This window comes from Miscanthus floridulus, chromosome 5, assembly GCF_019320115.1.
Source record: "Miscanthus floridulus cultivar M001 chromosome 5, ASM1932011v1, whole genome shotgun sequence".
Classification (NCBI taxonomy): domain Eukaryota; kingdom Viridiplantae; phylum Streptophyta; class Magnoliopsida; order Poales; family Poaceae; genus Miscanthus; species Miscanthus floridulus.
The window spans coordinates 120199704-120271792 of record NC_089584.1 but is presented as its reverse complement, the minus strand read 5'-3'; the positions used below and the strand labels follow the sequence as shown (position 1 = coordinate 120271792).

Here is a 72089-nt window from a genome sequence, read left to right as displayed (position 1 = left end):
TGTTTTTGTGAGCTCCAGGTTCTTTTCCGAGTTGTTTTTGTGAGCTCCAGGTTCTTTTCTGAGTTGTTTTTGTGAGCTCCAGGTTCTTTTCCGAGTTGTTTTTGTGAGCTCCAGGTTCTTTTTGGAGTTGTTTTTGTGAGCTCCAGGTTCTTTTCCGAGTTGTTTTTGTGAGCTCCAGGTTCTTTTCCGAGTTGTTTTTGTGAGCTCCAGGTTCTTTTCCGAGTTGTTTGTGTGAGCTCTAGGTTCTTTTCCGAGTTGTTTGTGTGAGCTCCATGTTCTTTTCTGAGTTGTTTGTGTGACTCCTGGTTCTTTCCGAGTTGTTTGTGTGAGCGGGTGAGTTCAAATTGGAAATTTTCCTTTTTCAGAAATGATTGAATAGTGCTGTAATTTGTTATTTTTGTGTAGATTTATTTAGAGCTCCAAAAGTTATGAAAATTTTTGTGTGACCTCTCTGTGATGTATATTATTTAGGAAAATATTAAATGTTACTTTTTAGTAATTTTTGAATGTAAAAAAAATTGCTGAATTAATTAATAAATAAGTTTCCATGATTTTTCTAGGCTTAATTAATTATCCAAAAATTATGAAAATTGTTTTGCCACTTAGTTATCATGTGATGAACCTTTACAAAAATTTTGAGTTCAATTGAAATAATTTTTATGAATATGTTTAATTAGTTGTTAATTGGCATCCATCATCGAGCATCATATTTTGTATCTCGCATCATGTTAAACATGGCATTGTTACTACGTGTAGTGAATGAAGGTGAACACGTGGTAGTTAATCAAGTTGTGGAGAATGTTAATCCGTCTGTTGAGGTCGCATCGAATACGTGTGAAACGTCGCAGGAGCCAGACTTTTCCGTCAACGAAGGCAAGCCCCGGATGCATACAACCCTACCTTGTGTTTTACAAATTAATTTTGCTTTTGCTTTCCGTTATTGCATTAAGTGATTAGGAGTTAAGTAAAAGCCTAATTGGTGCATTACCACCCTTGTTATTCCATATTTACCATATTACTAGTTTTAAACTCGTATATGCCTAGTTTTGCTTAGCTATGCGTAGAACGATGAAAGTCAGGTGATTACCTGCCACCTACAAGTTTTAAATGGAACCTTGGTTACTTATGTTATCACGTGATATGGGAATGTGGAGTAATAAATCTAGACCGGGCGGACTCGGTGTGTGTGAGCCACAAGACATGGAGGTCTTGTGAGCGGGTTCTTTCTGCCTGTGTCGATTAAGGCACGTCCGTTGTTGAATTGCATGAGGTGAGAATTTGTAGTACTAACCACATACTCTGGTAAGCCTGAACTTGGCAATTCTATTACGAGAATGGCTACTCGCGCACTGGGAGTGGAGAGATGGCGGGAATAGCGTGTACCCACGTGGCCATGGGCTGGAATGGTGGAGTACTGTATTCTCGGGTGGCGTGGACCCGTTCTTGTTTTAGAGGATCTGAGGGTAGGTTGGTATATGTAGGTCAGGGACCTGCATATGTCGTGTGGTCTGGAAGTCCCAGCTGGGTGTTTAATCGGTTCGAATCGTCGTTGCTCCTCGGTTATAGAGACTCAACTCACTGTTCATCATCGTAGTACTAATAACTAGAACTCAAATAAGGCTTGTGAAGGTGTTGGATATGAAGTTTCATGATCTCATCATGGATCATGTCAGCTTTGTATATGATTTTATGAAGCTTTCTATATAAAGAATTTTGTTAAAGAGCTTTTACGCAAAAGAACTTTGATTATTGTTAAAGCCATACCTTGAATCCCATAAACCGGCATTCCTGAGTTCTACCAGTTTTATTTCGGTTAAGTCTTGTTGAGTACTTTTGTACTCAGTGTTCGTTGACCCTTGTTGCAGGTGAGCCTCATGAGCAGATCTGTTTTGGATCGTGCTGCATGACAGTTGTACCTTGTGATGACGATGAGAAGTAAATGTGTGGCCCTTGGGCAGGGCAATCTCCTTGTGTGTTTTGTATTATATTATAATGCCACTCCACTATTTCATTCTGTAATAAACATCGAACCTAGTTGCGAGGTTTGAAACTACTGTTTTGTAAATTATGTTATTGTAAGACTTCCGCTATTTTTACTCTAGTGTAGAGATTTGAATAAATGTTGTAATACTGCAATGACTCTGTAACGTGATCCTGCTCGGAAATCGTGGATGATTCGGGGTTCCCCGAGGACACCCGACAGTCTTTTTAAGTTAATGGAAACATATGCATAAATGTCAAAGGTCGTCGGACAGTGACAGGTGCATGTGGGCCCTATAACTTAGGAGGTTCTGCCACAGAATGGTATCGGAGCGATCGTTACAAGGTTTTTGTTGTATTGTTTTACAAAAACTTCAAAATGATTAGGATGACTAAATTTAACTTGCTAATTTGGTCCAAATTGCTTCTGACTTATCTTATTTCTTTCTCACCATTCCTTATTTGATTAAAAGTGTCTTGAGTGGTGGAGTAGTAATCTTACTATGCCCTATATAAAAATAAATGTTGTTTATGTGCATAATAAACTTTGATGTTTTTGTTCGTAAGAACGATTCATGCATCATTATTAATTCACTCATTACTTCCTTCACCTCTTAGTCTGGAGTGAGTAGTGAGACTGGTTTGAGTAATGTAATCCATCATAGCTGCTCTTTAGACTTTGATCAAATGGTCTTACTTGGATTAAATTAGTTTCCTACAATATGGCTCGTGCCAAGATGACGCCCCGTAAGTCCACTGGACCCAAAGGAGTTCCTCGTCACCAACTTGCCCCTAGAAACAATGGTGCTAGCAGTAGCAGTTCTAGGCCTGATCCCCAGGCGGAGATACAGAGAATTTCTGCAGAGTTAGCACAAGCTACTAGAGATAGGGCTTTGGATGCTATACAGGTAGGAGAATTACAGGATCAATTGAGGCGTCTCACCACCGCACACAGGAACTGCGAAAGCATGTTAGTTCATACGGTGGAGGGACGAAATGAGGCTTGGCATAGGGAAAATGTAGCTAGAGCTAGAACTCATGAGCTAGAATTCTATGTAGAAGATTTAGAAGAACATAATACCTATCTACATGAAGAAGTTCATAGGCTTAGCAATCTACTAAACCCGAATCATGAGCCTCAAGCTGATGCCATGGACCCAGGTGTCATCCTTGCCGATGAAAGTGAATCAGAAGAGGAAGAAGAAGAAGATCCTAAAGAAGTAGTAAAGATAGATGAAAGTGATAATGAAGGCGGTAATATTTCCAGAATGGATACCGAGCCTGAAGTTTGAAGTGCTCAGGGAAAGGAGTAGAGTTGTGTAATAGAAGATCTAGTTAAGCTAGTAGTCTTGTTTAGATGTGTTCTTGTGTTTAAATAGGTGGCATCGATGTAATGCGGGTAGTAAGCTCTTTGATCTTTGAATAAAGACTTGTGAAAAAAGTTTGGTTTGTTATGAATAGATGCGTCGTACGCGGGGATCGCATATTCCTGGTACTTCACAAGATGATGATGATATCCCCAACCCGCCACCAATGCCGACCAATCTAGCTGATGCTATCGCTGCATTAGTCAATGTGACTATGGAAAATTCTCATTTGCTTCATGAGATGGCTCAAAGTAATCAAAATCAGATGCATGGAAACCGTGGCCGCAATCATAACAGGCATGAGGCTACCTATGTGGATTTCACGGATATAAAACCCCCGGTGTTCACCAAGGCAGATGAACCACTGGAGGCTGATGACTGGCTTAGGACCGTGGAGTAGAAATTTGATCTTATTCACTGCACAGAGTTTCAGAAATCGGTGTTTGCTGCCCAGCAACTTAGAGGTGCAGCTGGTGCTTGGTATGCAAATCTGATGGCCATGCAACCTGCAGGCGTTCCGTTAACTTGGATAGAATTTCGCACTGCTTTCAGAGCCCATTATATCCCAGAAGGAGTGATGGCTATGAAGCTGGATGAATTCCTTGCTTTGAGGCAAGGGGATCAAACGGTTATGCAGTATGTGGGAAGATTCAATCATCTGTCGCAGTATGCATCTAAACATGTCAATACGGATGCCAAGAAAAAGAAATGGTTCATGAGAGGTCTGAATACCAAACTGCAAACAATGATGACAGCCTGTACAAATATCACTTATCATGAGGCAGTAAATATTGCAATTGCTATAGAGGCAAAGTATCGGCAGCATAAGGAGCTCAAGAAGAAAAAGAATGTGCCATCTGGACCTTTTGGTGGAAACCAAAAGAGGTAGAGAGTGATTTATCATCCAGTAAACCATTATCATCTTCCTTATCGTCCGCCGCAGTTCCAAGCCGGGCAACAGTCAAATGTCCGTCCTGCTATAACCTATCCGAACTCACAGTCAACTAATGCTCCTGGTGGTAATGCTCCAACGTCACAGGGTCACAACTATCCGTGTTACAATTGTGGAAGGACTGGTCATTTCTCTAGGGAATGTCCATATCCTAGGCAGGCTAATCAAAATTATCAGAAGACCCCTGCCAATCAACAACAGGGTCAGGCACCAAACAAGAACCACAATCAGAATGCTCAGAAGGGCAAAGATGAGAGGAAGACCGGACGGGTGTTCTATATTCAAGCTGGAGAAATTCCGGAGGGGGAGCCAGTGATGATGGGTATGTTTCCTGTTGCCAATCACCCTGCAGTTATACTTTTTGATTCTGGCGCATTGCATTCATTCATCAACAGAGCATTTGTCATAAAGTATGAAATTTCAATTGGGGCAACAAAGGAAAGTTTCTTTATACAGTCGCCCGGGGGACGTCTGTGTACTAAGGAAATGGTATACCAGGTACCCGTAAACCTGGGTGGGCATATTTTTCCCACTACCATGATTATCCTTAAGGATCAGGATATAGATGTAATCTTGGGAATGAATTGGATGTATCAGCATAAGGCTGTTATAGATGCTTTAAATAGGACTTTAAGAGTAAGTTTGCCTGATAGTAATTCTCAACTTCTCATCCAACTTCCAACCCTAAGAAGATCAGTGGGCAAGATTTGTGCAACTACTATCAAAGAGATTAGAGATATTCCGGTAGTGTGTGAATTTCTGGATGTGTTTCCTGAAGATTTACCCGGTCTACCACCTGATAGGGATGTACAGTTTAACATAGAGTTACAACCTGGAACAGCTCCGATTTCTCGGAGAGCTTATAGAATGCCACCTAAGGAATTGGCCGAGTTGAAGGCTCAGTTACAAGAATTAATTGAGAAGGGGTTTATCCAACCTAGTTCCTCACCTTGGGGATGTCCGGTAATTTTTATGAAAAAGAAAGATGAGACCCTGAGGTTATGTGTTGACTATCGTCCGTTGAATGAAGTGACCATCAAGAATAAGTATCCATTACCTCGAATAGATTTGCTTTTTGATCAGTTGGCCGGAGCCAAAGTTTTCTCCAAGATAGATTTGAGATCAGGGTATCACCAAATTAAGATAAAGCCTGAAGATATTCCCAAAACGACATTTACCACAAGATACGGATTATATGAATACTTGGTGATGTCTTTTGGTTTGACAAATGCTCCCGCTCATTTCATGTATCTGATGAACTTAGTATTCATGCCTGAGCTAGACAAGTTTGTAGTGGTATTTATAGATGATATACTAGTATATTCCAAGAATAAGACAGAACATGCAGAACACCTCAGAATTGTTCTGACTCGTTTGAGAGAACATCAATTGTATGCCAAGTTCAGCAAGTGTGATTTTTGGCTTAAGGAAGTGCAATTTCTTGGACATGTCTTGTCAGCCGAAGGAGTTGCAGTTGATCCTAGCAAAGTGAAGGATGTGCTTGATTGGAAACCGCCAGCCACAGTTCATCAAGTTCGGAGTTTTCTGGGATTGGCGGGGTATTACCGTCGGTTTATTCCAGATTTCTCAAAAATATCAAAGTCCATAACTGAATTATTGAAGAACCAAGTTAAGTTTGTCTGGTCATCTGATTGTGAGAAGGCTTTCCAGACTTTGAAGAGACTGTTAACCACTGCACCAGTATTAGCCCAACCTGATATCGAGAAGCCGTTTGACGTCTACTGTGATGCTTCAGGTATTGGTATTGGATGTGTGTTGATGCAAGAAGGCCGAGTCATTGCCTATGCGTCTAGGCAACTTAAGCAACATGAAGAACACTATCCTACTCATGATTTGGAGTTAGCAGCTGTGGTTCATGCTCTGAAGATTTGGCAGCATTACCTGCTTGGTAATACGTGCCATATATATACCGACCACAAGAGCTTAAAGTATATCTTTACTCAGTCAGAGTTGAACATGCGACAAAGAAGATGGTTAGAACTAATTAAGGATTACGATTTGGAAGTACATTATCACCCTGGTAAAGCAAATGTAGTTGCAGATGCTCTCAGTCGCAAAAGTTATTGCAATTGTTTGATAGTGAGAACAATGGGTTTGAATTTATGTCAAGAAATGGAAAAGTTGAATGCAGAAGTAATTCAACAAGGAAGTTTGACCAACATAATTGTTGAAGCTACTATTCGAGATCAAGTTATTGCTGCTCAAAAGGAAAACAAGGGTATATCCCATATCAAGGAAAGAGTCAGGGATGGAAAAGCAGAATGTTTTAGTATAGATGATGAAGATGTGTTATGGTTCAAGGATCGCCTGGTGGTACCAAAAGTTCCTGAGTTGCGGCAGTCAATTCTAGATGAGGCACATGCTACTAGGTTATCTATCCATCCGGGAAGCAACAAGATGTACCATGATTTGAAGCAAAGATTCTGGTGGACTAAAATGAAAATAGAGATTGCTAGATATATAGCAAAGTGTGATACTTATCAAAAGGTGAAAGCTATACATTTGAGGTCTGCTGGTGAATTACAACCATTACCTATTCCATCTTGGAAGTGGGAGGACGTCAGTATGGATTTTATTGTTGGTCTACCCAAGACATCAAAGGGATTTGACTCAGTATGGGTTATTGTAGATCGACTCACTAAGTCAGCACATTTTCTTCCAGTCAAGACAATATATCCTACGATCCAATATGCCAAGATGTATTTGGCAAGAATCATGAGTCTCCATGGAGTACCCAAGACTATAGTGTCAGATAGGGGTACACAGTTTGTCTCCAGCTTTTAGAAACACTTACATGCTTCGTTAGGTACCAAACTTCTGTATAGTACAGCTTATCATCCGTAGACTGATGGACAGACTGAAAGAGTTAATCAAGTACTTGAAGACATGTTAAGATGTTGTGTCCTTAACTATTCCAATAAGTGGGATGAGTGCTTACCTTTGGCCGAGTTCTCATACAACAATAGTTATCAGGAAAGCATTAGAATGGCTCCATTTGAAGCACTCTATGGTCGTAGATGCATAACATCATTGAGTTGGTCTGAGCCAGGAGAGAGAAGATTCTTTGGAGTTGACCTTGTAAAAGAAACAGAAGACAAGGTTAGGCAAATACAGAATAATCTGAAGATAGCTCAGTCCTGCCAAAAGAGTTATGCGGATAGACGACGGAGACCATTGGTATTCAACAAAGGAGATTTTGTATATCTGAAAGTATCACCAATGAAGGGAGTTAACCGTTTTGGTATTAAAGGAAAGTTGGCACCCCGATACATTGGACCATATCAAATTTTGGAGAGGTATGGAAAAGTGGCATATCGCTTGAAATTACCTGAACATCTCACAGCTGTGCATGATGTGTTCCATGTTTCTCAATTGAAGAAGTGTCTCCGAGTGCCTAAACAGAATGTTGAAGTTGAAGGAGTGGAACTAGAACCGGATTTAACTTACTCCGAATATCCTATCCGAGTGCTGGATCAGAAAGATCATGTTACTCGAAGACGGACAATCAAGTTCTATAAAATACAATGGAATCAACATTCAGAAGAGGAAGCTACTTGGGAATCAGAAGATTACTTGTTAGAAAAGTTTCTAGAGTTTCTAGCGTCAATATAGAATAGAGTAATGTTAGTTGAGTTCGGTTGTACAAGTTGTGTTTTGTATAAGAACCTCAGTTGTTTTATGGAAAAGTTCTGGATGTTTTTGGATTGACACATTTCCTTTTCCATTACTTACTCTATGGCTTTGAATCTCGGGACGAGATTTCTTTTAGGGGGAAGGATTGTAACACCTCGGGTGTTTAAATACTAAAACAGGACATGTCATCATATGCATTGCAAAGCATTTGGTCATATGGAAAACTTTGATATGCATTCACTAAAACAAGTTTACATTTATGTTATGAGTGTTGCCTTGTATGGTTTGAATTGAGTTAAAAATTTGGTTTGGATTTTGAATTTTCAAGAAAACCTTGATTTTTCAGTATTTAAAGCCTACCCTGAAAAACTCATTTCAAAATCTAAGCATATTTTGGGGTTGAGCCTAAAAGCAAAAGTGTAGAGCTTGTCAAGTTATACAAAGTTTGTTTTTGGAGTTTTCAAAGTTATTTAGAAAAATTTGAAGTAATTTGAAAAGGCGAGATTCTTTAAATGTTCCCTTTTTGAATTCAAATTTGCATTTCAAAATGTAGACCGAATTTGGGTATGGTTATAAAAGCAAAGTTGTAGAACTTTAAATTTGGAACAACTTTTATTTTTGGAGATTTTTGAGTTGTTACATAAATTTGGGAGTAATTTGGATTTTTAAATCGAATGGTAGTTTGGTAATTCTGATGAACAGTAACCGCGGAAGCCAACTCACCGTCTACGATCTTCCTTCTGCTTCCAGACGCGACGGTGGCCACCCTTGGCTTCGCACTGGCACGGGAAAGGCTCCTGCGTGGCTTCTCCTTGCTTCTGAGCCACTTTATAAGGACTTCACCGTCGCCGTTTTTCACCACTCTCCTCCTCTGTTTTCCAATCGCCATCGTCGCTGCTCTGTCGTGCGTTTGCTGTCACCGTAGTGCCTTCACCATTTTGGCAAAGCTTGTTCCAGCTCTGCCAACTCCTTGCACACCTAGCCAACTGAGTCTTGGTGTCTGATTCCACTGGGAACCCGCTGTGCACGCCTTTGTTCCTCGCGGCCGGCAACTTCACCGTCGTGCTTGCGCCGTCGTGGCCAGCGCTCTCCGGTGAGCCGTTGCTCTTGCTCAATGTATCTCCAGCTTTGCCTTGATGCTGTGGTGCTTAATACCTTGTTGCTTGATAGTTTTGTCCACCGCAGATGCCGGAGCACCGCCACCATCGACGTTTTGCTCCGCCGTGGTTGCTTGGATCGTCGACCTGCTTCACCGTTGCTTATCCAGCTCTGTTCTTTGCTCTATCAGGTTCAGGGTAAGCTACTGGTGCTTCCTGTGCACGTCGAACCACTCATTCGTTGTTCTTTCAATCTAGCTTTATGCTCTAGTGCGTTCGGGGTGAGCTCCAGGTTCTTTTCCGAGTTGTTTTTGTGAGCTCCAGGTTCTTTTCTGAGTTGTTTTTGTGAGCTCCAGGTTCTTTTCCGAGTTGTTTTTGTGAGCTCCAGGTTCTTTTCCGAGTTGTTTTTTGTGAGCTCCAGGTTCTTTTCCGAGTTGTTTTTGTGAGCTCCAGGTTCTTTTCCGAGTTGTTTTTGTGAGCTCCAGGTTCTTTTCCGAGTTGTTTTTGTGAGCTCCAGGTTCTTTTCCGAGTTGTTTTTGTGAGCTCCAGGTTCTTTTCCGAGTTGTTTTTGTGAGCTCCAGGTTCTTTTCCGAGTTGTTTTTGTGAGCTCCAGGTTCTTTTCTGAGTTGTTTTTGTGAGCTCCAGGTTCTTTTCCGAGTTGTTTGTGTGAGCTCTAGGTTCTTTTCCGAGTTGTTTGTGTGAGCTCCAGGTTCTTTTTTGAGTTGTTTGTGTGACTCCTGGTTCTTTCCGAGTTGTTTGTGTGAGCGGGTGAGTTCAAATTGGAATTTTTCCTTTTTCAGAAATGATTGAATAGTGCTATAATTTGTTATTTTTGTGTAGATTTATTTAGAGCTCCAAAAGTTATGAAAATTTTTGTGTGACCTCTCTGTGATGTATATTATTTAGGAAAAATATTAAATGTTACTTTTCAGTAATTTTTGAATGTAAAAAAATTGCTGAATTAATTAATAAATAAGTTTCCATGATTTTTCTAGGCTTAATTAATTATCCAAAAATTATGAAAATTGTTTTGCCACTTAGTTATCATGTGATGAACCTTTACAAAAATTTTGAGTTCAATTGAAATAATTTTTATGAATATGTTTAATTAGTTGTTAATTGGCATCCATCATCGAGCATCATATTTTGTATCTCGCATCATGTTAAACATGGCATTGTTACTACGTGTAGTGAACGAAGGTGAACACGTGGTAGTTAATCAAGTTGTGGAGGAGGTTAATCCGTCTGTTGAGGTCACATCGAATACGTGTGAAACGTCGCAGGAGCCAGACTTTTCCGTCAACGAAGGCAAGCCCCGGATGCATACAACCCTACCTTGTGTTTTACAAATTAATTTTGCTTTTGCTTTCCGTTATTGCATTAAGTGATTAGGAGTTAAGTAAAAGCCTAATTGGTGCATTACCACCCTTGTTATTCCATATTTACCATATTACCAGTTTTAAACTCGTATATGCCTAGTTTTGCTTAGCTATGCGTAGAACGATGAAAGTCGGGTGATTACCTGCCACCTGCAAGTTTTAAATGGAACCTTGGTTACTTATGTTATCACGTGATATGGGAATGTGGAGTAATAAATCTAGACCGGGCGGACTCGGTGTGTGTGAGCCACAAGACATGGAGGTCTTGTGAGCGGGTTCTTTCCGCCTGTGTCGATTAAGGCACGTCCGTTGTTGAATTGCATGAGGTGAGAATTTGTAGTACTAACCACATACTCCGGTAAGCCTGAACTTGGCAATTCTATTACGAGAATGGCTACTCGCGCACTGGGAGTGGAGAGATGGCGGGAATAGCGTGTACCCACGTGGCCATGGGCTGGAATGGTGGAGTACTGTATTCTCGGGTGGCGCGGACCCGTTCTTGTTTTAGAGGATCCGAGGGTAGGTTGGTATATGTAGGTCAGGGACCTGCATATGTCGTGTGGTCTGGAAGTCCCAGCTGGGTGTTTAATCGGTTCGAATCATCGTTGCTCCTCGGTTATGGAGACTCAACTCACTATTCATCATCGTAGTACTAATAACTGGAACTCAAATAAGGCTTGTGAAGGTGTTGGATATGAAGTTTCATGATCTCATCATGGATCGTGTCAGCTTTGTATATGATTTTATGAAGCTTTCTATATAAAGAATTTTGTTAAAGAGCTTTTACGCAAAAGAACTTTGATTATTGTTAAAGCCATACCTTGAATCCCATAAACCGGCATTCCTAAGTTCTACCAGTTTTATTTCGATTAAGTCTTGTTGAGTACTTTTGTACTCAGGGTTCGTTGACCCTTGTTGCAGGTGAGCCTCATGAGCAGATCTGTTTTGGATCGTGCTGCATGACAGTTGTACCTTGTGATGACGATGAGAAGTAAATGTGTGGCCCTTGGGCAGTGCAATCTCCTTGTGTGTTTTGTATTATATTATAATGCCACTCCACTATTTCATTTTGTAATAAACATCGAACCTAGTTGCGAGGTTTGAAACTACTGTTTTGTAAATTATGTTATTGTAAGACTTCTGCTATTTTTACTCTAGTGTAGAGATTTGAATAAATGTTGTAATACTACAATGACTCTGTAACGTGATCCTGCTTGGAAATCGTGGATGATTCGGGGTTCCCCGAGGACACTCGACAGTCTTTTTAAGTTAATGGAAACATATGCATAAATGTCAAAGGTCGTCGGACAGTGACAGGTGCATGTGGGCCCTATAACTTAGGAGGTTCTGCCACATAATCATCCGACTAAGCATGACTAAGCATAACTAGTCATTTACGAATAAAACAGGTAATCAAGGTAGATATGGAAAAGCAAGGTTGGTAATGCACCAATTAGGTTTCCACTTGACTTCTAATCACTTAATGCAGTACAGAAAAGCAAAAGCAAAATTAATTTGTAAAACACAAGGTAGGGTTGTATGCATCCGGGGCTTGCCTTGGTCGGCAGAAAAGGTTAGTTCCACAGAGAGATTATGGAGTTAGACTTGACAGCATCACCATTGATGGATGAACCTTCTCCAACACTTGATCAACGCGAGCACCATTGAATGATGACACTCATCCGAAGATTAGTCAATGCGAACCTTCTCACTCACGTATGCACTACACGTAAATAAATAATGCATGCTTTAGCATGATGGATTGTATGACATGATGCATGGAGGTGCATTGGTGAAAGCATAAAAGATTAACTAACTTGAATACAACTTTCCTTCACGGTACAGTTACAAGTCAAAACTAACTAAACCTTTTTTATAAACCCAACTACTTACTTTAAGTACCAAGAATCATCTTATGCTAATGACCCAAGGTCATCACTCAATCAAAATTTCAAACAAAACCTAAGTCATCAAGGTTTACTATTTAACTAACATCACACAACTAACTATAGAGAGCAAGCACATCAAGCATGACACAAGTTTAACAAGGTCACAAGCATCATAACTTGACCATCAACAAGGGCATAAGCCACACTTAGCAACACATGGAGTAAACAACCATAACTAGCATATGTCTATTTCCGGACTAGAAACAACAGGTTCATGTTTGGATCATAACTAGAGTTATACAAACCCAATAGCCATGCAACAAGACATTATGGAAAGCTTATGAAATTTTCTACAACTCATCTTTAATCATCTTAGCATGATTCTCAAGTTAACTAAGTCAAATATACACATTTACAGAAACTGGTCCCCAAATGACAGAGAGCCGCCATTTCTGAAACCCAACTTTAAACAGGCATAACTCACAAACCACAAGGCCAAATACCACCAAATTTTAACAGCAGCTAGATACATGAATTATCTATAACTTTGTTATTAACAAGTTTCACAACAAAGCACATTATCATGAAGAACTTTGCTAAGTTCCTAGATCTATCCATAAACCACATCGGCAAGAAAATAATTATTAACTTATGTTGCAAACACATAATTGGGCAAAACCAACTTTACCAACATTTCACACATGACTAAAGAACACCAGAAAGCATGGTGCTCATCTCTAAATAAATTTTCTTAAAGCATTTCTTAATTTATTTAGACATCAAGATGTATTTATGAACATATACCAAAAATGCACAATGACTTCTACAAAAATTACAGTAGCTCACATATCCTCTCAATAGTCTACTGTACAAATTTCATACCATTTGCATAAGTATAGTTGCCTCTATGAAAAAGACAATTTGCTATTGCAAGAAATCATGTGAGAGCGAGATAAACCAAAAACTCACTCATACTTCATCCAATACTCATGAAATTTTTACCACACATCAACTATCACATGAGTAGCATGCCACAAAAATTTCACTTCATTTGGAGCCCTAGATCTGCAGTTATGGAAAATAACAAATTCAACTAGCATTACAACCTTACTGCATAAATCTATTTTTGCAGCTAAAACTTTAAACTAAAACATGCCATATTATAGGTCTACTGCATAGACAATTTCACAAGGATTCCAAAAAGTCCTCATTTGCTATTTTACGAATTTCCTATGAATTACTATGAATTTTCAAAGTTCCAGCCGATTTCAAAGCAAATAGGTCCTAAAGGCACTATTCATATGAGTCTGTGGTTCACAGAAAAGCCCCTCACAATTCTCGAATTTGAAGATGAAGTCCCTGGTCGAGATTTTGAAGAACAGAGGACGCCGGAGAAGCTCGATTTCCGGCCGGATGATGCTCGCAGGCGGCGAAGGAGAGGTGCTGGAGCAAGCAAGGACCTATGCACACCCGTGTGTGGACGAATTGTTGCCGGAGATGGCCGGTGAAGGGCTGCCCACGTGCACCGGTGATCAACAGCGGCGGACATGGTGGCAGGCTGTGTTCCGTCGTGTCCTATGGACAAGACGAGCAACCGGTTTGCTTGTGAGCATCATGGCACAGAGGTAAGCGCAAAACAAGAGAAAGAAAGGAGCGAGAGCAGCCGGAGTAGGCCGGCCACGGCGGAGGCGAGCTCGACGGCCATGACGGATGGCCGCGGCGTGAACGGCGGTGGTGTCGTTCCAGCGTGCTCTGAGCGGTAGAGGTAAAACGAATAAGTTAACGAGCAACACGGTATCATGGAGAGCTCAGAACCATACTCAGGAGGAGGAGATAGGCACCAGAGCGCTCTGGCCACGGAGAGGTGGAGCTCGGCGACCATGGCGGCGGGTTCTGAGCTGAGAGAGAAAAATAGAGAGACGGCGCCGACGTTTGGCTTTAAAGCTTGACCACGGACACGAAGACAACACGTAGCAGCTTCTCCAAGCCAGCACGGAGCCGAAGGCAGCCACGGCGATGACTGGAAGACGATCGAAGATCACCGACGGTGAGGTGGCTTCTGCGGTTACTGTTCACTGAATTTACAGAATTGCCACTCGCTTAATTTCCCAATTTACTCCCAAATTTATGTGGCAACTCAAAAATCTCCAAAAATAAAAGTTGTTCAAAAACAAAAGTTCTACAACTTTGCTTTTATAACCATACCCAAATTCGGTCTACATTTTGAAATGCAAGTTTGAATTCAAAAATGAAACATTTAAAGAATTATGCCTTTTCAAATTACTTCAAATTTTACTAAACAACTTTGAAAACTCCAAAAATCAACTTTGTATAACTCAACAAGCTCTACACTTTTTCTTTTAGGCTCAACCCCCAAATGTGCTTAGATTTTGAAATGGGTTTTCTAGGGTAACTTTAAATGCTGGAAATTCGGGTTTTCGGAAATCCAATTAAACACAAATGTTTTGAAATTGATTCATCCATACAAGTCAACACATATTATCATAAAACATTATTCACACCAAGCATTGCAACAAAAATTATTAAACTTTTATTAAGGAAGAATTTGAATTGTTTAATAGATTCCCACATTAAAATTCACAAAGTTTCTTAATCACTATTATTTCATGTAACATATAACACACTTCATAACAACATTTACATGCTATAAATTAAACATGAAATGCATTCATGAGTTGATACATGATGATTATACATAATGATGACATGATCACCTTTTAAGTACTTTATAACATCAAGGATGTTACAGTTCACTACCCTGATTACTCCACATGACTTTGTAAAACTTGACCACCCGACTCCGAGTCACTCGCTCACGAGTGTCAATTACTCAGACTGGCTTTTCTTCAAGGGTCAAATCAGATTTTAACTCGATATCCCCTAGTGGAACTCTCCTTCAGGGACGCGAAGACATTTCTTCAGTTGGGATACATGAAAGACATTGAAGATAGCACTCATCTCAGGAGGTAATTGAATCTTGTACGCCACCTTACCACTTTGTCCAATGATTTCAAACGGACCAACATATCTCGGCGCAAGCTTTCGCTTCACACCAAAGCGTTGGACACTCTTCATGGGTGAGACTTTTAGATAAACGAAGTCTCCAACTTCGAACTCAATAGATTTTCTATGTCGATCAGCATAACTTTTCTGCCTAGCTTGAGCTGCGGCCATATGGGTTTGGATAGTACGGACTTGTTCTTTGGCTTCTTGAATAAAATCAATTCCATAATATCTCCTTTCACCGGCTTCTACCCAATTCAACGGGGTTCTACACTTTTGGCCATACAAAGCTTCAAACGGTGCCATCTTGATACTCTCTTGATAACTATTATTGTACGAGAATTCAGCTAGGGGCAACTATTTTTCCCATGAACCCTTAGTCGAGATGACACATGCTCCCAACATATCTTCTAAGATTTGATTCACTCATTCAGTTTGTCCATTGGTTTGAGGATGATAGGCAGAACTTCTTACTAACTTAGTTCCTAATAGTCCGTGTAAGTGCTCTCAAAAGCGAGCAGTGAATTGTGGTCCTCTATCAGAGACAATAGTGCGAGGTATTCCATGAAGTCGGACTATCTGATTAAAATATAGTTCCGCATAGTCAGTTGGACGAAAATCTATGCAGACAGGAATGAAGTGTGCAGACTTGGTTAGACGGTCTACAATCACCCAAATGGAGTTAAAATTCCTATGAGTAGTAGAGAGTCCAACTATAAAATCCATACTTATCTCCTTCCATTTCCAACCTAGAATAGAGAGTGGCTGAAGTGAACCAGCTTTCATGTGCATAGCTTTGACTCGACAACAAGTGTCACACCTAGCCACATAGGCGGCTATCTCTTTCTTTATTTTGGTCCACCAAAAGCGAGGCTTCAAATCATGATACATTTTGCTACTACTAGGATGAATAGATAATTTAGAGGAATGGGCTTCGGATATGATTTGATTTCTAAGTTCTCTATCCTTTGGAACCACCAACCTATCCTTGAACCATAACACGTCATTCTCATCTGCCCGAAAATGTTTGGTTTCTTGCTCTTTCATCTTGCGCTTGATGTGGAACACACTTGGATCTATCTTCTATAGCTCGATAATTCGACTCTATAGAGTACAACTGACAGTGATGTTGTAAAGGGCTGCAGGATGAAGGAGTTTTGACAAATGGAAGTCACTTTCAATCAAAGAGTGGCAATGAGATTTCCTGCTTAAGGCATCCGCGATGACATTTGCCTTGCTAGGGTGATAGTGCACTTGGAAGTTATAATCCTCGATTAACTCAAGCCATCTTCTCTGACGCATATTCAACTCTGGTTAAGTGAAGATGTACTTAAAACTTATATGATCAGTGTAGATATTGCACACATTGCCGAGCAAATGATGTCTCCAGGCCTTCAAAGCATGAACAACTGCAGCGAGTTCCAAGTCATGCGTCAGATAGTTCACCTCATGCTTCCGAAGTTGGCGAGAGGTATAAGCAATGACTCTACCCTCTTGCATAAGAACACCTCCTAAACCTATACCTGATGCATTGCAGAACACATCAAAAGGTTTCTCGATATCCGGTTGTGCCAAAACTAGAGCCGAAGTTAGAAGAGTTCGTAGGGTGTGGAAAGCCGCATCACACCCGGAAGTCTAGACAAACTTCATGTCTTTTTGCAGCAACCGAGTCATAGGCTTGGCTATTTTAGAGAAATCCGAGATGAAGCGACGATAATAGCCAGCCAACCCCAGAAAACTCCGAACCTCATGCACCGAGATTGGAGCCTTCCAGTTCAACACTTCTTGCACCTTGGTGGGATCCACCATAATTCCACCATCGGACAACACGTGTCCAAGAAAAGGAACCTCACAAAGCCAGAATTCACATTTGCTGAACTTTGCATAAAGTTGGTGTTCTCGCAATCTAGTGAGAACCACTCGCAAATGTTTAACATGGTCTTCTTCATTCTCCGAATAAACCAGGATATCATCTATAAATACCACCACAAATTTGTCCAACTCAGGCATAAACACTGAATTCATCAGATACATAAAATGTGCGGGGGCATTAGTCAATCCAAAAGACATAACAAGATACTCATACATACCATATCTTGTAGATAATGCAGTTTTTGGAACATCCTCTGGCTGAATTTTGATTTGATGATAACCAGATCTCAAATCAATCTTGGAAAAGACTTTTGCTTTAGACAACTGATCAAATAAGATATCTATGCATGGCAGAGGGTACTTATTCTTGATTGTAACTGCATTCAAGGGTCTATAATCTACACACATGCATAGTGATTGATCCTTCTTCTTTATAAAGATAGCTGGGCGCCCCCATGGAGATGAACTAGCATAGATAAGGCATTTCTTTAGACGTTCATTCAACTAGGTCTTAAGTTTGGCTAGTTCATTGGGAGGCATCCTATAAGGCCTTTGTCGAGGACCTAATACCAGGGTACCCCAGAAGGTGGAACCGATGACCACCGAACATGAAAAACTTCTAGACGCATAAGGGCTCCATATCATCCCTTGTTCGAGTGACAGGAGTTTGGTTCTGCCTCGCCCGACACCTTCGGCACGGGCTCGGTCTCGCCCGAGGGCCGAGGGATAAACTCCGTCTCGCCTGACACCTTGGGGGCGGGCTCGGTCTCGCCCGAGGGCTGAGGGATGAATTCCGTCTCGCCCGACCCCAGGGGGGCGGGGTCAGCCCCGCCCGACGCCTTTGTGGGATAACCCTGCCTCACCCCAAAAGCTCAAGGCTAATCTCCGTCTCGCCCGACGCCTATAGGGCGGGCTCGGTCTCACCCGAAGGCAAAGGGATGGATTCCGCCTCACCCGATCCCAGAGGGATAGATTAGGTCTCGCCCAAGAGATAGGGATTGGTCTCCGCCTCACTCGACGGCCCAGAACGAGCCTTGCCCTGATCGATATCTGTACCTCATAATAATGGGTACAGGACGAGACAAGACATTTGGGTCAACCATGGCTCCAAGGACCATACCCTGCGCCCTGGCAGGAAAAGGACTGTCAGGGAACGATAGGACTGATGCTTTAGACCCTTCCGGGCACCGCAGAACCCAAAAGGCATTACAGGTGCGTGCATCTCGCCCTGTAGAGTTGTAGGCGCCGCCTTTAGCTCTGGGACATGGAACCCGACAAAGATATACGACAACCGCTACGCTCCAGGAAAGGATTTGCTATCTCCACGAACGATGGATATTCCGTCGCCACGCTGTGGACCCGGGGGAGCGGCGCCCGCTTCCCGACCCCTCAGGCCCACCTAGTCAGAAGGCCTTAGCCACGGCGCTACATCGACCCCCGACCCCGCGTTCCTCCAACGAGGACTCATGGGAACCAGAAGGCGTGCAGAGCAAGGCTAGGGGAGGCTCATAAGTCAAAACCACTGTACTGCAGCCCATACCCTGCGCTAACCTGACATCCTACAGAGAAATCGACAACATTGTAAGCACTTATCTTCCTTCGCACTGAAGGACCTGACCGGGTAGACATGAGCCATAAGACTAAGTAGAGTACGCGTCCTAGAGCCCTCACCCTTGTAAAGCCAGCCCCTTCATCTATAAAAGGGGATGCGCTTCCTCCATCGAGGGGGGACGGAAAATAGGACCGAACAATAGAAAGCACTCACACACACATTCAAGCGGCTACGAAGCTCTTGACGACCTTTCAATCCCTCCATCAGAGACTTGGGACCAGTCCCTCTCTCGACAGTTTGTACCCCTTACTATAGACCGTTCACGGTGCTAATAACACAAGCAGCAGCAAACTAGACGTAGGGACGTTCCGCCCGAACCAGTATAAATCTTGTGTCCTTTAGCGCACCATCCGAGCCTAACGCGCATTACTATAAATTTACTTGCCGGTGCTTGTACGAAACACCGACAGTTGGCACGCCAGGTAGGGGGCTTTGCGCGTTCCAAATCAGGTCTCGGATGGCCACCCACGCAATCACCTGGGCCCCGGGCGCACACGTGCGTTTCGGCGACCTAGATTTCATCATCACACAAGGAGGAGAGCTGGCGCTGACTCACTCAGCCGCCCCATCTCCCCCTTCGATCAACCTCAGCCGTCTCAGGCTTAGGGGCCCACCGGGCAACTCCCGGGGAGTCCCGTCACTCAAGGAGGCCTCTCACAACGCCACCATGTGTCCGGAAGGGTCCGTATGGAGCGCCCCGACAGCGTTTCCGTTCGGTCTCCGCAACGTTGCAGCAACCGCTGGCCTCCTTCTGGCGCTACGTGTGGTTCAACCACCCACGGACATCGAGTTCGTGGGGGCGATTGAGCGGGATACAGAGACCCTCTATGAGCTTCTCAACGAGGAACCTGTATCGCTCTCCAGCTTAGATTCCAGTAGGGGGAGCCACCACCCTTCCCGGGAATGCTACATGACGCAGACCCCCGAGGGTCACGTCGAAAGCGCCTCCAGGGAAGAAGCCACCCCTACAAACAATCCTAACAGCAGATCTGGGGAAGAGGGGAAAGCCCCATCTCACCTGAGGATGGAGCAGCTAAGGGCTCGTCAGCAAGAGATCGATGAGGCCGGGCAAGGGCTCGCACGGGAATACGCGGACATCAATCGTGAGATTGAACGCCGCAAAGACGGGGGGCGCGCGCGCCACAGCCTGCACCGTACATCAAAGGATCCTCACCAATGATGGGGCCTTTCCTCACTTTGCTCGAGCCAGCCAGAACATCGCCGCAGCAACCGCCTTGCTGCATGGCCTCCCGGAGGCCGCGACGTCCGAGGATCGACGCGCTTATCGGGAGATTCGCACGTTGCTCGAGCGTGCAGCAGCACAGCAAGCGGAAAGTTCATTGTCTCGACGACGCGAACCCAACACCAGCCAGCGCATGCCCTCAGTGCGTCCCACCAAGGACGCATCCGTACACCAAACACCGCCAGCCGGCGGGCAGCCCTCCATCGTCCCTGTACATCAACGCCTCGGTCGTGGCCGCGACGTACGCAGCATCATCAACGCCCGGAGACGTGCCCACGGCAACGAGGGAGAAGCAGCGCGCCGCGGCTATCATCCCCGACGTGGCAGGCGCTATGACAGCAACGAGGACCGAAGCCCGAGCCCCATCTTGCCAGGCCCTCAGGCCTTTGGCCGGCACATCCTCAACGCTGCGTTCCCTCTAAGGTATCGACCACCTATGAACATTCCTAAATATTCTGGCGAAACAAATCCCAGGCTTTGGCTCGAAGACTATCGGTTTGCATGTCAGGCCGGTGGTGTGAGTGATGATAACTTCATTATTCGCAATCTCCCGCTGTTCTTGGCCGACTCGGCACGAGCATGGCTGGAGCACCTACCGTCCAATGCTATCCAGAGCTGGGCGGACCTGACCGAGATCTTCGTGGGTAATTTCCAGGGCACGTACAAACGCCCTGGAAACCCATGGGACCTCAAGAACTGCCGTCAGAAGGCTGATGAAACCCTCCGCGGGTACATCCGGCGCTTTTCCCGACAGTGCAATGAGCTCCCGAACGTCGCCGACGCCGACGTGATAGGAGCCTTTCTGTCTGGGATGACCTGCGAATCCCTGGTCCACAAGCTGGGACGCAGGGGCCCGTGAACTACCAAGGAACTTCTGGACATCGCCACCAGTCACGCCTCTGGAGAGGAGGCGGTCGGAGCCATCTTTGATCGCTCCGACGGAAAGACAAGGCGGGACGAGGACGCCAGCGAAGGCGCCTCCAACCGTCCCGCCAAAGGGAAAAATAAGAAGCAACGGCGCGATAACTCACTCACGGCCGCTGCCGACCGCAAAGGTGGCCGGAAGCCCGCGGAGGGCACTCCGAACCACTTCGAGAAAATGCTCGAGGGGCCATGCCCAAACCACGCCTTCCTGGCCAAGCACCTATACAAGGAATGCGGCCTTATGTGCAAATACTTGGCCGGGGGCCTGAACAAGGAGGAGCAGGGGAAGGAGCCTGTTCCCACCACTAACGACACGGAGGAGAAGGATGACACCTTCCCAACTCCAACCGGTGCCCTCATGATCTTCAGAGGATCGACGGCCTATGACTCCAGGCGCCATCAGAAGGTCACACGTCGAGAGGTCTATACCGCTGGACCGGCTATACCAGCTTATCTCCGGTGGTCGGAATCCGCCATAACCTTCGACCGGACCGACCATCCGGATGCCATCCCACACCCGGGAAGGTATCCACTTGTCGTCGACCCGATCGTCAGTCCAAAGCGGCTCACCAAGGTACTGATGGATGGGGGCAATGGCCTCAACATCATGTACGCCAAGACGCTCGACGAGATGGGCGTCGACCGAACGCACCTCCGTCCCGTTCGAGCACCTTTCCATGGCGTCGTGCCTAGAAGGCAAGCCGTGCCACTGGGGTAGATTGACCTACCCGTCACTTTTGGGGATCGATCCAATTACCGGACCGAGACCCTCACCTTCGATGTAGTGGGGTTCCCGGGGACTTTCCACGCCATTCTGGGGCGACCATGTTACGCGAAGTTCATGGCCATACCCAATTACACATATCTGAAGCTGAAGATGCCGGGCCCCCGTGGGATCATCACCATCGGCACCTCCTTCCAGCACGCTTACAAGTGCGAGGTCGAATGCTGCGGACACGCATCCGCGGTCATCGCATCCGAAGAGCTCGCCACCCTCAGGGAGGAGGTCATTGAAGGGACATCCGACGCAAAGAAGTCGTCCGGATCGTTCGAATCGGCAGAGGGTTCTAGGGACGTCCTCTTGGATCCCAGTAGCTCCGAGGGCAAAAAAGTCCGAATCAGGACCGCGCTCTCCTCCGCATAGGAAAGCGTGCTCATCGACTTCCTCCGTGCCAACAAGGACATCTTTGCGTGGAAACCCTCGGATATGCCGGGCATCCCGAGGGAGGTCGCCGAGCATACTCTCCAAATCCTCCCGGGCTCCAAGCCGGTGAAACAACGCCTGTGCCGCTTCGACGAGAAGAAACGCAGGGCCATCGGCGAGGAGATAGCCAAACTACTGGCCATAGGATTCATTAAGGAAGTGTACCACCCAGAGTGGTTAGCAAATCCTGTTCTTGTCCGGAAAAAGAGCGGGAAATGGAGGATGTGTGTTGATTATACTGGCCTCAACAAATCGTGTCCAAAGGATCCATTTCCTTTGCCACGAATAGACCAAATAGTCGATTCCACCTCGGGGTGCGAAACCCTCTGTTTCCTTGACGCATACTCAGGCTACCATCAAATCACGATGAAAGAGTCCGACCAGCTCGCGACATCTTTTATCACACCCTTCGGATCATTTTGCTACGTTTCAATGCCGTTTGGTCTGAAGAACACTGGGGCAACGTACCAGCGCTGTATGCTTAGTTGCTTCGGAGATCTCATCGGGTGAACCGTTGAGGCCTATGTCGACGACATCGTAGTCAAATCCAAGCGGGCTGACCACCTTGTCGCCGACCTTGAACGCACCTTTGCGAAACTTCGAGCGAACGGCATCAAGCTCAATCCCGAAAAATGTGTTTTCGGGGTCCCGAGGGGCATGCTGCTCGGCTTCATCGTCTCCGAGCGTGGCATCGAAGCCAACCCAGAGAAGATATCAGCCATCACGAGGATGGGCCTGATCCAAAACATAAAGGGGGTTCAGCGGATCACCGGGTGCCTTGCCGCCCTCAGCCGATTCATTTCATGCCTCGGCGAACGAGGACTCCCCCTTTATCGACTCTTGAAGAAAACTGACCGCTTCGAGTGGACGGCCGAGGCTCAGGAGGCACTTGACATGGTTAAACGATTTTTAACTAAGCCACCGGTCTTAGTTCCTCCATGCGATGGAGAATCTCTCCTACTATATATATCAGCCACCACCCAAGTGGTTAGCTCCGCCTTAATAGTAGAGCGGGAGGAAGAGGGGCACGCCTTCAAGGTGCAGCGCCCTGTATATTTCATCAGCGAGGTGTTATCCGACTCCAAAACCCGCTACTCCCAGATCCAGAAACTCCTCTACACCGTCCTCATCACCAAAAGGAAGCTACGCCACTACTTCGAGTCACACCTCGTGACAGTAGTGACGTCGTTCCCCCTCGGTGAGGTCGTTCGTAGCCATGACGCTACGAGAAGAACCGCAAAGTGGGCACTCGAGCTGATGGATCAGGGCATTTCTTATGTCCCCCGAACGGCGATCAAATCTCAGGCACTAGCTGACTTCATCGCGGAGTGGACCGAGGTCCAGATGCCACCAGCAGCCGTCGACCAAGAGTACTGGATAATGTACTTTGATGGATCGCTGATGAAGAAGGGCGCCGGAGCAGGGCTAGTCTTTGTATCCCCCCTCGGGGTGCACATGAGGTACATGGTTCGGCTTCATTTTCCCTCATCAAACAATGCTGCAGAATACGAAGCGCTCATCAACGGCCTATGAATCGCCATCGAACTGGGCATCCGACGCCTCGACGTCAGGGGCGACTCTCAGCTGGTCGTCAACTAGGTCATGAAAGAGTCAGGCTGCCATGATATCAATATGGAGGCATACTATCAAGAGGTCCGACGTCTGGAGGACAAATTCGACGGCCTCGAACTCAATCATACCCCCAGACGCCTCAACGAAGCGGCCGACACACTCGCAAAAGCAGCATCCAACCGAGAGCCAGTTCCAACAGGCGTCTTTGCCAGTGATCAACACAAACCCTCAGTACGCTATGCGGGGTCGGAACAAGCCGACGATGGCCCTTCAAGTCCGACCCCCAAGGCCGATCCGCCAACTGCTCCTCCCGACCCCAAGGTCATGGAGCTTGAAGAAGACCCAGCAATGGAGTCCGATCTTCCCAATGACTGGAGAACGCTTTACCTCGACTATCTCCTCCACGATGTACTACCAACCGACAAGACAGAAGCCCGACGGCTCGCGCGACGCGCCAAATCCTTCGTTCTTGTAGAGGGCGAACTCTACAAACGAAGTCACATCGGAATTCTGCAACTTTGTATCCCTAGCGAACAGGGAAAACTCCTACTAAGCGACATCCACGGTGGAGCATGTGGTCACCATGCCGCACCAAGAACCTTGGTTGGGAAGGCATTCCGACAGGGTTTCTATTGGCCCACTACAGTAGCCGACACCGAGCAAATTGTACGCACCTGCAAAGGGTGCCAATACTACGCTCGGCAAACACACCTCCCGGCCCAGGCTCTCCAGATGATCCCCGTCATGTGGCCCTTCGCGGTCTGGGGGCTTGACCTGGTTGGGCCACTTAAAAAGGCGCCCGGGGGCTTTACCCACCTGCTTGTCACCATAGACAAGTTCACAAAATGGATTGAAGCTCGGCCAATATCCACAATCAAATCCGAGCAAGCTGTGCTGTTCTTTCTCGACATCATCCATCGCTTTGGGGTACCGAACTCCATCATCACAGACAACGGCACGCAGTTCACCGGTAGGAAATTCGTTCGTTTCTGTATGAACAACACATCCGAATCGATTGGGCAGCCATCGTGCACCCCCAGATGAACGGACAGGTCGAGCGCGCAAACGGCATGCTTCTTCAAGGCCTCAAACCCAGAATTTTCAACCGGTTGAACAAGTTCGGCGCGCGTTGGCTCGCTGAGCTCCCGGCTGTGCTCTGGAGCCTAAGGACGACTCCTAGCCGGGCCACCGGCTACACACCCTTCTTCATGATCTACGGTTCCGAGGCCGTTCTCCCGACGGACCTCGACTATGGAGCACCAAGAATCAGAGCATATGACGAACAGGGAGCCGAGGCATCTCACCAAGACGCCATGGACCAACTGGATGAAGCCCGCGACATCGCCCTCCTCCGTTCAGCTAAGTACCAACAAGCGTTACGGCGGTACCACAGCCGACGGGTGCGGGGTCGAGCCTTCAACGTCGGAGACCTCGTCCTCCGTCTTGTGCAGAGCAACAAGGATCGCCACAAACTCTCCCCGCCCTGGGAAGGGCCCTACATTGTTGCGGAAATACTTTGCCCAGGCGCCTACCGGTTGAAAACCATCAAAGGCGAGGTCTTCACCAACGCCTGGAACATTGAGCAGCTACGTCGTTTCTATCCTTAAAATAAGCTTACACTTTTCCTTATCAGTTTTTGTCTTAACAGAACCCCGATCCTTAGTGACTTCCGACCCCTGCAAATCGTGAGGGGTCAGACCTCACTCGGGGGCTGGCATGTGATCGTAACATATGTCATGTGTAATACAAGTATTACGTTTGTAAAAAATCCCTGTGTTATACTTACAAACATTCTCTAAGTTTTCCATTCGCCTCGTAAACGAGTCTCGAGGGCTAAGATCCTGGGAACCAATTCTGAATACAACTGGTAGGACTGTGAGACACCCAAGCCCTAGTGGCTGCAACCTCTTTGCTCACCAGTTCAATCAGAATTAGTTCCCAGGATGTTCCTAGCTTCCTGTGACTTAGACCATGAGAAGAGTTGGAAAGCGTTAAAATGACTTGCCATAAGCAAAGGATGTAATTTTGTTCATTTTTGCACAAATTCACCACTTACAAAGTGATATCATTACAAAAAAGGAACAATATACTCTGAGGACTGTTTACTCGGAGGCTTCCCCACAACGTTATTTCATTACAGTCTCGGTTCAGCTCTACCACAAGTACTACTGCGGTCATCGTGCCACGCTCTCCATCGGTGACGTCCGGGGCGTGTACACGGGCTAGCTCGTCTATTGCGGTCGCCGTGCCACGCTCTCCATCGGCGACATCTTCACTGGATCCTCGAAGGCGCCACCATCTGTGACGCCTCCACCGGAGCGTCCGGGGACTACGCCATCGTCGTCAGCTGCAACCCCGGCAGCAACGCCACCACCATGGCGTCTGGGGACTACGCCATCATCCCCAGCCATAACCCTAACAACGGCGTATGGGCAGGAAACGCCTCCCGCCAAGGGAGGAGCGCGGCGAACGACGGCGTAGTCAACGACGTACGACGCCCACCGACGCCTTTTTTCCTTCAGCAGCAACGACTCCTTAGCAAGGGCCGCGCGCACCATCTCATCTATGTTGGATAACCTCTGGCTCGACATCACGCACCAGACTCACGAGCAAGTTTGTAAGTTCTCTATCTCTCTCTGGCATTACTCTTCCTCACTCAGGAACCACCGCGACGCACGGACGCGTTTGGCGGAAAGGAAGAAGAAGGAGAGATAGCGGCTCGGAGGCAGAGAGGGAGGTGGGATGAGAACTCCTCTCCCCCTCCCTATTTAAAGAGGAAGCGCTGTAACTAAGGAAAGGAGAAAGGACCACGGACGACCCGGCGACGGGACCTTTCAGATCTCCTGGGTCGACCGTTCGGCCCAGAAGACACGACAAACGAACGACCAAAGAAAGATAAGCCTCTCAGCCTTCTCACTTTATGCGTTAAAATTTGTTCGCAAGATTCCAACCCCGTCAAATAGCAGGGACGCGAGCATCACTCGGGGGCTATCGAGGATGACTACCAATCTAGACATCCTCTCCACCCGACCCCTCTGTACGCTTGAAACTAAGGGCGCGACATACAGGCACAAAGTTTTGAGTAAAACTGGACGAACTAGCAAACCCTACGCCCCGATTGCTACGGTGTTTCTATTCACCAGAAAAATCATGCTCAACGCCCCTCGCGTCTCTAGTTTCAACGTCTCCCTTCCCAAAGAGGGGATCGGAGGGGTCCGCCTATAGAATCTCCCCCAAAGGAGAAGCTGTCAGGTTGCCCAAGTTAATCGAACAGCTCAGATTGTCACCGAGACACGAAAACAAAGAATAGCAATTCTTACGCAGGTTTTTCCAACCTCGTCACAAATGTCAGGGCCCGAACCCATCTAGTAGGAGCTTTTCCGCCACTCATACCACCAAGGTAACGTCACCGCCTTTACTTTCAATTAAATCTTGCATTCAAAACATTTCATATGCAAAAAATTGCATCCCAACGATTCGTGTCGCACCACGAAACGGCTGTCGCCTCATTTCGATATAGGCAACCACAGGCTGAGGTTTGAAGGTCGGCCCGCAAAGGGCTCGAGGCCGCCTCACGCCGAACAGAGCCAGGGAGAGATAACCGAGACAAGCCCCAGCGGCCCTGCCCGACTCCGCTCAGAAGCGAACCGGGACGTCTCGACCTTCTCTCGTTCGATTCTAACCTCGAGCCAAACCCACAGAATCTCCATCGAGGAGAGGCCGTCGGGCCCCCTGAGCTTATCGAACGACTCAGGCATCTGCCGGGAGGCGGGTTAAGAAGTTGTGGAGTGCCACCAGAGGGCTCTGCCGACCCCATCAGCAAATGATGGACCCAGATTCCGCACGAACATACCCGTTAGCGAGCTCGTTGAGCGCGGTACTCAAGCCATCAAGGCAAGTGTCGTTCCCTCAGCCCCTCCGATTGCGAAAACTGAGGACGGGGTAACACACAAATAACGGCCGACCCCTATCAGACCCTAACAAGGCTCGGGGGCTCGGGCCAAACAATGCAGGGACAAAGGCCCCACCTTGCCGAGCCCATAAAGTCCCCAGTTGGGATTTCTGTTGGAAGACAGGGCGGGGATTATTGCGATGACACCCATTGTCACCAAAACCACGATTCCGGTCTCCAGTAACACCCGACCCCAGCAGGTGCGGGGGTCGGACCTTACTCGGGGGCTGTTAAGGTACGGCTACCTCCTCAATCTCCTCGCATTATAATCAGCGGCATAATTCAGGGGAACATATTGGTAAGACCGTAAAAAATGAAATCGCAAAAAATCAAACAAAACGAAATTAAGACGCAAAAGCACGAAAGGCGTCCAGACTCGAAAAGTACCGACACTTGTCCACATATTACATATAAGCTGTTCTCAAAATTGTTCGATTAATTACTCCCGCGAAGGGAGAACCATTTCTTTCAGACTGTCTGCCAGGTTCTTCGCAAGGGGAGCGACCATCTTCTCCATTTCCTCCAGCTCTTCATCCTCGTAGGTGGACGGAAAGCCTTCGCTCATCACCTTCAGGTTTATTTCCTTCTCATAATGGGCGTGGGCGACGGTGAAGGCCTGGGTAATCCCGGCGTGAAAGGCACTCTCCTCAAGTTGGCCCACCCGAGCCGTGATACCTCCGACATGGGCCGCGAGCGGGCTAGTCTCCACCGGCTCCGTCACATTCAGGGCGTTAAGGACCACCCCGACCGCAGCTTGTAGAAGATCATGCTCATCGCTCTCAACCTGAAGGGCCCTTCGCGTATAGGCAGCCTCTTTCTCCAGCTTGGTGGCGATGTTCTCAGCACTCAACTTTCCTTTCACCGCGTCATCAAGCTCCGCCCGGAGAGAGCGGACCACCTCGACATCCTCGTCCACCTTCTACTGGAGGGCTGTGGCCCTACTCTTGGCCTTCCGCCGGAGGTCCCGCTCCATCTCCAGCTCCTTCAGGACTTCGCCGGCCTTCTCATTGGCCGCGGCATTCCTCTGCAGCAGCTCGTCTCGCTCTTTTTTGAGTCTGGCAATCTCCTCTCCATCCAGCTTAGACCTCGCCGATAGGTCCTCGAACATCCCGTGCGCCTCCTCCGCATCCTGACGTGCCTGGGCCTCCCGCTCCTGGACAGTAGCAAGCTGGGCGGCCAAGTCTGCTCGTAGCCGGGCCTCCTCGGAAAGGCGATCCCTCTCCGCCTTCTGTTCGCGGAGGAATTGGGATTTATCCCGGCTATGAGCAACAAGAATCTGAGGAGGACGAAGACTGATATCAGGAATAAGAGAACACAAAAACACATGAAGAAAGAAGAAAGTTCAGAAAATACCTGAGTGGTAGGGATAACGATCTCACGGAGGGCTCCTCTGGCCTGGTCCAGGGCATTCAGCATGGTCGAGATCCCGATGTCAAGACCCTCCCGCTCCATGCTCTCGGAATGATCATCGAGCGAGAAAAGAGCCGACGTCGGGTCCTAAGCAGCCATCCACTGGAGCGGCGGCTCCCCCCGCGCAGGGGAGCGGCTTCCTCCTGACAAAGGGGTCGGTGGCGGCTCCCTCCTGACCCTGTGTGGCACCACCACCGCACTCGAGGACCCTCCAGCTGGACCCTCCTCCGTCTGGACCACTTCGGGCGCCACGGGCGGATCCACAGGGACGCCTGGCGGCGCGGATTGCACCACGCCCTCGGGCGCCACCACGACCGCGCCCGGCTGATCCTGGCTTGGCGCAGTCACGATCACCTTCACCGGCGGTATGCGGTCCTCGGCTGGCTGTTCCACGCCCACCACGGAAGAGACTGCTCGCTCAGTAACCTCCATGGGTGTAGGAGCCACCATGGACGCCGTCGGTTCGGCCAACGCGGCCCCGACATCGGCACCACTCCTGCCTGAAACAGGGGTGGCTCCAGGCGACGCCGTCTGTCCCACTTGAAGGGCGAGACTCTTCTTGGGCGCCAGCCCTAGGGGGTGACCTGTCCGCAAGAACCTACACAAAGGTAATAACCATTAAGTCAAAATAAAAATGGAAAAAAGATGAAAACAGAGGAGTCAAGAGCTTACGTTGACGTCCTCGGCCGGCGGAAGCGTTTTGGGGATGGATCCCCAGATCCCTGCCCTAACTCGTCCGGACGGGACCGTTTCATGCCTGCCCCCTACTCCAGGGCAGGGGGGTTCATCTCGTCAGGCGCAGCACCGGAGTCGCTCCCTTCCATCGTCTCGTCGGGCGCGGCACCGAAGCCGTCCCCCTCCATCGTCTCACGGGGCGTAGCACCGGAGCTGCTCCCCTCCATTACCTCACAAGGCACGGCACCAAAGCCGGGCGCGGCTCTGGTGCCACCCCCCTCCACGATCGCCTCAGGGTCGGCGGCAGCAAGCCCGGCGTCCCCCATCCACCGATCCTCGGCTGGCACGCCGTGCGAAGCGGCGGACTCGCCGGCCTCCACCGACCTCATTGATTCACTTCCCTCTGCGTGGAAAGCGAAGGGCCCCTGCACGGGTGGGTGGCCACTTGTCAGCGTTTCCTCATCCTCCAGGATGCCCCAATCCACGTCGATGGCTACCTCGTCGTCGTCATCGTCATCATCATCATCGTCGTCATCCTCACTACTCACATCCTCTCCCCGATCCCGTGCCTCCTGCTTCAGTCGTTTCGCCTTCTTCATCTCCTCCTTTGCCTTCTTGTCCCACTCGGCCGCGAGTCGATTCGCCGCCACCACAACCTTGTCCTTCGGCAGCGGGGCTGGACTATCCTTGAAGACTAGCCCCCTTGGCTAGCCCCACCATTACAAAAGCAAGTGTTAAAAGAGGGAGATTCAGGAGAAAGAAAAGAGTGCGGGAGAAGAGGGCTTACGAATTCAAAGAACCCAGGCTCCGGCCGCATTGGAGGATGCCCGGGCACCGGATACACGATGTCGAGGACCCTACCGGCGGAATCCTTCGTCGGCTCCGTCGCCTCCTTGATACGCTGCGCCACTTCCGAATAAGGGAGCGCCTCGTCAACGAGCACCGTCCCCTCGAACGATATCCCGGGCATCATCCGATGCAGGGGAAGCACGCGCGCCATCAGTGGTGCCACCCTCCTCGCATGGTAGGCGCCGATAATCCCCGACCCCTTTACACCCCGACCCTTCAGGGCATGGAGGGCGGAGAGAAGGTCGGAGATATGTTTCTTGTCTTTAGTCTGGACGCCCCAGCCCCACGACTCCGGAGCATCCACAATAAGACGTCCGGTGTACTTCGGTAGGGTGGCACTCACATCATCCCTAACATAAAACCACTGCGAATGCCATCCCTTGTTGGATGTAGCCAGACGCATGTACGGGTAACCCTTCGACCGGGTATGGCACAGATGAATGCTGGCACACCCCATCGGCGCGTTCACTTCTTTCCCCCCAATCTTCCTCTTCGACAGACTAATGCTAAAGAAATACCGCCACAGATCAAAATGGGGATCGATCCCCAGGAAACCCTCGCACAGGGCAATGAATGCCGCCATATGCTGAATCCCATTGGGAGTGAGATGCTGCAGCTCTACCTCATAGTAATCTAATAGCCCCCGAAGGAATCTATGCGCGGGTACCCCGAATCCCTGCTCATGAAAGATGGCAAAGGAGACGACATACCCTTCAGGCGGCACCGGCTCACCCTCGTCGCCGGGGAGTAACCACTCCTAGACGGCGGATAGTGGGCGGAGAAGGCCATGGCGGACGAGGCCCTCCAGACGCCAGGAAGTAATGCTTGATCTGCCCCACAACTCCATTGAAGTAGTAGGGGGGAAGGGCAGGCGCGAGCTTAACGGCGGCTGGAACACGAACGCAGGTCGGTCAACGGTGGCGATGCGGGCACGAGAGGCTGGGAAGATTGGCGGCGGATGTTTCAGAACGCAAAGGAAGGGGAGCGAAACACGGGACCCTGGGGGCGAACCCTGCGGTTTTATAGGGGGCGACGGACGTGAGAAGGTCAACCGTCCGCCTCGATCTCCGAGCCTACCACGCGCGCCACCGCGTCACGTCGCGGGACACGCGCCCGCAGTCCCTATCCTCTCATCCCAAAAAATCTCGGCGGACGGTTCGCCTTCCCCAAGCGAATCCGGACTCTCTACCCACCGGGGAAGCGCAAGACACAAAGGCCTGTTCTTTTCTCTTTGGTCCACCTAGGGCCTAGCAACTCGCCGGCCGGCCCAACTAAGAAGGAATCCACGAACAATCCGCCACCAAGGGCAGAAGCACCAGTTAGGACGGCCCCGAATCAGTCCCCAGCGAACGGGATGCCACAACCCACTTGGAAAAACACCCAGTTGATGAAAAACTAAGTCCTTCAGCCTTACCCGCGAAGGGGCCGATACAACCCCCCGGGCGACTCTACTCGAGTCACCCGGGGGCTCGGGGGCTACACCCATCGGGTGCGCTCGCGCGCACCCTCCGACAAATTAGCTTCAACGAAATCAAAAACACCCTCCAGGCGGTTCTACCCGAATCACCTGGAGTCTCGGGGGCTACTGTCGGGGACCTAATACCAGGGTACCCCAGAAGGTGGAACCGATGACCACCGAACGTGAAAAACTTCTGGACGCATAAGGGCTCCATATCATCCCTTGTTCGAGTGACAGGAGTTCGGTTCCGCCTCGCCCGACACCTTCGGGACGGGCTTGGTCTCGACCGAGGGCCGAGGGATAAACTCCGTCTCGCCTGACGCCTTGGGGGCGGGCTCGGTCTCGCCCGAGGGCTGAGGGATGAATTCCGTCTCGCCTAACCCCGGGGGGGGCGGGGTCAGCCCCGCCCGATGCCTTTGTGGGATAACCCTGCCTCGCCCCAAAAGCTCAAGGCTAATCTCCGTCTCACCCGACGCCTATAGGGCGGGCTCGGTCTCGCCCGAAGGCAAAGGGATGGATTCCGCCTCACTCGATCCCAGAGGGATAGATTAGGTCTCGCCCAAGAGATAGGGATTGGTCTCTGCCTCACCCGACGGCCCAGAACGAGCCTTGCCCTGATCGATATCTGTACCTCATAATAATGGGTACAGGACGAGACAAGACGTTCAGGTCAACCATGGCTCCAAGGACCATACCCTGCGCCCTGGCAGGAAAAGGACTGTCAGGGAACGACAGGACTGATGCTTTAGACCCTTTCGGGCACCGCAGAACCCAAAAGGCATTACAGGTGCGTGCATCTCGCCCTGTAGAGTTGTAGGCGCCGCCTTCAGCTCTGGGACACGGAACCCGACGAAGATATACGACAACCGCTACGCTCCAGGAAAGGATTTGCTATCTCCACGAACGACGGATATTCCGTCGCCACGCTGTGGACCCGGGGGAGCGGCGCCCGCTTCCCGACCCCTCAGGCCCACCTAGTCAGAAGGCCTTAGCCATGGCGCTACATCAACCCCCGACCCCGCGTTCCTCCAACGAGGACTCATGGGAACCAGAAGGCGTGCAGAGCAAGGCTAGGGGAGGCTCATAAGTCAAAACCACTGTACTGCAGCCCATACCCTGCGCTAACCTGACATCCTACAGAGACATCGACAACATTGTAAGCACTTATCTTCCTTCGCACTGAAGGACCTGACCGGGTAGACATGAGCCACAAGACTAAGTAGAGTACGCGTCCTAGAGCCCTCACCCTTGTAAAGCCAGCCCCTTCATCTATAAAAGGGGATGCGCTTCCTCCATCGAGGGGGGACGGAAAATAGGACCGAACAATAGAAAGCACTCACACACACATTCAAGCGGCTACGAAGCTCTTGACGACCTTTCAATCCCTCCATCAGAGACTTGGGACCAGTCCCTCTCTCGACAGTTTGTACCCCTTACTACAGACCGTTCACGGTGCTAATAACACAAGTAGTAGCAAACTGGATGTAGGGACGTTCCGCCCGAACCAGTATAAATCTTGTGTCCTTTAGCGCACCATCCGAGCCTAACGCGCATTACTATAAATTTACTTGTCGATGCTTGTACGAAACACCGACAGCCTTCTAGAGATGGGCGCTGTACCGGGTAGCAACTCTATCTTGAACTCCATGTCTCGATCCGGGGGCAATCTAGGCAAATCATCGAGAAAAACATCTAGAAAATCACACACGACAGGGATATCTGCCATAGCCTTTACTTGCACCACATTAGTCGTACAAGAAAGATTGATGTCCCTAGGTAGCTGTACTAGAAAACCCTCCTGATTACTAGGATCTCTAAGCATGACTACTCTAGTCGATGTATCAATAAGCACTCCATGACTGCTCATCCAGTTCATTCCTAATATTACATTGATACCCAGCCCCGGTAAAACCACTAGATCAACCTGATAACTTCGCCCCTCTATCTCAAATTGTATGTCCCCAACTACAAGCTTGGTTGGGATAACACCACTGGCAGCCCTAATACAATAACCCTCATCCTCAACAGTGTATGTTTTCTGCATAAACTTGGATGCAAATGCGAGATTAATAAAAGAATGTGAAGCACCCAAATCAAATAGTACAACTGCTGGGTGTTGATCAACCAGAAACTTACCAGCAGTCACTACCGCTCCTGAAGGAATATCAGCAATATTAGTGTGGTTCACCTACCCCTGACGGCCACCTTGGTAGGGTAAGGGCACTCCCTTGCCTAGTGGCCTATCTTATTGCAGTTCCAGCATGGCATGTTGCTTGGAGGAGCCTTAGAACTGCCTTGACTGGTAGTGCCCTTGGGAAGAGCAACTGTAAAGGCCTTGTGAAATCTAGTCCTGCCTAGATTCTTCTTCTACGGTGGGCAGAATTTAGCAGCTGATGTGGGAGGGTGGAACGGAGCCCTCTGTGTGACTGGAGCCTTGGATTGTGAGGCACCCGCCTCATAGGCCCTCTTACGATTCTTCGAAGCAGCATATATAGCATTGTTGTTCTCTTATAACAGAGCATCACTTAAAAACTCATTAAAATGAGCACACTTACAATTTCCCATGGTCTTCATCAATTTGGGGCTAAGTCCCCGCTTGAAACTAGCGATCTTTTTGGCATCCGTGTCAACAAACTCAGTAGCATACCTTTCAAGGCTATTGAAAGCCTGCAGGTATTCATTCAAGCTCTTGTTACCTTGGGTCAGCTTCATGAACTCTGTATGCTTGATTGCCATGAGACTAGGAGGAATATAATTTCCCCTAAAAGCAGACTTGAACTAATCCCAAGTGATTTGGGCATTAGCGGGCATAGTGGACTGATAATGACTCCACCAAATATCAGCTGGCCCATGTAGTTGGTGAGATGCATACTCAGTCTTCAGCACCTCAGTCAGGCGAAGCAGACGGAACTTCTGCTCGAGAGTATTCAACCACTCATCAGCTTACAGGGGCTCCTCAGCCTCCTTGAAGATCGGGGGTTTCGTGTCAAGGAAATCTTTGAAGTCACTATATTGATTTGGTTCCGGTCCTTGGCGTGCACCATGACCATCACGATTCGCAATCGTGCAGAGAGCCTCAGCCATAGTGCGCTGTCCTTCCACAAGAATTGCCATCAATTCCATTGGTATGGGTGGTGGTGGCGGTGGAAGGTCATCATCATCACCAGCCGCACCAGTGGAACGAGTGCAAGGCATCTGCAACCATGCGCAACCAGTAATTATTGGTGATGTTAGCATATTGGAGAGGAACAATGTAATCACACCAAACTGAATTTACTAGAGAGAATGAAAACTTCATACAATAAATAGAGACAATAATTCATTCTCCAATCACCACATCATCAATCAACTTACTAGCGCCATACGCAGTGCATTCCAACATGACAAGTTTTAAACTTAACCATCAAGGTACGCATCCTGAAGGGAGCGAATTAAAGTACATTACATGCCAAGTTCGAATTAAAAAGGTACATCCAACATCAGTCATCATGCTTAAGTCCATTACATCAATGACTGCAAAAGCTTAACTAGTGAGACTTGCTAACTAACTACTCATCGAAGTGATCGCTGTCCACATCGGAGACACCTTGGATTTCTTCTGGATCTTCCTCTTCTTCTTCATCTACAGGCTCAGCTGCATTGTCATCCATCTGCACATCCTCTTCTTCCTCATTGGCCTCAATCACTTGAGGTTCACCCACATTAGGATACCTTGGTATGGGATGATGAATAGGAAACAGATGGTTGTTCAGTTGATGGTGCTCAACCTGAAGCTCTTCAAGCCGTTCTTGGAGTTCTTGCTCCCTATGGAAAGCATTTTGGTTAGCCATAATCCAACCCTGACATCTTTCTTCTGCTAACTCTAAAGCTACATCTCTATGACGGGTCACACGATCCAACTCTTGTGCTGCCTCATCTCTCTCTATAGTGAGGTTCATTAGCTGGTTATGAAGCTCGTCTCTCTCGCGTGCTGTTTGACCCCACTGTTGTAGGCGATAATTTGCAATACCACAAATCTCATCTACTTCTTACTGAGCTCTCCCACATGCATCCGCCCTATGACGATACATGCGGGCACGCAACCTGAACTTGTGCTGGGCTGCCATTGCCTTGCCAGCTTCATCTAGCACACTAGAAAGGGTGTCTTGCCTGACTCGACAAATCTTCAAGACAGCCATCATAGCACTTATTCTAGCATTGTCGCTCTGCACACGTTCGCCACAGCCTCGAACCAAGGCCTGGCCAATGTCCTGAGTCCACTCAGCCTCAGTAGGAGCCACTTAGGGAATGGATGAAGCTGGTCCACCCACTAACTCATCCCCGAAGCTATGTGCTATATCCATCAGCACATCAAGGGTAGCAACTTGAGCGGCTTCCCACGAGCTTTGCCCATCAGTCTCAATGCTCCACCCATGACACAACGGTCTCGTGGGGTTCTGCGGCACTATAAAGGTCACGACGTACCATGGTACATCTCCCAATGGTACCGCCTGCCTCCACGTGTAGCGGGGTGCCTCTAGGTACCCAACTGAACTGAGCACCCTCCAGAGCAAGGTGGGAGTACCGAACTGGTCCAAAAAGGTGTTGCTACCAGTAGGAAACACGGGCGCGGCCATCTATATCAAAAAGGGATGTAACTCACGTGAGAGGATTATTTTGCTAAGAGATTGAACTTAATACTTGGGATAAGCAATTATAAGGGAGGGTGTAATGCAATATGAATGTCATGAGTGAATATGATGCATGCTCGTTCCGTACGTCCTCACAAACCTAAGAAAAGTTAAGTTTTAGCGAAATATACGGTGGCATACATACGTTCTCTCAATTAGCGGTAACTAGTCATTCTACACGGTGCGTTGTTAGCGTACCTGCAGAAAACTTGATTGTAGCCCAACCCAACAAGATATAATGCTAATAACAAAAGTAGTAACTAAGATACTCTCCATATATATATCCCCAGATATATATACTTTGGTATCCAAACTACCCGACAGATGTACCCACAATTAAGTACCTTCAGATTTACATGTATGCAACATGTAGATACTCCAGTAACCACAACTAACTCTCCCCTAGACCGACGGTTGGACGGTCATGCTCTCACAACTCACACTTAGCGTAGAGGCAATTGATCCATACATTACCATTCAAGCGAATGGCACCCATGCAATATCACGCCGCAAGGACGACAAAATGGAAACAATCAATTTCCCCCAAGTTAGTGATTATATATAAACCACCTAGAAGTCCTTAAGTGGGCTACAAGGGATGTGATCACCAGTACACCATAAAATTTTTAATTTTGAACACTTATATATAATTATAAGTTGGAAAACCGTTTTCACAACAAAAGCTTTTGTTTTAAATACCCGTATGACATGTTTAGTGTTGAATCTAGCTCTGATGCCAGCTGTCATGGAACCGACCAATTTATAAGAGCACAAGTACAAAAACAATCATCGAAACAATCAAATTCTCGCACTTGAGCCCATATAAACCCGATAGTCAACTAAAACCTCGAAGGATTTCAAACCAACTTGCATACAACCAAGATCACAGTAATTCAACATAACATATTGTACGTTACAACATTTCACAGACGGTTTGCAAATAGATTACATCACCTCAGAGTCATCGTTATTACAAAACAAGTGTTGTAAAGTACGTGGAAGCAAATAGTTTGACTTACACACCCGAGTTCAAATACAAATACTGGTTCGCTGATCACAACCCGCAAAAGCATTCAGATAAGAGAAATAGAGATTATGCCCATGACCTAGTCTTCGTCACCCACCGGGTGGAGACAATACTTACAGAATCCCTGATATAGAAGGTCATCTGCAACAAGAGGGAATAAACCCTGAGTATGAGAATGTACTCAACTAGACTTACCCGTCGTAAACCAAAACAAATGACACCAAGGATTATGCATAGCTTAATTTAGTGGATCTGGCTGACACTTTCTTTTTGCGGAAAAGCATAAGTAATCATGATCAACTCTTAACCTGAACTAGCAGTGACTTTTAGCCATTAACCGGTCATCTATATTAGCACATGTACTAAGCAATCATTTGATTAAGATGCAAACATTAATAACCATATTAGGTATAAATCGTGACAACATTATCATCATCATCCAATTAACCATCTCGTTAAATTAATTGAATCTATGTTGCCGCTGCTCAGTCAAGTTCTCACTATCCGGGAGAGACAGTGATTCAAATCGATTCCTATCTAGCTAGAGGGGTATTCCTAAATACAAACCCTGCTTCCCCCATCAGGGTCGCAATGAGTCACCTTTGGTATGATTCAGGAGTCACGAGTCCGAACAGATCGACATTCTCAGAGAACCACTCTGCCATGGTTGTTTGGGACTCTAACCCGCCTTGGACTTATGCCAATGGCTCTCTGCACATCCTTACTACCTCTAGAATGCACGCCACTGCTCGTGTCCCCGGCCTAAGTCGAGCTACTAGGCTTCACGGTCGGAACAACTTATCCGGCTAGCTAAGTGTTAGGCTGCGTTCAACATGACATAAGGACGTACAACGTATCGGTCCTTAAACGACTCAAACGGAGTCACTATGTCCAAACCTACACAAGACTCCACCCGGTCTTAATTCATTATTAACATGGTTCTTTTCCACGATAGCAAATATAGCCAACCATGATCCACCTCACCCTAAAGCTCGCAGGTGATAGGAAATCACCTGACTTCTACTGCACTAAGCATGGCTAAGCATTTAACCCGTTCCTGAACTTAAATAGGATTCCAGTGCGATATCTAGACAAGGATGGATATATAATGCAACAATTGGTTTCAACCAATTCCTATACTTAATGCATCATCAACGAATAAAAGATACTCAATGTATTTGTAAAAACATGGGAGGCTTAATATGCTCTGGGGCTTGCCTTTTAGGAAAGAGGAAGGACGGTGGTCAGAGCACTCGGGCAACTCCTCCTCGGTGGCTGCTTCGTCGATTTCCTGCACCTCGGGCTCCTCCTCCTGGTTGGCTCCCTCGAACTCTAGCAGCGCCACTCCTTCCGGCACACCTATTGCATGAATGCGCAAGATAAATATCATGGATGCACATGAACGAAGTCAGGGATGCTCGAGGAATGCACATGCTCACTGCAGTCCGCATATTCCAACTTAAGCTCTATTCAAATCACTTTAACTTACCAAATTTATACAACCTAATGTATAATTGCTCATCTTCAGTTAAGGACCTAGCACCTGCACTTAAGCATGTTCTCAAGTTAGGCTAGCCCCTAAACAATCAACAAGAACATTGCAGCAAAGCATACACACAAGCATTTGTATTTCAGCAAAATAGGAACTATATAGCAGTACAGTAAACTGGTCATAACTGGAGATTTAGAAATCCAAATGACATGCAACAAGACAATTTGGAAAACTTAAGAAATTTTCTACAATTGATTTTCAGACCTCAAAGCATGATTCCAACCTTTACCAGGTTGAATTCTTTAATCAACAGAAATATGTCTTCACAAGACAGAGAGCAGGCAAAGCTGTGAGCCAAATTTAAACGACTGTAACTCCTAAACTACTAGACCAAATGCCACCAAATTTTTACAGGAGCTAGATACATAAGTTATCTACAACTTTTGTATTCACCACATTCACAGCAAACCAAAGTATCATGGGGAACTTTGTAAAGCCCCCAGAACTGACCCGAAAGACATAATGCAAGCGAAATAATTATTAACTTATGTTGCAAACACATAGTTGGACAAAACTAATTTTAATCACTCATTACACATATCACAAAAACACCAGAAAGTAAGGTGTTCCTCACCAAACCATTTCTTTTAATACCTTTCTTAATTTATTTAATTAATTAGGGGAAATGGTAAACATATATGAAAACTACACCATTAAATCTACAAAACTTATAGTAGGTACTACATGCTCCAAGTAGACCACTATAAAAATTTCACACCATTTGAGCAAGTATATCATCCTACACAAAAATGATAAGGCATAATGGCTTAAAATGACATAATTAGGAAACCTTAGTGAAAAGTGTTAAGCAATAGATTTTATATTTTTACTAGCATCCTTTAGGTACTAGGATACTCCCCACCAAATTTCATGGTCATAGGATTTCTAGATAATTTACAAAAATTCACACAAGTATCAATCAATGATAAAAGGAAAATCTATAACTCAAAAACCATACATGCAATGACTCTCAAATTTTTACCAGACCTTCTACTAAGCAAGAATAGCGTACCCACAAAATTTCATAATTTTTGGAGCACAGAAACTCAAGATATAATTTAAACAAGTTTGCATGCATTTAGAAACACATTTCAAGTTCCTATTTAATTCATCCAAAATTTCCACTTCCAGTGTTCATGTCATATTTTTCCTAAATACTAGACTTCCCAATGATCCTAACAAAATTGAAATCACTCCATTTGGATCTACCAATTTGGAGATACAAAATTCACAAAACAGCATTCAAATCTATAAATTTGAACTAGCTTTTGAATAAACAGTCACTGGCACGCGGGTCCACACGTCAGTAGGGCCCGCATGTCAGTGAGACAGAACAGGGGAGGCGGCTTGCGACGGCGCGGCAACGGTGAAGCTCGCCGACGGCGGCTTCTCCGGCGACACCGAGGGCACCTACATGATCTACGTGATGAGCCACGTCGAATGATGCTACCGGCAAGACCTAGAGCTAACCGGAGGTAGCTCGTCGTCGGCCAAGGTGGCACGGCGGAGCTCTGGTGCGGGGTACGGACGACGGCGAGCCCCCAATGCCTCTTCCGAGCTCGGTATGAGCTTCACAAGGTCACCACGGGGCTAACCAAGAAGAAAAGGGAGGACGAGAGGACTCTGGTGGTGGTTGGTCATGGTGAGCTCAGCTCCGACGAGGTATGGCCATGGCGATGGCGTCGAAAAAATAGCCAATGGCCCTCACCTACGGTTTGGCTGGCTTGGCTAGAAGGGCGACGAGGTAGAGGAGGACACGATGGAGCTTTGGGCTAGCTGGAGGCGTCGATTTCACGGCGGCGAGTGAGCTAGGCGACGGCGGAGCTCGCTCGGTAGCAATGACGGGCAGTGGCGTTGGGAGAGAGAGAGCGAGTGGGAGGCAGAGTGCGTGCAGGCGAGCAGAGGGGCAGCAGGCACACTCCTTTTCACGCCGACCAGCGCGTAGCGCGGTCAGGACTAGCCGGGCACATGGCGTCCACGCGGCGGTAAGGTTCTGCTGCCGGTCATCACTGTAGCGTATCTAAAACTTCGATTCAGTTACAAGTGAGCCGACTGACAGGCGCTGTTCAACGCTACACAGTTCCTAAACCGTGAAGAATTAGTGAAAACAATATACATGAAAGTTGTAGAGCTATGATAGGGCTACAACAATGTTTTAGAAATCATCAGCTAATTCTCAAAGGATCACGAGTTATATCAAGCCAAAGTTAGCTCAATCAAACTGAAATTGCAATCCAGACTTAGAAAATTTTCTAAGTGTTGAATCAACCCTCAACACTAACTTGTGGGCCCTTTTTGAGCATGTTGTGCACATTTTCATGACTTGGATTCTAAACAAAGTTTGTTCCTTATAAAAGTTTCTACAACTTTGCTTTAGGTTGCTCAGACATGCAAACACTCTAAGTTGTACTTTTTAAACAGTCAAACAAAAGAGTTCAGGGGTCAAAACAAGTCAAACCACTATTTGAAATCATAATTAGACAACATGGTCAACATGAACAATGTTCCAAATGACATTCTAAGTATAACTAAGTTACTTAAGAGGATTATTAGCCACACCACACATTGGTCACACAAAAATCAAGCATTGCAAGTACTGAAACAAGGAAAAACCAATGAAATGTTACCTTTGTTTCATAGTGATGTTTCACATGTTTCATGATTTTCTTGCATAGTACTAACTAACCATGTTTCACTAAAGTGAGTTGCACATGTTGCACTTGGGTGTTGCACACTATTCATTTCATAAAACAACACACATGAAATATAACAATATGTTGCAATGTTTCGAAAACATGTTTCATGCAATATAGGCTCATGAATGGATGAATGATGCTCATGTTCATGAAATGCAAGTGCAAATATGGAAGCCAACCACCTGGGGTGTTATAGTCGGGTGAGGCGGAGCCACCCTTCGAGGGTCGGACGACCGGAATCTACCCCCAGATGTCGGGCGAGGCGGAGCCAGCCCCCAGACATCGTGCGAGGCGAAGTCTGCCCCCAGACGTTGGGCGAGGCAGAGCCAACCTTCGGGGGACGGACGAGACAGAGTTTCCCCCAAACATTGAGCGAGGTGGAGCCAACCTTCGGGGGTTGGACGAGGTGGAGTCTGCCCCTAGTTGTTGGGCGAGGCGGAGCCAACCTTCAGGGGTCGGACGAGATAGAGTTTAACCCTCGGTTCATTGGACAAGAGGTGTAGTTGCGTTCTTGCCTGTTCGGAAGCATCAATGTTTGATGGTTATTAGTTCCTCCTATTTGGGTACCCAGTATTCGGTCCCCGACACAAAGCAACCACCATTTGTGTTGTTCTTTTTCTTCTTAAAAGTAGTTGTTTGTTTAGGCTTCAAGTAGTTCTCTTGCTTGTTCTTCTTCTTCTTATTACGACATGCATTTGAATTTTTCTTATACACCATATTGGCACTAGAAGATTCAACATCTTTCCCACGCGTGTCTTTTGCTCTCACCCTCTCCTCAACATCAAGAGAACCAATAAGCTCAGCCACGCTAAACTCTTGTCTCTTGTGTTTTAGAGAGGTAGCAAAATCCCTCTAAGAAGGTGCAGCTTAGCTATTATACCGCCGGCCACAAACTTATCGGGCAACACACATGGAAACTGTTCGAGTTCCTTAGCTAGTGCTTGTATCTCATGAGTTTGTTCAACCATAGAATGGTTGTCAACCATCTTATAGTCAATAACTGCTCCATGAGGTATAGCTCGCTACTGGCGTAAGAAACACCAAAGTTAGCATCAAGTGCATCCTATAGTTCCTTGTCTGACGTGTAACGAAGGTAGCTGTCCTCATACTTGCTATGAAGTGCACTAATCATGGCGCCTCGAAACAGATTATCGACTAACTTGAACTTTTCCTCAAGAATAAATTGTCCAGGTTTCCCCTATGCGGCATGATGGTAGTTCAAAGCAGTAAGCCACAACACCATCTTAGCACGCCATGTGTTGTAATTTGTTCCATCAAAATCATTTGGCTTCAAAGCAACAGCAAAACCACTAACAGAAAATTGCCTAATTTCAGGTTTTTGGATTGTTATGAATTTCGACAATTTCATGTTAAAATTAATCTAGAAAAATAATAACAAATTTGTGATGGCAAATATGTGCACGTGTGTGATTTTACTACTACTCAGATTAGCAGCAAATATGTTGATGAACATTATACTGATCATGGCGGAAAAGAGATTGAACTTAATCAATTTGAGAATAGAGATGTACCCTACGGAGAGACCCATGCTCAAGGCACTAGTGGCTCTAGACCCACTCATGGTGAGTTGCTCGAAGTCGCGGACCACAGACTTTGCAGGAAGATGTACATAGTGCCGTCCCTCGAATGTCCACGGGAAATTAACGAGACAGCCGATCCGAGGAAGAAACCTGGAAGGAGATGAAGACGTTTCCGATGTAGATGGTGAGCAGTCGTGGAGACGCTCCCAAAAACCTGATCACTTGCACACACCCTAGCAGGTGTCCGATGCGAACGGCGGTTCCGGAGGCCCGCTCTCCCAAAGCTCTGTGCGCGCAGAGGATGGGACGGGGAGTACTCGAATACAACTCAACTGGAGGATGGATTGGTATGGCACGTGAGGCAACAGGGAGATGAGAGGGAAGGTAATACCAGAGAAATCAGGGAGACGAAGAGTCGAAGTGATTACAAGTAATCACCACCGTAGTGGATGGTAACTAACCCATAACGGAGATAGGAGGGAAGGTAATGCCAGAGAAATTAGGGAGATGAAGAGTCAAAGCGATTACGAGTAATCACCATCGTAGTGGATGGTAACTGACCCGCAAAGGAGATGGAAGGGAAGCTAATGCCAGAGAAATCAGGGAGACGAAGAGTCGAAGTGATTACGAGTAATCACCACCGTAATGGATGGTAACTGGCCCGTAACTGACCTGTAAGTAACTCCTTCACATTAGCGCATGTACCCTTTCCTCTTCCTTAGCCAGCCCAAGTGGCAAAACCACCCCCCACCCGTGCTCGTGCATGACACGTCACGCATCGCTTCGGCTCGGCGACGACGCGCGTGTGTGGCATGCCTTTGGCCTCTTTCATTTCTCTGTAAGTGTACAAGTGTGTAGCATATTTAAGTTGAGTCAACCATCAGTCGAAATTCCATATGGGACTAAAACTATATTGTACCATATCATTTAATATAGACCTAGAATTAATTGATTTATTAAATAAAATATGGACCTAAACCCATATAATATTCAACGGTTTCAACACTCAACACATCTTTTTTTGTCGGCACACTATGTCAGAATGGTGTCAAACTGTCACGCCTAGCAGTTTCGTTCGCTCCCGTAAAAAAAGCATAAAACATAGAGACATGCAAACATAACATAAGCAGGTATCGAGAAGGCCAGTTATGATATTGGGCCAAGAATGACGTTACCGTGATACCGTCTTACAAGTACAAACACTCGTCATTTCCACACAATAAATGACATCACGCACAAGTATATGTAACTAGTACTAGCAGTGGAGTAACCACAGAGCCAGGCAGCAGCTGGCAGGAGCAAGTAGTACTACTAGCAGAACTGTAGCTCAGTCTGGGCCGTGAGATGTGGGGGATCCGATCCACCGAATCCAACCCCAGGCTCCTCCGGCCTGTGGATCACTTCTTGTGCGGGCTGTACGTGGGGCAGGCCGGGCTGAAGTGCTTGGACACCACCCTGGAGTTGAGCAGCTCGATGATGGGCCCGAACGACACGCACCTCGGCGCCTTGTACTGGTTGATGGACGCCCCGCGCGAGATGGCGTAGTCCATCACCTCCTCGAACGTGCCGCCGCGCACCACCCGGATCTCCAGCGGGCCGATGGCGTCCCCGTTCCGGCCCTGCCTGTACACCGCGTTCAGCGCCTCCTCCATCTCCAGGCAGCAGCGCTCGAAGACGGCGGGCTCGGGCGACGCCCCGCCCTCCCGCACCATCAGCTCCCAGTACACCACGTAGTGGCCCGGGATGGTGGTGGCGTCCGCCTGGGATGTGTACTCCACGATGCCCGCGTCGTAGGGCGCCAGCAGCCGCGACGCGCGCTCCACGGCCGCCTGCAGCTCCGCCTCGTCCGTCTTGTCGGAGTCGATGCTGAGGAGCACGTTCTTGCGGCGCACGAACCGAAACTGCGGCGCCGCGTTGTGGAAGCCCGTCACGTGCAGGATGTCGCCGACGCGGTAGCGGCAGAGCCCCGCGTAGGTGGTGATCACCAGCTCGTACTCCTTGCCCACCTCGGCGTCCGCCAGGTCCACCAGCCGCGGCGGCGGGTCGTCCCTGGCCGACACCGGCTTCGCGTTCGCGTCCGCCGGGTCGTGCGGCAGCAGCTCGAAGTAGCCCATGTTGGGCATGATGGTGTAGGACACCTCCGACGGGTCGCACATGGGGCGGAGGTTCAGGCCGAAGTAGCACTCGGACGACGCGTACATGGTGCACGCCATGGGCAGACCACCGCTGTAGTACTTGAGCGTCGGGATGTACTGCGCCATGGCGCCCGTCACGATCACGTCCAGGTACTTGGTGTTGGGCCACACCCGGGTGATGATGCCCTCCCAGCTGTCCTTGCCGCACTCGGCCTCCACGAAGTCCGCCAGGTCGGCGTCCGGCTTCGTCAGCACCTCGCCCACGGCCTCCCGGATGGACGGCTCCACGACCCTGGCGCTCAGGGTGCCCGTGCGGAGGTCGTGCGCGAGCTCCTTCCAGTGGAGCTGCAGGAAGCGGATGGCCCGGAGCAGGCCGGACGCGAAGACGGCGCCGACGCGGAGCACCTCGGTGCGCGCCACCAGGCCGCACAGCATCTGCGAGTACATGGACTGGAAGGAGTCGGTGCAGAGGATGGCGGCGGTGGGGCTGGTGTACACGTTGTAGGGGTCGTAGGGGCGGTGCTTGAAGTGGTCGCTCTTGTAGTAGCTGGTCAGCACGGGGCGCGCGGGGAGCCCGCCGGGCGTCTTCGTCTCCGACTTGATGAACAGGAAGTAGAGACCCTTCCCCTTGTCCAGCCCAGGCACGTACCTGATTGATGAACATGCATGATTCATTTGTGCTACCTCCATGAGAACAATGCTTTGCTACTGTACAATCAATAATTGTTTTTTAATTGATAATAGTAGATACTTGTTGGTTTCATTCGTAGTAGAGCTAACCTAGTAGAGAGCTAGGTAGTGTGAATTAACGGATATATATAGTCTCGTCGCTCTTTTCGGCTAGGCCATGTTGTATAAGTGGCGAGTACAGTCAGGCCCGGCCCTGGGGCGGGGCGAGAGGGGCAGCCATCCCAGGCCCAAAGACCCGATAGGCCCCTCCCTAGGTAGTTAAGTACTATTCAGCGTATGATGCGTATCTCAGCCCATACGTACGCAGGACGGTAGGGTGCAGCTCTTCTCATCGGTCCTCGTGACTATACGCTTCGTCTTCTACTGCGAGTCAGCATTGGCGGCAACTGCTGCCTGTTGCCTTATCATGTAGGTCTAGGCCTGGATCTATGCACCCTTAGGCCTACTCTGCAACTAGGTGCATCACCGCTCCACCACACACCGATGTGCATCTGTTCATGTAATCCTTGCCTGATGTGACCGTCAAAGAATAAAAATCTTTTCCTTGCTTTTGCTGCAGTGGAAAATTGCCGACGACAAGCCTCCGCTCGTGATCTCTTACCGTATTGGGCAAGGGCGACAGCAACCAGGTATGAATCCCTGTGACTACAATCCCTAATAGTGATTTTTCTCTTTATATAATTGTTTAATCTTTAACTAATTGTTATTCTAAATTTGAATAGTACCATGTTATCGATCAAGGAAGTAAAAGAAAGAAGAAAAGGTGAGTAGATGATTTTATACAATCACAAAGAGGGCTCTTCATAAGTTTCTTAACTGAATAGAAAATTTTGAGGTAACTTAATATATGTATAAAATATTTTATATGAATATCTTTGCATTTAGATAACTACATTTCGTATATGTGTGTATATATACTATCAATAAATAGTACTAGTAGTAGTATTATGTGTTTATATAAATATATAAAAGGCCCAAAGTTTTAGTTTCGTTCTAGGTCTAAAAAAAAATCTCAGTACCGGCCCTGAGTACAGTTAACAAACTTTATCCAGCGTGTGTCCGTGTACCTACATACGTGTGCTTGTGCATGTTGATTGGCTCCAAATCTTCCACTGAGAATATATTTCAGCGTGGGAAGGCACTGCATTTGTCGCGTTGTTTCCAAGAATTAACACACTCCAACTTCCCGGTTACGTATGCAATGGACTTTGAGCTGCCCAGGAGTTTATTTTAGGAAGGCAGTAGAGAGTTGGACGATGCCACAAATAAGAAAAGGAATCTTGGCGCCTAAAAAGTAGAGAAACGCCCAAGGCATCTCTGGCGTCTAAGACACAAACTCGCATTATTTTAGGCTCAGTCTAAAATGATTAGCCACGCCTCCACCAAGTTGCCGGGTCGCTTAGCCTAACCCGGCCAGGCCCGGCAGGACAAAGGCTACGAACGCATGACTCGCCCATCACTTCAATTCGTTTCCAGCATTTGTACCATTAATTTTTGCAGTTTTTGCTTAATTTTCTGAAACAGCATGAACCATATATATATATATATATATATATATATATATATATATATATATATATATATATATATATATATATATATATATATATATATATTCACTACCTTTCTTTATGTAAATGGCATGAACCGTACGTTCATCTTTGAAAAGAAAAGGTTACGCTAATTAATGGACTGGTGAGACCTATAGAAAGATATGTATAACGGAACACCATTTTCAGTTAGGTCAATTTAGTAAACTCGGAGATTATCTTAAGCCCTAAAAACATATATAGTGCACCAGCTCATCAACTTGGCCGATTGCAGCCGAAAACGGTTAGCTTGATCGCTCGACCGCTATCGCCTTGGCCGGGTCAAAACAGGCAAATTGAATCGAAAGCATATATATCCATGACGGCGGACCATAACGAAGACAAATTAAGGCATAACAGGAAGGTCGGAGGAGAAGAGATTTGTCGTTCACCCACAAGTTCATGACGGGCATGAGAAGGCTGTAGAGCATCTGCCGCCTGTTGAGCTCGTCCTCGATCGTCGGCATTAGCTTCCTCTCCCCCGCCGACGTCCCCGAGCTGCACGCGCACATTTGAATAAGCCAGACATCAATTCACCATTGATTGCACCATTGACCGAAACCGATTAAAATTAAACAACCTATAGCTACATACCTAGTGAGGAACTCGGTGATGGGGTGGGAGGAGATGATGTTGGAGCGGTCGCCGTTGGCGATGCGGTCGATCTCCGGGCGGAGGTCCTCGTACGTGACCACGGGCACGCGCGCCTTGAACGCCTGGCGGTCCGTGCGCCCCTCCATGCCGTGCCGGCGGAGGTACTCGGCGCCGTTGTTCCGGGCCAGGATCTCCGCGAGCACGCGCACCTGCTCGGCGTCGAAGTTCTTGGTCATCTCCTCGATGAACTCCAGCTTCTCCACGTCGCGCTCGCACGCCGCCACCCCCAGCGCCGTCACCCTCCCCACCGCCGCTGCCGTCGCCGTCGGAGCCATGGATCGGAGGATCGGAAGGGAAACTCAAACTGAAACTGGACGAGGCCGGGTCTCTTTGCCTGACTACCTCGGCAGGGGGGCTCTTATTGTTGTTGTTGCCGTTCCTTGCCGGCTTGCTTGCAAGTCTCTCTGTCTCGTGGCTTGCAGAACTTGTGAGGGAAGGATGCGGATGCCGTTGCCGTTGCAGGGGCCGGGTATATATAGCGCTCGGGGTCTTGGCGCGGTCAGGGGCCGCGTCCTCCGTCGCGGCGCCATGCATGCGCACGTCGAGGGGCTGCCCGCCCCGGCAGCGCGTGGCCCACGCGGGCGTCACTGCCCGAGCCGGTAGGGAGCACGTGGGCCCGCGCTGTCCGCCAAGTCGGACGGGCGATGGGACTCGCGGCCGGCGCGGCCGGCAGAGGGGCCATCGGGGCTGACGAGACGCGCGCGCGGCTGTGCTTGTCCCGTCGGCCGGCCCGCCGCACTAGCTTAGCTGCAATGCTTTGGCTTGGTTTGGTTAATTAGCTAGCCGACCGGTCGGAGCGATGACGCCGGCTTAAACTAAGCAGCCGTCCGATCCGATCGGGTGGAGAGTAGCCGGACACCGGCGACACGGGATAGAAATATGTGGTGGCCGGGGAGGGCATGTGTCGACAAACCACTGTGCGAAACCACCAGCAGAGGATATCACCAGCGTAAGATAATCGGGGATGCTACAAGCAAATGGACGGAGGTGATAGGGACCCCATGGAAAATTAACTTGGACTCCCCCTTCTGGTGCCGTGAGCCAGCATGGAGAGCGAGGACCATTGACGATGATCGACTCAGCAACAATTTCCACCGGGAATATTGAAACTTTTTAAGAATGTAAGGGGGTGTTGGGTTCCTACAGGAAAATTTTAGTCCCTGTCCCATCGAATGTTTGGACACATGCATGAAGTATTAAATATAGACGAAAAAAATAACTAATTGCACAGATTGTGGCTAATTTGCGAGACGAAAATTTTAAGCCTAATTAGTCCATGATTTGACAATGTTGTGCTACAGTAAATATGTGATAATGGCGGATTAATTAGGCTTAATAAATTCGTCTCGTAAATTAGTCCCCATCTGTGTAATTAATTTTATAATTAACTCATATTTAGTTCTCCTAAATAGCATCCGAACGTCCGATGTGACATGGACTAAAATTTAGTCCAGGAAACCAAACACCCCCTAAGGTTATGTGAGAACCCAAAAGAGCTGTACTACTCGCAACTGACTATCGTCATGTTCGCTTGACTTATAATTCGTATTTTTTAGCGAGCGAATATTATTATTATTCTTTCACAACAAAACAACCGGCAATACTTTCAGCCATGACTTATCGGCCAAATGAACCTTTTTTAGAATGTAAGCGCCATGTTCGTTTGGGCTTGTTTGGCTGATAAGCTATGGCTGAAAGTACTATTGACTGGTTTGATGTGAGAGAAAAATATTGTTCGTTGACTGATAAGTCATGGCTTATAAGTCAAATACGACCAAACGAACAGGTTGAAGAGTGAGCCAGACGGTATAGCAACAAAATGTTTCTACTCAAAACACGAAACAGCGTCAAATGTTTCTTCCATCCAAATGTGGTAAAAATGATTCTGATTTATCATCTGAAATGTTTTTCAAGAAAATCTTCAGTCTGTTCGTTTGCTCGTATACGATTGTGGATTATAAACTGAAACAATATTTTTCTCTCGCACCAAACTAGTCAGCAGTAAATAATCCATAATCGTTTACGACGAAACGAGCAGACTGCTTATATCCAAAACATTTATAGAAGAATCCGATGCCATATTAAACGGCCCTTACAGTACTACAACTCCAATTCAGCTTACTTGAAGCTGCAGAGGGCACAATTTTCGAACTAGTACATGCAACATCTGTGTCCATTTAAAACATGCTCGGTGCATTTTGCTAAGGGGTTGTTTAGTTCCCCAAATTTTTAGAATTTGGTACTATGCAAAAAGAAGATTCCCCGTCACATTAAACTTGTGGTACATACATGGAGTACTAAATGTTGACGAAATCAAAAACTAATTGCACAGTTTGGTTGTACTTTGCGAGACGAACGTTTTGAGCCTAATTAATCAACAATTAAACAATTATTATTAAATAAAAACAAAACAACACAGTGCCGCAACAGTGTTCCTGCCGGCGCCCATTCGGCGGAACCAAACGAGGCCTAAATCCTACCAACCGCACCGAGCGGTGCCTTTTTTTCCTTTTGCCTTGGTCTTGGATTCATGGGAATATAGGATGCCACATGGCAGTGGCAGATCGGATGCATGTAAACGTGTTCTTTTTGTTGATTAGCTCGCCACAATAATATAATTAATTAGAAAATCCTCTCGAAATCCGACGTGGTGGACAGCGCGGGCCCACGTGCTCCCTACCACAGCTAATTAGCATGCCTTGTAAGAATAAGCTGTGGTTTGTTGGACCCGCCGGTGCTAATGCTGGATACGCAGCTTGGATCTTCCTCTTTGGGATAGGAAAAAGAGCCAAACGTGTTTTCCATGCCCATCGAGGCGTGCATTGGCTATACGGGAACGGTGCTGGGTTCCACGGCGGGCTGGGTGCTGGGTTTAGCACGCACCTTAACATTTTGGTGCCTTGTTTAGACGTGCATGTATCCACTTTAATCTATATATATATGGAATCTAATTTAATTCCACTCTAATTCATTTCAACACATATATATTGAGACAAATATATGTACATCCAAGCAATGTCTGAATTGGTGGTGTTAGACTCTTAGAATTCATCCAGGTGTAATACTGAGGGTGGATTACTTACTGATTGATTCAAATCGATTAACTGTGAACTTGAGACAAGGAGACTGAAAGGATCAAGATACCCAAGAGGGGGGTGAATTGAGCTAATTCTAAATTTTCTTGCAATAATTAAATCATATGGTTAGCCCAATTGACCACTTGTGTCTAGAAAAGTGTTTCTATTAAACTAACGCACAACGGACTTGCAACCTATGTTCCAAACTTACTCTAGCATGACAATTCTATAAATGTAAAGACAAGTATTGAATTGCTCAAAGTAAATGCTCAAAGTAAATAGAGAGAGAAGAACGCGGCGATGTTTTGCCGAGGTATCGGAGAGTCGCCACTCCCCACTAGTCCTCGTTGGAGCACCCGCGCAAGGGTGTAGCTCCCCCTTGATCCGCGCAAGGATCAAGTACTCTCTACGGGTTGATTCTTCGACACTCCGTCACGGCGAATCACTCAAAGCCTCTCACAACTTGAGTTGGGTCACCCACAAGCTCCGCCGGGTGATCACCAAGCTCCCAATCACCACCAAGCCGTCTAGGTGATGGCGATCACCAAGAGTAACAAGCAAAAACTCTCACTTGACCACACGAAGCCTAATGAGAAGATGGATGCACACTTTGCTACTCTTGATTCACTAATGAGGCTACTCTCTTGGATTCACGAATCTCAATCACCTCACTAGGACCTTGCTCTTCTTGGCACTCATAAACGTGTTTCTCAGCTGTTGGAATGAGCAAAAGTGACTCCACACACGAGTGGAGCTTCTATTTATAAGGCAGCATGAAAAACGAACCGTTATGAGCTTCTACGGGGTGACCGGACGCTCCGGTCAGTTCACCCGTATTTCAGTGATAATGTGTTGACCGGACGCTGGCAGGGTCCGATCACCACTGACCGGACACGTCCGATCGCATTAAACCCTCACTGGAACCTTACTCTACTCGACCGGACGCTGAACCCCCAGGGTCCGGTCGTAGATTCCCTTTTCTAGAACCTTACTGGAGTCGACCAGACGCTGCCTCTTAGCGTCCGGTCACTTGACCTCTCCAGCGTCCGGTCGCACCGAACGCAGTCACTTGATCAAATGAACTGACCGGACCCTACGGCCAACGTCTGGTCGCACCGGAGCCAGCGTTCGGTCAGCATTTGACCCTCTATTCACTTCCAACTCTCGAACATATGTGAATGAAGTTTGCTCCATAGGATCATAGGGCTGTTGTGGAACTACCTAGTGCTAGTTTTAACAAGTGTGCACCACACCTAACTCACTAGACTCAACTAGGTCAAGCTACCCGTCCATACCCCCCTTAATAGTATGGCCAAAGGAAAAATAAAGTCCTAAACTACTCTAAGTGTCACTCCAACTCCAATCGACACTTAGAACTAGTCATCCTTAACCTTGTCGTCCATCCTTTGAAAACCGAAACGATTTCCATCGTAGGGGCATGACCACCTCGATTGCCCAATCAATCTCCATTACCATGACCTAACTTAATTGCCTCTGCAAAACACACGTTAGTCATAGTAATCTTGTATTGTCATTAATCACCGAAACCCAATAAGGGGCCTAGATGCTTTCAATCTCCCCCCTTTTTGGTGATTGATGACAATACCACCTCGAGTATGTGAAAGAGTAAGGTTTTTAACAGGCTTGGTTCATATAAGCTTTTGTTGATAAGAACAAAAGAGTTAGGCAAGCTTATATGACCCAAGCCAACACGATGTACTCAAAAGATATGAAATAAGCATGAGTACAAGTAATAAGGCTCATTTGCATCGGAGTATAAACGCGGAAGCAAAGACAAATGAGCATAACACAAGTGATATGACATATAAATAATGTAAAGTAGAGAGCACACATGTCATATATCACAATCACGTAGATATCACTATCATATAGATATAATAGTATGCATGAAGGTAAACACACGAATGCATAAACGTAATAGTGTATCACACAAATAAAACTCCAAATATATATAATAAGCTAATACTAGATAACTAGCTCCCCCTAAACGTCGCTCCCCCTGAGTCTACATACTCGAACCCTCTCCCCCTTTGGCGTCAAACACCAAAACCTAAGGGTCGGTCGGTGGGGCTGCAGCGAACGAGCCGGGCGCTGAAGTTCGTGAGCAAGATGAAACTGGGCGCCATCATCATCTGACCCTGAGCTCTGTACTGACTGACCCTCTGTGGCTGGAAGCATCTCTGAAGTGGTCTGGGTCTGAGCTGGGGTAGGTGTGGCCTGTGATGCTACTGGTACGTCTATCGTAGGATCTGAAGAGGCGACAGACGAAGGAAGCCTCTAAGTAGTCACGGCGATAGGGGCTGCTGTAGAAGGACCGGCGGTATGCATATGTGGCGGTGTAGGCATGCCGGTCAACTCGCTGAAGGATGCTCCAAGACTCTTGGAGACTAATGTGTCAGGCACAAATAGCGAGGATGACTGATCCGGTGAGAAGCCCGTATGATATGGTGTGAACTACGGGGCTACTACTGGTGAGGACAACCACTAGGACACCTGAACTGTGGGGAAGCAAACGAAGCTGGAGGCTGTCCCTGACTCTGAAGCCCACTGGGCTGTACTGCTGGAGTCATCGTAGTGGTGGCAGGCTGAGCAAGCTGGGGCGAAGGCTATGGCTATGGGGCCCCAAGTGCTGTTACTACATGCTGCATAAATCCCATAAGCTGCTGCTGCATGAGTAACTGTTGCTGATGCACCTGCTGCTGCTGCTGGAGGATCTGCTGCTGCCGCTGGAACTTGTCCTTACGAGCCTGAAACTGTGCGAAGTTGACAGCCATCTCCTGAGCCTGTCATGCCTGATCCTGCTGCATCCGCTCAAGAATAGCAATCAAAGCGGGGTCCATCTGCGGTGCAGGTGGAGCTGAGCTAGAAGTGCCAGCCTCTGCATCGTGTCTGTGTGGAGGCATATGAGGAATCGGCAGATAGTCGTCATCCGAACTGTCACTAGACTCTGTCACCTCCTGCTGTGCCTCAAGCTGCTCCTCCTCAGTAGCGGCTATGCCTCTGATAATCTTGTCCTGCTGAGCTGCTGACTCTGGAACATCTGGACGATGGCTAGGCTGAGTGGGTGCCTGTGGTGTGCTGTGCCTGATCCTCTGTGCCATGTTATAAGCTGGAAACTCAGTGGTGGCACCCTTGTACTCTGCAACCATCTCAGGGGTCCTAACCTGCATAGCCTTAAGCATAAGGAAAGTGATCCAATATGCATATGGGAGCTGCCTATGACCCTTGAAGCCCTCAGCTATAGTATCCTCCATCTCTGATAGAAGGAGGTCCCAAATGTTGAACACGATCTGCTGCATCAGGGCATTGAGGAGCCAGAGCTATAGGCGAGTCAGACCCTCTCTGTATCTCAACCTAGGAAGTAGTGTCCTCCTGATGATAGCCTCTAGCACACAAGCTGTAGGAGTAAGGTCACTGGGGTTCCTCCTTGACCCCTCACCAAAGGGCTCCTTGAAGCAATGGCGCACAAGATCTGTAGGGGGCACCATCCCTCCATGAGGACGCCTAGGAGGCTCCTGCTATCCATAACATACCTCATGCAATCTGACAGGCTGATCCTGTAGCCTCAGTATCTCCCTGGCTCTAAAACTCATCAACCTGTAGTCTCTGCCGTTGAATGCAAAGTGTATGAAGTTATGCTGCAGGTCAACGTAGAGTGAAGCATAAAACTGCCGAACCCAAGATGGTACATACAGTCTAGTCTAACCAATCAGATCTGTCAGCCCCGGCAAATATGATAAGTAGGGGCAAATATGCTCTCCGACTGCTGCCACAATAGACTCTATACTGCATACCCGCTGAGATCTGAACACTGCCCCACTGTTGAGATAAGCATTATAGAAATCCTCCTAGAGCGGTGTATAGAAACCCTCTGCTGCTCTCTCATCTCTCCTCGGAGGGAACCACACCTCAAACTCAACAAACCTCAGCTACCGAACCTACCTGGTCGTGGTGGCCCTCAAGTCAAGATGTACCACTAGAGGCGGACCCTGTGGTCTAGGCGGTGGGCGTGAACCCCTACGCTGTGTAGCTGGCCTCGGTGGAACTGTAGCACTGGTACGACCAGAGCGGCGTAGCTGGGGTGCCTGCTCGGTCTCCTCGGCCTGCTAGCCTTCCTGAGTCTCCTAAGCTGGCTGAGGCTCTACTGGTGGGGGCTGCTGCTGTGGCTCCTGCTGGGACTCCCCCTGAGGTCGAGGCTCCTCAATAGCCAGTCAACGTCCTACCATCATGATAGTCCTAGGTGGACCACCATGACGATGCTCAGCCTCCTCAACTGCTGCCCTCTGTGCTAGTGTGAGCTGCGGATCTACAATGACAACACCACTGCGAGCGCCGCCTCTCTCGGCACGCTCTATGGCCTCAGCGACTGCTGCTACTCTCGCTGTCTCTGCGTCGGGGTACTTGCGCTTCTTAGATGTAACCTGCTTCGTTGCCTTGCCTTTGGTTCCTACGGGCAAGCGAGGCGGGGGTCTCCGATTGTCATCTCCTGGACCACCACCAACGTTCTTGGTGCGAGCCATCTGATCTGACAAGAAGATGAACCACCGCTAACGAAGATCAACTGTCAAATTAACACTCCCGAGGGTTGGCCTCGATCCGTACTCGCAAGCTTGGCTTCGAGTTAACTGACAACTGCCATAAGAACCTCAACGGCACCGACTCGCTGCACGATGGAATAGATGGATATACAAATAAATACAATATATCTAATAGATGCGAAAACCCTAGGAAGCAAGCAATGTAGGTACGAAATTGAAGCGACAGGCATGCTACCTGACGAACCGGCGATCCGAGAGAAGAAGAGACGTGTCACGCGGGGGAAACCTCGGAACCGGCTAGGGTTAGGGTTTGCGAAGCACTTCGATGAATCGATGGCCCTAGATGATTTAGGTCAATGCATTGAAAATGATCTGGATCAAGCGAAGAGAATGCTAGGGCACAGGTAGGGCCTTACCGACGCTGGACGTGGACTGCACTACCGGCGGCGTGAGCACTGGGACTTGGCTCGGAGATGCTGGCAAGGCGGCTATGGAGGCACGCGAGAGATTCCTAGGAGCCCGGGGAACAGCTTGCGGCGGTGAGCTAGGGTTACGCGATAGGCAGAGCGTGGTGGCACGGTGAGGCTGGCTCGCTGGCTGGTGGCACCGGGCACACGGGCTCGGCTGTGGCGGCGCTCGGTCGCGGGAGGCGCGTGGCTGCGGTGGCGAGAGGTGCTCGGCGCGGGCAGTCATGGCTAGCTGACGGCGATGTGTGGAGCTGAATGGCGGACTAGGCGGTGGCGGAATAGATCAACACGGGTACGGCTTGCGATTAAATAGGTCCCCCAACGCGACAAGAAAGGAAACCAAAAAAGAGTCCTAAAACCGCACGAGATCCACTGACCGTTCGCTTCGATGGTAGCGACCGGACGCTACCACCCAGCGTCCGGTCGTTTCCAGAGAGGTCCAATTCCTCTGGAATCACGACCGGACGCGTCCGGTGGTCCATGACCGGACACAGGCAGGGTCCGGTCAGTTGCCATGAAGGCCATGTAGATCGACCAGACACTGGATCCCTTCCTGACCGGACGCACAAACGCAGCGTCTGGTCACTCCTTCAGCTGCAGTTGACCTCCTATGAACTGACCGGATGCTGGACTGCAGAGTCCGGTGCAGCGTCCGGTCACCCTTTTCCAGCAAATCTTCAATGTTCCTTCGCGTTGCCTGTTCCCAATCACATCCCAACTTGAATAAGATCCAAATAAACACCAATTGGGACTGATGTGAGTGACCTCTCTCAAGCCCTCATATTTTTCAAAATATTTTGCCTTAGGCTATAATTCTTTTTAAGAAAATAGGCAATAAGAGGGCAAATGGAACAAAATGACAAAAACAATATCCATGCATATGCAATACTTGTAAGTAAATCTAGTTGCTTGTCAAGTTTGATCCAAGGTTAAGCTTCTTCACATGCTTTTTGGCGGTTATCTTAACCATGTTAGACAAGCCCTATATGCATTGCCAAAAATTAAAAATGTTGTATATTACAATGAATGCAAGGGACAACACAAGCTCAATTTCTAGTGAAGTTGCTAAAGTCAAGTACATTGAGCTCATTCCACAATCTACAAAATGTAGCCTCATCTAGCGGTTTAGTGAAGATATCCGCTAATTGATCTTCGGTTCTTACAACTTCTAGTGATATATCATTTTTAGCAACATGATCTCTTAAAAAGTGATGGCGGATATCTATGTGCTTGGTGCGAGAGTGTTGAACCAGATTATTTACAAGTTTTACCGCACTTTCATTGTCGCACAAAAGAGGTACCTTTTCTAGAACTACACCATAGTCTAGCAAAGTTTGTTTCATGTATAAAATTTGTGCACAACAAGCACCCGCGGCAATGTATTCCGCTTCGGCGGTGGACAAAGCCACACTATTTTGTTTCTTGGAGGACCAAGACACAAGTGATCTACCAAGCAAATGGCACCCTCCGGATGTGCTCTTTCTATCAACTTTGCAACCGGCATAATCCGAATCGGAATAGCCGACTAATTCAAATATAGCTCCTTTGGGATACCAAAGGCCAATGCTTGGTGTGTGCTTAAGGTACCTAAGGATTCTTTTTACGGCAATTAAATGTGTTTCCTTAGGATTAGCTTGAAATCTAGCACACATACACACACTAAACATGATGTCGGGCCTAGATGCGGTTAAATATAACAAGCTACCAATCATAGAACGGTAGAGAGTTTGATCAACCGGGTTACCTCCCTCATCTAGGTCGAGATGTCCATTAGTAGGCATTGGTGTCTTGATTGGCTTACATTTATCCATCTTGAATCTCTTGAGAAGATCTTTTGTGTATTTCTCTTGAGAGATGAAGATGCCTTCTTTCATTTGCTTGACTTGAAAACCAAGAAAGAATGTAAGCTCACCAATCATGGACATCTCGAACTCCTTCGACATCAATTCACCAAATTCTTTGCATGAGTCTTCATTTGATGATCCAAAGATGATATCATCAACATATACTTGACAAATGAAGATATGCCCATCAAGCTTCTTGGTGAATAGTATGGTGTCGACCTTCCTAATGGTGAAGCCCTTGTCAATGAGGAAGTCCCGAAGGCGCTCATACCAAGCTCTTGGGGCTTGCTTAAGCCTATATAGTGCCTTAGACAACCTATAAACATGATTAGGATATCTAGGGTCTTCAAACCCAGGAGGTTGATCAACATAGACTAGTTCATTAATAAAGCCATTTAAAAATGCACTTTTCACATCCATTTGATATAGTTTCATTTCATGATGTGATGCATATGCAAGAAGGATACGGATGGCTTCTAATCTTGCAACCGGTGCAAAGGTCTCTCCAAAATCCAAACCTTCAACTTGAGAGAACCCCTTTGCAACTAGTCTTGCCTTGTTCCTCACAACAACACCTTGATCATCTTGCTTGTTACGAAACACCCACTTTGTTCCAATGACTCTTGCACCTTTTGGTCGCTCTTCAAGAGTTCAAACTTCATTGCGAGTGAAGTTGTTCAACTCTTCATGCATGGCATTGATTCAATCCGGATCTTTAAGAGCTTCTTCTACCTTAGTAGGCTCATAGCAAGAGACAAAAGAGTGATGAGCAATAAATGAAGCAAGTTTTTGAGATCGAGTCATTACACCCTTTGATGGACTCCCTATGATGAGATCTTGTGGATGATCTTATAGGAGAGGTGTATTTCTTCTATTGACCACTTGAGGAGGAGGTTGTGGAGCATCAACATCTTGTGCTTGTACCACCATTCGCTCATGAGAGATATGAGTATCTTCATTTTCTACTCTCCCATCTTTTTCACCATCTTGTGGCACACTTGACGAAGAAGGTTGATCAATGACTTGTACATCATCTTCATCATCTTTTGGCTTGATGTCTCCCACTGGAATATTCTTCATAGCCTCCCTCAATGGTTCATCACCTACATCATCAAGATTCTCATGTGCTCCTTGGGAGCCGTTAGATTCATCAAATTCCACATCATATGTTTCTTCAACCAAGCCGGTGGCATGATTAAATACTCTATATGCTTTGAACTTTGATGAGTAACCAATAAGAAAACCAATATCACAACGTCTTTAGAACTTCTCTAGGTGTTGCCGCTTCTTGTAGATGTAGCATTTGCAACCAAACACCCTAAAGAAGGAGACATACGGCTTCTTCCCATTGAGCAACTCATAAGGTGTCTTGCCAAGAAACTTTTAAAGGAATAGACGGTTAGATGCATAACATGCGGTGTTGATTGCTTCCGCCCATAGAGCTTCGGGGGTGTTGTATTCATCAAGCATAGTTCTTGCAAGAGTGATCAAAGTCCGGTTCTTCCTCTCAACTACACCATTTTGTTGAGGAGTATAAGTTCCGGAGACTTCATGCTTGATCCCAACTTCATCACAATAAGCTTCAATGTTTGTGTTGTCAAATTCTTTTCCATTGTCACTTCTTATCTTCTTGAGCTTCACTTCAAATTCATTTTGAGCTCTCTTGGCAAACTTCTTGAAGCAAGATGCAACTTTGGATTTGTCATGAAGGAAGAATACCCATGTATACCTTAAATAGTCATCAACAATCATAAGACAATAGAGATTCCCTCCCAAACTCTTGTATGTTGTTGGTCCAAATAAATCCATGTGTAGGAGTTCGAGCACTCTTGTAGTTGACATGAAAGCTTTGGTTGGATGAGTATTTGCAACTTGCTTGCCGGCTTGACATGCACTACAAAGCTTGTCCTTTTCAAACTTCACATCCTTCAACCCTCTCACCAAATCATTCTTCATAAGCTTCTTGAGTGAACTCATACCAACATGAGCAAGTCTTCTATGCCATAGCCACCCAAGTGTTGTTTTGGTGAATAGGCAAGTCTTCAAATTTGCATCTTCGGAGGTGAAGTCCACTAGATATAAGTTGTATCTAAATCCATTGAATATCACTTAATTATCATCTACCTTGGATACAACAACCTCCTTCTCGGTGAACAAGCATTGGAAGCCAAGATCACATAATTGTCCAACGGATAGCAAGTTGAAACTCAATGAAGCAACATAGAGCACATTGGAGATGGAATGATCATTTGATATTGCCACTTTGCCCAATCCTTTAACCTTGCCCTTTGAATTATCTCCAAATGTTATTTTCTCTTGTCCATCTACCTCTTCATCTAGTGAGGTGAACATACGAGGATCACCGGTCATATGTTGAGTGCAACCACTATCAATAACCCAATGACTTCCACTGGTCTTGTAGTTCACCTACATATAAGAGATTCAAGCTTTAGGAATCCAAACTTGTTGAGGGCCCTTCACCTTCTCAACAAGTGACTTAGCCACCCAAATCTTCTTAGGCCTATTCTTATTAGGGGGACCTAAGAACATGACTTTCATCTTCCCACTAGAGTCCTTTCTAAGCATGTAGTGAGTATTGAAGGCAAAGGGTTTAGCATGCTTGGGCAAGGATTGTGGCAGTGGAGTTTGGCACTCATGAGCAAAATGGCCTTCTTGTCCACACTCAAAACATCTCTTTGGCTTTGGCTTTGGCTTTGATTGTTGTTGTTGAACTTGAGCCTTCTTCTTCTCTACACTTGCAACATATCCAATGCCACTTCTATCCATCTTCATGACGGTGTTCATGAGTAGCTCACTTTGGAGGTGCTTGCCTCTAGCAAACTTGCTCAACCCAATCTTGAGATGCTCTTTCTCTAACTTGAGCTTCTTATTTTCTTCCTTTAGAGCATCATCTTTCTTCTCTTCCTTGAGCTTCTTGTTTTCTTCTTTGAGCTTCTCATTCTCAAGGATCAACTCTTTGTCATGATCAAGAGTTTCTAGCACAATGGTGTTGTGGCTTTTCATTTCTTCAAGATCTTTCATGAGCTTTTCATTTGTGCTCTTGAGCTTGACATATTCATCATAGTCATTGCACTCAACCACTTTGCTTGCCTTTGCCACTAGATCCTTGCTCAATGCTCTCATCAATCAAATCATCACATGATGTAGCTATATCAATCTTAACAACATGGTTAGTAGCATCATGTGGCTCATTTGGTAAAAATTCTTAAGCAATAACAAGAGTATCATGATTGATCTTAAGAGTTGTATACTCATCTTTTAGCTTGTTGTGGCTAGTGATGAGCTCATTGTGCACCCACTCAAGTTTATCATGTTTATCTTTAAGCTCTTTCTTAGAAGATTTGAGCTCCTTGAGTTTGGATGATATAGCATCATTAGTTTCTCTAAGCTCATCATTAGCCTTTTCCAATGTATCGCACTTTGCTAAGAGTGAATCATTTTTAGCATCAAGCTTTTCATTTTTAGCTCTACTCTCTACTCTTTCTAATGATCTTAGTGTATTTTCTTAGTATTTTGACAAGATCATCATATGAAGGTGAATCATCATCATCGCTATCACTATCATCATCGCTAGCTTGCTCATCATCACTACTATCATCATTATTAGTTACCTTGCATTTGCGTTCACCCTTGGCCATAAGGCATAGGTGTGTAGAAGATGATGGTGATGGTGGCGGTGAAGATGGAAGATCAATAGCAATGGCGGCCACCTTCTCATTGTCACTATCATCATCGGATGATCCACTAGATGAATCAATGTCCATGAGCCAATCATCGATGATGTAGGCCTTTCCACTCTTCTTCTTCTTGTGGAAGTCCCTCTTTTTGCCATCTCTCTTCTTGTATGGCTTGTTCTTCTTCTTCTCATCTTCATCTTCATTACTTGAATCATCTTTCTTGCCCTTGTTCTTGTTCTTGAACTTGTCTTTCTTGGGCTTGGGGCATTGATGTGCTAGATGACCAAGTTCACCATAATTGAAGCAATCCATTTTAGAGATTGGCTTTCTTCTAGAGCTTGTGAAGAACTTCTTCTTCTTGCCGTCGAACTTGATGCCACTCTTGTTTAGCTTCTTTAGCATCTTGGCGGCTTTCTTCACCATGAGAGCAAGGTTTTCATCTTCATCTTCTCCATCGCTTGAGCTCTCATACTCAAGTCTTGCTTTGCCTTTGTCTTGGCTAGCTTTGAATGCTAAGTCCTTCTCTTTCTTCTTGGTAGAGGATGAGCCATCTTGTGGCGTGATGTGCATGTACATCTCATGAGCATTGATCTTTCCCAAGATTTGTGTCGGTGTAGCGGTGGAAAGATCACCTTGGTGTAGCACGGTCACAATATGCCCATATTTGTCAATGGGGAGGACACTCAAGATCTTTCTCACAATGTCAGATGGTGACATTTGAGTAAGTCCAAGCCCATTGACTTCCTCTACAAGAACATTCAAACGTGAATACATCTCATTAGCACATTCTTTGGGAAGCATCTCAAATGAATTTGGCTTTTTAATCACAAGATGATAGCGTTCCTCACGCTCACTCTTGGTTCCCTCATGGAGCGCACAGACATCCGACCATAGTGCATGGGCATCTTTGTGGTTCCTTACGCGATTGAACACATCTTTGCAAAGGCCTCTAAAGATGGTGTTGCAAGCCTTTGCATTCCATTTTTCATAATTAACCTCATCGCCTTGTAAGTTAGTAGCATCCCGAGGTTTTGGGAAGCCTTGTGAGGTGGCTCTAAGAATACCAACGTCTAGAGCTTCTAAGTATGCCTCCATGTGGATTTTCCATTATGGAAAGTCATCTCTCTCAAAGATAGAAGGAGGTCCATCCCCGTGAGACATATTGCTCTAAGCAATTAAGCTTAAAACGTGAGCATGAGGCTCTAATACCAATTAAAAGGATCAAGATGCCCAAGAGGGGGGATGAATTGGGCTAATTCTAATTTTTCTTGCAATAATTAAATCCTATGGTTAGCCCAATTGACCCCTTGTGCTTAGAAAAGTGTTTCTATTAAACTAACGCACAACGGACTTGCAACCTATGTTCCAAACTTACTCTAGCATGGCAATTCTATGAATGTAAAGACAAGTATTGAATTGCTCAAAGTAAATGCTCAAAGTAAATAGAGAGAGAGGAATGCGGTGATGTTTTGTCGAGATATCAGAGACTCGCCACTCTCCACTAGTCCTCATTGGAGCACCCGTGCAAGGGTGTAGCTCCCTTGATCCGTGCAAGGATCAAGTGCTCTCTACAGGTTGATTCTTCGACACTCTGTCGCGGCGAATCACCCAAAGCCGCTCACAACTTGAGTTGGGTCACCCACAAGCTCCGCCGGGTGATCACCAAGCTCCCAATCACCACCAAGCCGTCTAGGTGATGGCGATCACCAAGAGTAAGAAGCACAAACTCTCACTTGACCATGCAAAGCCTAATGAGAAGATGGATACACACTTTGCTACTCTTGATTCAATAATGAGGCTACTCTCTTGGATTCATAAATCTCAATCACCTCAATAGGACCTTGCTCTTTGTGGCACTCACAAACGTATTTCTCAGCTGTTGGAATGAGCAAAAATGACTCCACACACGAGTGGAGCTTCTACTTATAAGGCAGCCTAAAAAACAAACCGTTATGAGCTTCTGCGGGGTGACCGGACGCTCCGGTCAGGTTGACCAGACGCTCCGATCAGTTCAACCTGCATTCTAGTGATAATGTGTTGACCGGACACTGGCAGGGTCCGATCACCACTGACTGGATGTGTCCGGTCACATTAAACCCTCACTGGAACCTTACTGTACTCGACCGGACATTGAACCCCCAAGGTCCAGTCAGCACTGATCGGACGTGTCTGGTCGTAGATTCCCTTCTCTGGAACCTTACTGGAGTCGACCGGATGCTGCCTCTCAGCATCCGGTCACTTGACCTCTCCAGCGTTCGGTCACACCAAACGCAGTCATTTGATCAAATGAACTGACCGAACCCTGCGACCAGCGTCCGGTCGCACTGGAGCCAGCATCTGGTCAGCATTTGATCCTCCATTCACTTCCAACTCTCGAACATATGTGAATGAAGTTTGCTCCATAGGATCATAGGGCTGTTGTGGAGCTACCTAGTGCTAGTTTTAACAAGTGTGCATCACACCTAACTCACTAGACTCAACTAGGTCAAGCTACCCGTCCATACCCCCCTTAATAGTACGGCCAAAGGAAAAATAAAGTCCTAAACTACTCTAAGTGTCACTCCAACTCCAATCGATACTTAGAACTAGTCATCCTTAACCTTGTCATCCATCCTTTGAAAACCAAAATAATTTCCATCGTAGGGGCATGACCACCTCGATTGCCCAATCGATCTCCATTACCATGACCTAACTTAATTGCCTCTGCAAAACACACGTTAGTCATAGTAATCTTGTATTGTCATTAATCACCGAAACCCAATAAGGGGCCTAGATGCTTTCAGAGACAGAGAGAGTAGAGGGACCATACCTTCAGACTTGGTAGAGGGGTAGAGGAAGAAGTGTCTGCCATGGCAGCGGGTACGCAGTGCGGGCGGTCAAGTCCTGCTCAGTAGTGGCGATGCAGAGGTGATGGTGAAGTTGGTGGCGGCTTTCCGTCATTGACAGCACGCTCTCTTTAGATCGGGTTAGGGTTTCTTTGTCAGAGGGTTGCGGCGGCTTAGGTCAACCTCATGCCTCATGCCCCGGTCCCAACTTCCCTTTTATGGTGCTATGCGACGGGGGGCCACCAACTATATAGTGGTTGGATGCCCCGATCAGGGCGTTGATCCAAGGGCCCAATTGTCCGTTGGGCCAATTGGTAGAGATCAAACTAACATTCCCCCCCTTAATCTCACCTTATTCCTTAAACTTAACTTACTTACTTTATCTTGTTCCCATTCCATCACATATCAGTGCATAGAGCGTGCCTCATCGTCGTGGTCTGTTGCCATTAGATTAAACAGCTACAATGCACCTCTCTGTTTTGAAATAGATACTCAACTAGACTCTTAGTATCTAGAAATCATAGGCTTTCCCATAAACCCATGTCAACTGTGTGTTCTCTGAACGCACTGGGTGGTTAGCCTTTGGTAAGCGGATCCACAAGTACTTACTGGGTACTTATGTGCTCAATGCTTTCAAAATGATTCTGAATTTTCTCCTTTGCAGTATATACCTTAGTGTCAATGTGTTTGGTGGCACACTTGACTTGTCTTAGGAGTTAACTTACTTTAAATGGTTATTGTTGTTGCCTACCATTGTTAAATCCGGGTACAAATTTCCTTAACCTCCTTTTACCTGTTCCTTAAGCCTCATGACAAGCTATACTATGGTATGCATCACTGATGACACCACAACTATTTCTTCGGAGCTTTTACACAATAATACTCCAACTATGAGTGTTAGCAACTACTGTGGAATTCACTACACATCTCGCCAAGACTTAACATTTGTACCCTCAACTATTTGAGAGTACTTATTCTTTCTTACTCAGCATGAGGCCTATGATACTTTGTAAAATTGCAAGATATTTTCAACTCTATTTTAGTGATCCATATCTGAACTAGACTTCTGCCAAAATATCCCAGAAACGTAAACTACATCAGGGTAAATTCTTACTTGTACTTGTACACTCATCAAGCTTCCAACAACTGAAGCATATGGAACCATGTTCATTTGATCGATCTCATATCAGTTCCTAGAACACTTAGAGTTTCCAAATCTATTACCCTTGACTATAGGAGCAGGCGTAGGTTTACTCGCATGCATACTTTACTTCTTTAGAATCTTTTCTAAGTATGCCTTTGCGATAGTCCTAATACCCCATTTTTCTTCTATCTCGGTGAATTTTGATTTCTAGAACTAATGACGCTTCACCAAGATCATTCACATTGAAACTTGGGGATAAAACTTCTTCTCCAACAATAGATTAACATCACTACTAGTGAGTAGAATGTCATCTATTCACAGGATGTGGAAAATGATTTTTTCATTCTTGAACTTCGTATGAATGCTATTGTCCTTCTCATTTTCTTTAAAACCCAAACTTTCTCATCATTGTTTCATCAACTTCAAATACTACTGTATAGAGACTTACTTTTGACCCAAAAATGGATTTCTATAGGTTGCATCCCATATGTTCTTTTCTTCCATGACAAAATTATTTTGGGTTATGCCATGTAAACGTTTTCATATAAATCCCCATTTAAGAATGACGTCTTTATAACCATCTGATGTATTTCTAAATCATAATGTGCCATGAACACCGTTATGATTCTAAAAGAGTCCTTGCATGAGACTAGAGAGAAAACTCTCATTGTAATCTTTTCATTCTCTTTACGTAAAGCATATTGCTATAAGTCATGCTTTATATCTTTCTACATTCCCTTTGGAGTCACAATTTGTCTTGTAGACCCATTAACAACCTACTATTTTGGCTCCATTAGAAATTACTTCTAAGTCCCAAACATCGTTGGTACTCATCGAATACATTTCAACTTTATATCTTTCTACATTTCCTTTGGAGTCACATTTTGTCTTGTAGACCCATTAACAACCTACTGTTTTTGCTCCATTAGGAATTACTTCTAAGTCCCAAACATCGTTGGTATTCATCGAATTCATTTCAGCTTCCATAGCTTCTTGCCATTTAAATGAGTAAACACTTCTCATGGCTTCATCAAATGAGGTGGGATCACCCTCCATTTGAATTTCTTTACTAACATAAACTTCATAGTCATCAGAAATCTGGTTTACTAATTCTTTGAGACCTTCTGGGGCCTTAGCTACTGGCACTTTCATAAGGGGCTGTTGTTGCTCTTCATTGCCAAGAGACAATTGATTCTACAGGCTCATGTATAACAAGATCCTTATTATTCATCTTCTTCGAAGAGCTAACAATAGGTGTTGTATTGGTCATACAACATCAACAGGTATTGAGAAACTTGTTGCTCCTGAGTCACTAGAGTGGGCACATAGTCCCTCTTCTCTTCAAGTCTTAGGTCTCTACATACCTCTACATACCATGCTCCCCTAGATCTTCCCATCTTTTCTAAAGATAGTGTATCTTCAAATATCTTATTTTGGGTTTAATCCATTAAACTCTCATATGGCACTTTAAGCACCACCTTAACATCTTTGACACTGACTACGCTATCTTCCTGTTAGAACTTTAAAAGGTCTAGGAATTTAGCTATTTCTCTGCTTAGGGGTATCATTATTATGACCGTTGTACTCCTCCGACGGTCGCATACATCTTAATTAATCTTTATCTTACTCTTAATGAAGAGTATCTTCCTTAATTAAACTTGATATTCTCCCCCTCGAAATATGGCATGAACTTTACTGCCATAATTTTGATAACTATTCAGAAAGCCTGTAAACAAGGAGACACTTTTAACTTACTTCATTCACATGATTGTGTCATGTAAACAAAGTTATTTCTTGATCCGTTTAGGAGTACACTTTCCTTAATTCACTTTAGGAACTCAATGAGGTCTTTCATTAGCAGTGCTTTTGCAAGTCACACTTGCATCTTTTCTTATCTTTTGGTTAGTATTGACCATGGCGATGCATTTCTATTGTGCCAAGGTCAATACTAGGACAGCATAAGAGCTACCCAAACTTCTCTTGCTATGCGGGATACAAAAACATGTGAATCATCAGAAAACTTCTCCTGCCATGCAGGATTGACAAGTATAAGTACTATGCCAAAACTTCTCCCCATGCGGGATACATCTATACGAAAACGTAGTCATGATGACTAAAACATTCACTTATACTTCATTTTCCAATTAAATCTTCCCGTTGGTTCCAATTTAATTAGAAAATTAGTGTCGGGGACTGATTACTGGGGTACCCAAAGAGGTGGAACTAATAACCATCAAGCGCTGATGCTTCTGAATAGGCAATAACGCAACTACACTTCTTGCCCCGCGCCTCATTCAGCCCCGAAGGGTTGGCTCCTCCTCGCCTGACCCCCGAGGGCTGGACTTCGCCTCACCCGATGTCTGGGGGCAGACTTCGCCTCGCCTGATGGCTGGGGGCAAACTTTGCCTTGCCCGATGACTAGGGACTGGCTCCGCCTCATGCCGACGTCTGAGGGCTGGTTCCACCTCGCCTGACGTCTGAGGGCTGGCTCCACCTCGCCCGACGGCTAAGGGCTGGCTCCACCTCGCTTGACGTCCCAGGGCAGGCTCCGCCTCACCCGATGTTCCAAGACTGGCTCCGCCTCGCCCGACGTCTGCACCATGCCCCTTTGTAATGATGAGTACAGGGTAAGACAGGACACTCAGGTCAACCATAGTACCGAGGACCATGCCCTGCGCACTTGCAGGAAAGTACGATCAGGGTATGACGGGACGGGCGCTTTAAGCCCTTCCAGGCATGGCAGAGCCTGAATAGTATTGTAGGCGCTGACTTTTGTCCTACAGTGTTGTGGGCGCCACCATCAGCCCTCGGGCGTGGATCCAAACACAAGCATACGACAACCAAAATAGTCTAGGAGGGAACTCGCATCATCAACAGTAATGAATGTATGGTCACTTCCCCGTTTGCTCCCCGTAGGGTCACGACTCGGTACCCTGACACATCGTGTCGTCCGCTAGAGTAGGATGGGACACGACCACTAGCTAACCAAAGCCAGGGCATGGCCCTATCAGGATCAGTGAATGTGTTATCCCTGGTATGGCCTGCCATGACAGCAGGACAGGCTCAAGGGAAAAGGAAGACCTGGCACCTTCGAAGGACCTTCTCTACCTCTAGTTTTTTCTCTTTCTCCCATCTATAATCCCTGCTCCCCCTTGGTCTATAAAAGGGAGGATAGGGCACCCCACTAAGGGGATGGATCGACACACAACACACAACCAAGCAGCAATCGAGCTCTTAGCATCCCTTCGACCTTTCCATCAGAGACTTGTGACATGTCCCTCTCTCGACCGTTTGTACCCCCTACTACGAACCTTTTTTAGTACTAATAACACAAGCAACAGCAAATTGGATGTAGGGACATTCTGCCCGAACCAGTATAGACCTTGTGTCCTTTAGTACACCATCCAGGCCTAACGCGCAACAAATATAAATTTACTAGTTGGTGTTTATGCGTGCTAGGTAGGGGACCTTTGTGCGTTCCATATCAGGCCTCGGATGGCTAGCCACGCAATCAACTGGGGCCTAGGTGCACACGTGCATTTCAGTGACCTAGACTTTATCATCACGGTGGGAAGAGAGTTGGCGTTGGCTCACGCCACCATCCAATCTCTCCCCTCCATCAGCTTCAACTATGGGAGGCTTGAGCACCAGCCCGGTGTCTCCCTTGGACCCCAGCAGTCTAGGGAGGACCCATGCTGCCTCACCCTATCTCTGCAACACTCTGTGCGGAGCACCCCGATGGTGCTTTCGTTCGGACTCTGCAACACCGCGGCAACCATTAGCCACCTTGTGGCACAGCGTGCTATCCCGTTCCCCGTGAACAATGAGTTTGTGGCGATGATCGAAAGTGTCATGGAATCCCTCCATGGCCTCCTCACTGAGGAGCTAGGGTCAGACTCTAGCTCTGACTCTAGCAGGGGAGCCATCGCCCCTCCCGGGAATGTTTCATGGCAGGTACCCCTGAGGGACATGTCGAAAGCATCCCCGTGGAGGAGGCTACCCCAGTGGGCAACCTCAGCAATGAAACCAAAGGGGCAATAGTGGCCCCACCTCGCATGGGGGTGGAATAGCTAAAAGCCCAAAAGCAAGAGATCGAGGAAGCCAGAATCCAGCTGGTGCAGGAATGCGCAGAGCTCGATCGGGAGATCGAGCACCACGGAGACGGTGGGTGCGCACGCGCTAAGGCTCGTGATGTGAACCAAAGGATCATCGCCAACGATGAAGCCTTTCCTCACTTCACCCAAGCAAGCCAGAACATCGCCGCCGCGATAGCCTTGCTCCATGGCCTTCCAGAGGCCGCAACGCCCGAGGATCGTCAGGCCCACCGTGAGATTCACACGCTACTCGAGCGTGCGGTGACGTTGCAGGCGGAAAGCTCATTGTCTCAGCGATGCAAGATCAACACCAGCCAGTGCACACCCTTGGCGTGCCCCGCCAGGGACGCGTCAGTCCATCAGGAACCACAAGGTGGCAGGCAACGCGCTGTGGTCCTGGTACATCAGCGTCTCGACCGTAACTGCAATGAACGCAGCACCCTCGACGCCCGTAGATGCACCTATGGTGAACTGAGAGAAGGAGCCCACCGTGGCTATCATCCTTGTCGTGGTGGACGCTACAATAGCGGCGAGGATGAGAGTCCAAGCCTTGGCCTACTGGGCCCTCAGGCCTTCGTCCGGCACATCCTCAATGCTACTTTCTCGTCAAGGTACCGACCACCTACCAATATCCATAAGTACTCTGGAGAGACAAACCCCAAACTTTGGCTCAAAGACTATCAGCTTGCCTATCAAGCTAGTGGTGTGGATAATGATGACTTCACTATCCACAACCTTTCACTGTTCTTGGCCGATTCAGCACAAGTGTGGTTGGAACACCTACCATCCAATGCAATCCAGAGTTGGGCGGATCTGAAGGAGATCTTTGTGGGAAACTTCCAGGGCACATACAAGCGCCTTGAGAACCCATGGGACCTCAAGAACTGCTGTCAGAAAGCTGGTGAGACCCTCTGAGGGTACATCCGGTGCTTCTCCCGGTAGTGCAACGAGCTCCCTAACGTCGCCGACGCCAACATTATAGGAGCCTTCCTGTCCGAGACTGCCTATGAGTCTTTGGTTCATAAGCTAGGATGCAAGGGCCCATGAACCACCAAGGAACTCCTGGACATCACCACCAGGCATGACTCAGGAGAAGAGGTGGTCGAAATGATCTTCGATCATCTCGAGGGCAAGGCAAGGTGGGACGAGGGTGCCGGTGAAGGCACCTCCAATCGTTCCGCCAAAAGGAAGAACAAGAAGCAACGGTGCAAGAACTCGCTTATGGCCACTGCTGACCACAAGGGTGGTTAGAAGCCCATGGAGGGTACTCCAAACCACTTCAAAAAATTACTCGAGGGGTCATGCCCCAACCATGCCTTCTCGGTAAAGCATCTACTCAAGGATTGTAGCCTCATGCGGCGGTTCCTGTCCAGAGGCTCCAACAAAGGGGAGCAGGGAAAGGACCCTGCCCCCACTATGGATGATGCCAAGGAGATGGACGGTGGCTTTTCGATGCCAGATGACTACCTACGACTTCGAACACTACCAGATTGTCACGCGCCGCGAGGTCTATACGACCGAACCGGCCACGCCTGCCTTACTCTGGTGGTCAGAGTTTGCCATAACCTTCGATCAAACTGACCATCTAGATAGCGTCCCACACCTAGGGAGATATCCGCTCATGGTTGACCCGATCGTCGGCCCAAAGTGACTCACCAAAGTACTAATGGATGGGGGCAGCAGCCTCAACATCATGTACGCCAAGACGCTCGA

General features: G+C 47.2%; 1 protein-coding gene across 1 annotated transcript; it reads right to left on the bottom strand.

Annotated features, from left to right (window-relative positions):
* Positions 1 to 44731: 44731 nt before the first annotated feature.
* LOC136453305 (probable indole-3-acetic acid-amido synthetase GH3.2) lies at positions 44732 to 49092 on the bottom strand. Its single transcript, XM_066453880.1, has 3 exons — positions 48609 to 49092; positions 48411 to 48512; positions 44732 to 46384 (listed from the first exon to the last, which is right to left on the bottom strand). The coding sequence occupies exons 1-3, from the start codon at positions 48941 to 48943 to the stop codon at positions 44998 to 45000; spliced, it is 1824 nt and encodes a 607-aa protein (XP_066309977.1). The 5' UTR covers positions 48944 to 49092; the 3' UTR covers positions 44732 to 44997.
* Between the last annotated feature and the right edge of the window lie 22997 nt (positions 49093 to 72089).

What these genes read in the sequence shown, in the direction of transcription:
- LOC136453305 (XM_066453880.1), bottom strand. Translation starts at nt 48,943, where the DNA reads ATGGCTCCGACGGCGACGGCAGCGGCGGTGGGGAGGGTGACGGCGCTG. An exon ending in ATCACCGAGTTCCTCACTAG is followed by an intron (nt 48,513 to 48,608) that starts GTATGTAGCTAT and finishes GTGCGCGTGCAG; the next exon opens with CTCGGGGACGTCGGCGGGGG. An exon ending in CTCATGCCCGTCATGAACTT is followed by an intron (nt 46,385 to 48,410) that starts GTGGGTGAACGA and finishes TTCATCAATCAG; the next exon opens with GTACGTGCCTGGGCTGGACA.